Source organism: Lissotriton vulgaris, chromosome 12, assembly GCF_964263255.1.
Source record: "Lissotriton vulgaris chromosome 12, aLisVul1.2, whole genome shotgun sequence".
Taxonomy (NCBI): Eukaryota; Metazoa; Chordata; class Amphibia; order Caudata; family Salamandridae; genus Lissotriton; species Lissotriton vulgaris.
The window spans coordinates 39475605-39547693 of NC_141700.1; the positions used below are offsets into that span (position 1 = coordinate 39475605).

General features: G+C 45.8%; 1 protein-coding gene across 1 annotated transcript; it reads left to right on the forward strand.

Annotated features, from left to right (window-relative positions):
- Window positions 1–23071: 23071 nt before the first annotated feature.
- On the forward strand, window positions 23072–58358 carry USE1 (unconventional SNARE in the ER 1). Its single transcript, XM_086946961.1, has 8 exons — window positions 23072–23344; window positions 30977–31026; window positions 37240–37318; window positions 44925–45077; window positions 47475–47493; window positions 51606–51630; window positions 53506–53668; window positions 57765–58358. Exons 1-8 carry the CDS (start codon window positions 23216–23218, stop codon window positions 57945–57947), a joined length of 801 nt encoding a protein of 266 aa, XP_086803087.1. The 5' UTR covers window positions 23072–23215; the 3' UTR covers window positions 57948–58358.
- The last annotated feature ends 13731 nt before the right edge of the window (window positions 58359–72089 follow it).

The window sequence follows — 72089 nt, forward strand, 5'->3', positions numbered from 1 at the left end:
CACTTGGAAGTCGGTCCATACCTTTGCTAAGCATTACTGTCTGGACACTGATGCCAGGACAGACGCTCAGGTTGGGCAGGCTTCGCTGCGAAATATGTTCGCACAGTAGTGGTGTTATTTTTCTTCTCTCCACCGCCGCTTTGGGGTGGGGATGGGCTTGCCATTCTATTCACTAGATTATGACTATACACAGAGATCCCCTACTACAGAAGGAGTAGTTTCTGTCCTGTAACTCCAGTTCTGTAGTAGGGGTATCTCTGTTATAGTCATAAGCGCCCGCCCTCCTCCCCGGTGGAGAAAGATATTCATGTAAGTAATGCTACAGGTCAGGCGTGTTACGCCTTCAAAAAGAACTGAAAGTAAAAGGGACCTGCTGTGCATTCTGGGATACTGAGAGAGTTCTGGAAGATTCTCTTAAAGGCACAGCATCCTGTTCTGAGCCACATAATGGCAGCCTATGGGCTTGTCTGTTCACCACTTTCTCTATCATTCCAGAGGCTTCTGTTGGTAGGGGAAGGATTTTCTCTGTGGAAAACACTGGACAGGCTGTGCTGTTTGTGGGTTTTTGGTGGAATTTCTAGTTGAAGTACTGGACAGTGTAGCTTGTGGATATAGGCTGCATTATCTGTCTTTAAATTCTCTCTTAAGTGTCTGTGCAGGTCTGCAGTTTTTGACGACTTAAGAGATTCTTTTTGATTGCTCTGGGGTCCACGCACATGGGCGGGACTATTCACTAGATTATGACTATAACAGAGATACCCCTACTACAGAACTGGAGTTACAGGACTAAACTACTCCTTACTTTCAAACATGCTGCACCACAGCTGCACTGCTGTGCAAGATGTATATAACTAACTACGACAAAGCCAATACCTTGAATAGGCTAGACTTAGTGCCTTTGCCAATACTTGTTTAGAGAGAAGACAGGGCATGGAGAAGAAGCAAGCATAAATGACCTCAAATAACAAGAATCAAAGGGAGAAGTGAGCCCAGGAAACTGAACTAAACACAGGCTTAGTAATGAACTTGAGTGACACCCCATCACAGACTTGCTAGTGAGAATCCTGAAAGATCAGAATAAGGCTTTTTTTTATTTGCAAACTGTTGACAGGCAAGATGCAATCAGATCCTGTTTGAAGGGATAAAAAGATCTTCATTCACTTTCTCCACCCCCTCCTTTCCTCCAGAAGTAGCCACTTTTGAAAAGACCATGCTGAATGGCCTACAAGAAAGAGGTCTATTGGAAATATATTAAAGGCCTCATTAACGACTGTGCTTCACAAGGCTGCAGATCTGTGCTCAATTTGAGCAGGTGCTTTCCGGTGCTCAACACCGGCACTTAATTGGTTTCCTGTGTTCGGCACCGGCACCTAATTGTCAACACCATACTTAGAACAGTCTACGGGTGGCGCTGCTCATCTAATTTTTTTTTTTTTTTTAACAAAAGATCTTTATTGATAGCAAAGCCATTGACATCATCAAACGTAGCACACAAGCATAGTGTACATCCGCATACAGTACTAAAATCACGTAGGCAGCAAATTATTAGTTCGTACACAGCCTTTTTGCCGGCATCCCGGAGGCCCGGCGGCGAGGTAATGCATTAATAGTATAACTGTGTCTTTTAGGAGGTTATATCGCAAGCTACGTGCAGGTGCGGTGTGTCAACTGGCAATCAACTTCTGCAATCGCGGTTAATCGATCTAACATCGAGGCGAGATCAAGAAAAACAGTTCCCGCCAAACTCCCACCCCACCCTCTAGAGTGTGTCTGTGTGTCTGCCAACCCTGTCCCAACTAACATGTCCCCGTGTGTGCCTACTCTGTGTCCCGTGCCCATCCCCCTGTAGTGGACAGTCCTCCCTCTGCAGCCCCTCACTATCTCAACCCTGGGTTCTCACAGCCGCCCCCACTTAACTCGGAGCATTCCCACCCCTTCCCTCTCCCGTATCACAGTGAACATTGTCAGAACCTAACTCCTCCATTCTATCTTGCAGTTCCACCGCCTCAGAGGTGTCAGAACTGTCCTCCTCTCCTTTCTGTAAGTGCTCTTTGTAAAGATCCCAGAAATTCTTGGGCCTACTCCTGGGCGGGAGCAGGTCGCTGTACAGTTCTGTCTGGGTGCAGCAGTACTGTAGATCCCTCAGCCACCTATCTTTTGTGGGAAGGGGCCCTCGCATCCAGCAAGCCGCAACCACCCTTCTTGCCAACAGCAGAGCCATGTCCACCAGGCGACGCAGACCTGGGGCTAGAGGCTTAGAGTAACCGATAAGCGCGAGGGCAGGAGTGCGGGGCATGGGTTCCCCCAGAATCTGATCAAGTTCTGCAAATACGTCCCCCCAGAATGCTTGCACCCCAGGACATAACCATGCCAAGTGGAAAAAGTCTGCCACCATTGTCCGGCAGCGCTCGCATTCAGCTGTGGGACGGAGGCCATAGCGGTGAAGACGTTCAGGAGTATAGTACACCCGCTGTAAGTATTTGAAATGCACCAGGCGGTGCCTGCCGTTCAAGGAAATCTTACGCGTGCTGGAGCAGCAGTATCACCACATCCCGTGCTGCTCATCTAATTTAGAGATGAGCAGAACATTGGTTGTTTAGGAATACAATATACATTAAAATAGTGCTAATACCTGCCTCCCCAGCCATTCCTTTAACTTTGGGGACCTGGAATAATCTGAACGGTTGCATCTACATGCAAGAGGGATGATTCGTAGTTGTTTTGGCAGCGATGACAAGGGGGATGGGTGGTGTATGCTGCAGTGGCCTCCTGTTCAGAGGCCTGGCACGTAATAATATACAAATTAAGCACTGCCGCAGAGGTCTCTTACCTGTGTTGCCTGTGGAGAACAAGGCTACCATCCTGGCAGAAAGTGTACAATTGACATCCGCCTCTATTGAACCTTTGCTCCCCTTTAATGAGGCATTGATTTGGCCCTATTTTAGTTGCATTAGCTAGCCTCCATGGTAATCCGCCAGGTTTCCAGCAGCTATCGTCCGGCTCCAGAGAACACAAAATTCCTGGCTGTTCGCCCCTCCTTAGAGTGTCCTGTGGGTCAGGTGTCCTCTTTCTCCAACAGAACCCTAGATCACGCCCTTCTATCCCAAAGGATATGGAGTCGAAGAGGATAGAGGTAGTGGGGAGGACAGTCTTCTCTTCAGGGAGCCTGGCCCTTCTCGAATAGAGCTTGCTTCCTGACCTGTTAGTGCCTGGTTATTCGGTAAAATTGTGCAGATGGTTATCCTAAACCTTCTGGACCATCTTTGCAACCTTTTCCCGGACGTTGTGCACAGTGGACAAGATGTAGCTAAGCTCTGGCCTGAACACAGTGGATTCAGTGGTCTGCTCCATGGACAGCTTGGTTGTCGTCTGCCACCATGCATAGATGTGTTACACTGGCGTTCGGGTGGGGGGGGGAGATGTCCAGGTGAATCTTATGGACATGCCCTTCGGTAGAGTGCGCATTTTTTTGGGAGGAAAAGCTAATCCAGCGCTGGAGTGCCTCACTCAATGTAGAGATCTAGACTGAGCCTTGGGGAGGCTTCCCTTGCTCACCAGTTTCAGAAATACCAAATGTTCAGGATATAATCTTGAGGGTAAACTAACCCCTCAGCCCGTGCAGCAGACCAACTTGTTTTTTCAAAGCCACAGTGGGCCTGGTGACTCCAAAGGCCTTCGAGGACAGCAATCGCTGTCCTCTTCCTCCTCCATCCCTAAAAATAGCTTCAGGTTTTTCTTTCAACCTCCCCAAGTCCCACCTACAACTCTCCCATAATCAGGGTGGAGTAGGACACTGTCTCTGTCAAGGACTTCAAACCTCCTCGTGAGTTTGGGACATTCAGGCTATGATGCTTGGTTTTAAGGAGAGAGCCCTGCTTCCGACCCCTGACAGTCCTTCATCTCTAGGTCATGCTTGCATCTTGCATCCTGCTGCATCTCCCCCTTGATGACACGTGTGCACTCATGTGGTGTCTCTGTTTTCAGTGGGCCAGCAGTAGGGAGTCCTGGTTGTATTCATTTTAGGTTCTTATATAGCGCTACCATAGAAGCATGGTCGGAGCGCTTTACACAGCAACAGCTGCTCCCATGAAGCCTCCAGTGTAAAAATAACAAGTCACTAAATTAAATGGATTCTTTCCATCAACAAGGAATTTTAGAATGAGATGGATAGAATTTGAAAGGAGCAGACTTTGGTGACGAGAAAACGATTGCACCAGCTTTAACGAATGTCACGGGTCTGACTTGCAAGAGACACTAAAACCTAATGACTGGTGGTGCGCCACCCCCCTTTCACCTTGCGCCTTGTCTCCACAGCCGCAGACCGATACATGGCACAAGGAAGACGGAGACCCCGAGACTGAGTGGCCAACCGGGGTGAATGTATACGGCTCCTTTAAGGCCGAATGTGGTGATTGCGGAGCCACGCCCCTAGTGACGTCAAAAGCAGGAAGCACAGGATCGACGGGGGACGGCGTTTCCCTCGCGGAGGACATCGAGGAGGAGAGCAGCGTGGAGCGAGAACGAGGAAGAGAAGTAGACGTGAACGACAAGCCGGGAGGCCAACGGTTGGACGATTCGCCCTGCCACGCACCCACGGGAGGAGCGTGGCTAAGAGAGGTACGGGGCCGGGTCGCGGGTTGGGTTGGGAGGCGGAGACAGCCCCCTGTGTGAAACTCCCCGCAAGTGAAACCCTTCCCTGAGCACGAGCACCCTCTGGCACGCCCGTTTATAACTTGAGCACTTCACAGGGTTCGTCTTCCCTCACTCCCGGTCCTTTGTGTAATTATTCCCAGAGTGCAGGCAGTAATTCGCCTTCTCTTCATTTCCTTTCTTTTTGGTGCTACGTGGGATCCCGGTGCTGAGACGGACCAAGACAAGGACTTCCACGACCAGAAGGCACTGCGACATTCAGCGTTCTAAAGAGACTAGAGACTCATTTCGGTTACATGAAGAAAACGTACATTACAATAAAGCCCTCCTTGAAACCCTTAATTAAAGCCCCAGTGTTTCTCTTTGAGCCGGCATCCCCGGCACCAGTGGTCTAACCTCCTAGTACCTCAGAGCCCCCGGGACAATTGGTGTCAGAAGTGGGATCCCCTTCACCATCCATCTGTGAGAACAAGATGGAGGCCCTAATCGACCACCTCATAAAGGGGCAGGAGAAGTTAGAGTGGGCGGTGGAGAACCAGCTGTCCATTGCCCAGGCGGACCGAGAACTGTTTACTAAAACCATGACAGCACACGTGGAGGGCCTTAAGTCCATACCCCTACCCTCCGTCCAACAGGCAGCCACTGGCGAGGGGCGTATACACACTCCCCATCCATCAGGAATGGCCCTTCAAAAGTATGTACCCGGTGAGGATCCTGACGCTTTTCTGGTGAATTTCGAAAGGGCGGCTCGGGCCATGAGCTGGCCTGAAGACAAATGGCCATTCTTTCTCGCTCCTCTCCTTACAGCCGAGGCCCAGTCAGCATACCAAGCAGCGAATCCCCTGGGGACAACCCCGTATGCGACTATTAAGATGGTCATATTGGATCATCTAGGGCTGGATCAGGAGGCTTATAGAGTCCGATTCCGAAAAGAGAAAGGGGTTCCTGGAGAAAACCCGAAAACACTGTTCTTCAGGTTAAAAATGGCAGCTGATAAATGGCTACGCCCCGATGTGTGTACTAAAGAAGAGATACTGAATAAAATCTATGTAGAGCAGTTCATGGAGGCGTTACCCTGTGCGACCCAGCGTTGGCTTACACAGCATGTAGGCCTGACAGTAGAACAAGCCATAGAAATGGCATCACAATATGCAAGGGCTCAGCCTAAGACTATTCCGTGGGAGCCTGAAAAGACCTCCAAAGTTGCTCCTATCACCAAAACTGACAAGAGGCCGAAACCAGTACCCGAGGCACCCAGACCGTTTAAACCAACCGGAATGATGGTTCCTATGACAAAAGGTCCCCAGTGCTTCGACTGTGGCGAGTGGGGCCACATCGCCAGGATGTGTCCCAAAAGGAAGAGCCATGAGGAACCCATGGAAGTCGGGTATCTGCCCCGGACTGTGATGTATTCCGCCGAAATGGGCAGCACGTTTTACGTGAGTATAAGGATGAATGGGTACCAACTAAAAGCATTATTAGACTCCGGGTGTAGGCAATCCGTTGTACAGTCAAGGTTCGTTACCCCTGGCCAGATGAATCACAAGAGTCCCGTGTACATTAGATGCGTCCATGGGGACGTGAAGCCATACCCCGTGGCCTCAATCTCCATTACACCGCAGGATAGAGACCCCTGTACTGTTAGCGTGGGGGTGGTTGATTCTCTGCCTGAAGATATGATCCTGGGGACCGACAATCCAGAGTTCCTGTCCCTCTTTAGGGAACACCTTTCTAAATCAAGGCATAGGGCGAATATTCCATCCTACCTCTCCCCAGAACCCTGGGTTATTGATCGTAGCTTTAGATTTGCTCAGGCTGAGGATAGAACCCTCTTCCACGCCTGGGAATCCGCCCATAACTCTGATGATCAGACATCACCAAGATTCCCTCGGTTCCTGATCAAAAACGACTTGTTGTATAGACAAGCCAACCCGGAAGCAGAGTTGCAACTGTTGGTTCCCCAGTCTTTTAGGGAACAAGTGTTATTCTTTGCACATGCCCACTTGATGGCCGGACATGCCGGCAAGGAAAAAACCACCGACTGCATCCTACGAAACTTCTATTGGCCGGGGATTTACAAGGATGTTCAAGACTTCTGTGCACGGTGCGAGGTGTGCCAACGAAGAAACACACAGCGTCCTCCGGCTGCTCCCCTACAACGGATGCCCATAATTGGGATCCCATTCGAGCGAGTGGACATGGACCTAATAGGACCTCTACCTAAGACTGGGAGAGGCTTTCTATATGCCCTGGTGATCGTAGATTACGCTACCCGGTTTGTCGAAGCTTTTCCCCTGAAGAATACCACCACAGCTTCCATTGCTGAAAAATTCGTGGAACTTTTTACACGGGTGGGTTTCCCTAAAGAAGTATTGACAGACCAGGGAACTCCGTTCACCTCAAAATTAATGAAGGAAGTGTGCGCCTCGCTGGATATAAAACACTTGAAAACCTCAGTGTATCATCCACAAACGGATGGTTTGGTGGAGAGGTACAACCAGACTCTGAAGCAAACCCTAAAGAAAATGCTGACGGCTGAAGGGCCCACATGGGATCGACTCTTACCTATTGCCCTGTATGTGATAAGAGCCCAGAAGCAAAGCAGCCTAGGATGCTCATCGTTCGAGCTGCTTTATGGTAGGTTGCCCCGGAGTCTCCTAGACATCACTAAAGAGATGTGGGAAAACGAGATGTCCGAGGAGCAAAAATCCATGTTGGAGTACACCTCCCAGCTCCGCACCAGACTCAGTAAATTAAGAGAACTTGCATATACCTCCATGGAGCAACAACAGGAGAGGTACAAGAAATCCTATGACAAGGGCAAGAGACTGAGATCCCTGGAGGTGGGAAAATGGGCTCTTGTGCTATTACCTTCCATCAGTAATAAGAACAAGAACGAGCGGCAAGGCCCCTATCAGATTACTGAAAAGATTGGAAACACCACCTATAGACTCAGGTTAACCCCTACCAAGTCACAAATCTACCATATCAACCTCTTGAAGGAGTGGTTGGGACCCCTACCCCGGACGGGACAATTTGTAGGACAGATGGATGCCCGACATACCTCCACTCTGGAACAGTTGGTGGTGAACCCAGAGCTTTCTCCCAAGGAAAGGCAAGATTTACTCGAGACCCTAACCCCGTACGCAGAGGTGTTTTCCGACTTACCTGGAAGAACAGAATTAGCAGAACACTGCATCGAAACACTTCCTGGAGAAGTAGTAAAGCAAAGACCCTATCGAATACCGGCAGCAAGGAAAGAAACAGTACGAAAAGAAGTCCAGGACATGCTCGACTTGGGCGTCATACGCCCTTCACAGAGTCATTGGTCTTCCCCGATTGTTCTGATTCCTAAACCAGACGGTACCAAAAGATTTTGTATGGACTTTCGGGCCTTAAATGCAGTCTCGCAATTTGATACGTATCCAATCCCTAGAGTCGATGACTTGATTGAAAAGATTGGAGACGCTAAATATATCACCACCATTGACCTCACAAAGGGGTATTGGTAGGTCCCCCTTCGTGAGGAGGATAGAAAGAAAACAGCTTTTGTAACGGATGAGGGAGCATTTGAGTTCACAGTTCTGCCGTTCGGCTTACATGGCGCTCCAGCTACGTTTCAGCGCCTGATGAACAAGATCTTGCATCCCTTTTCTCACTTTAGTTCAGCCTACTTGGATGACATAGTCATATACAGTCAGAATTGGGAGGAACATCTACGGCACTTACAAACCATTCTGTCAGCACTTCGAACAGCAGGACTCCACATTAACGCGAGAAAATCGCGAGCAGCTTTTCAAAGTGTGAAATACCTAGGCTATGTGTTGGGCGAAGGAACCATCGCTCCACAGAGCGAGAAAGTAAGAGCGATAGCAGCTGTTCCGTTCCCCAGTACTAAAAGAGACCTTAGAGCCTTCCTTGGCCTGGTAGGTTATTATCGGCGCTTTATTCCAGGTTTTGCAGAGCTGGCAGCTCCCTTAACCGATTTGCTCCGCAAAGACGCCAAAGCTAAGGAATTCAGTAACCCATCGACAGAGGCCTTACAAGCATTCCACCTTCTGAAATCCACAATGACAACAGCTCCTGTTTTGATTTCGCCGGATCATAGCAAACCCTTTCTGTTGTCCACGGACGCTTCCAATCAGGGGATAGGTGCTGTACTATCTCAAATCAAAGAGGGCATAGAACATCCGATCCTATATGTCAGTAGGAAATTGTTCCCCAGGGAGTGTCGATACTCCACCATCGAAAAGGAGGCCTTAGCCATAAAATGGGCAATCGACAAGTTAAGATACTACCTGGAGGGCAAGCCCTTCGTTCTCCATACTGATCACGCTCCTCTGAAGTGGATACACCAAAACAGTAGTCACAACCCCAGGGTGTTACGATGGTTTCTGTCATTACAGCCATATTCATTCACGGTACACCATCGTAAAGGAAAAGACAATGCAAATGCAGACTTTTTGTCCCGTGTATTCCCTCTCCCCGATCGGGAGAAGCCAGGGGGGGAGGTGTGTCACGGGTCTGACTTGCAAGAGACACTTAAACCTAATGACTGGTGGTGCGCCACCCCCTTTCACCTTGCGCCTTGTCTCCACAGCCGCAGACCGATACATGGCACAAGGAAGACGGAGACCCCGAGACTGAGTGGCCAACCGGGGTGAATGTATACGGCTCCTTTAAGGCCGAATGTGGTGATTGCGGAGCCACGCCCCTAGTGACGTCAAAAGCAGGAAGCACAGGATCGACGGGGGACGGCGTTTCCCTCGCGGAGGACATCGAGGAGGAGAGCAGCGCGGAGCGAGAACGAGGAAGAGAAGTAGACGTGAACGACAAGCCGGGAGGCCAACGGTTAGACGATTCGCCCTGCCACGCACCCACGGGAGGAGCGTGGCTAAGAGAGGTACGGGGCCGGGTCGCGGGTTGGGTTGGGAGGCGGAGACAGCCCCCTGTGTGAAACTCCCCGCAAGTGAAACCCTTCCCTGAGCACGGGCACCCTCTGGCACGCCCGTTTATAACTTGAGCACTTCACAGGGTTCGTCTTCCCTCACTCCCGGTCCTTTGTGTAATTATTCCCAGAGTGCAGGCAGTAATTCGCCTTCTCTTCATTTCCTTTCTTTTTGGTGCTACGTGGGATCCCGGTGCTGAGACGGATCAAGACAAGGACTTCTACGACCAGAAGGCACCGCGACATTCAGCGTTCTAAAGAGACTAGAGACTCATTTCGGTCACATGAAGAAAACGTACATTACAATAAAGCCCTCCTTGAAACCCTTAATTAAAGCCCCAGTGTTTCTCTTTGAGCCGGCATCCCCGGCACCAGTGGTCGAACCTCCTAGTACCTCAGAGCCCCCGGGACAACGAACAACTTATTTTAACTTCAGCCATTGCAGTTGAAATTATATAAATGTTGTTTGAGGAGAAACTTTTTTTGAGGGAAATCTAGGTCTTCCGCCAGCCTGATTTCTTCAGGGAGAGAGTTCCAAAGTATGAGGGCTGTGTTACCCTTCATAAGATTTAATTTCTTGCTTTTATGGTGATAGGATGATCGACCTAAGTTCAAGACTTTGAAGGTCAGACAGGTGACTTTGAATGTCATTCTTGCCTCCAGGAGGAGCCGGTGCAGGTCTTTCAAAATGGGACTCAATTTTATAATCTTTGTTTGTTAGATGAGTAATAGACAGAATTATAGAGGAATTTTTGAGAAGTCAATTAGGTTTCTGTTAGTAGAGCCTATCTGTCGTATAATTTTGAGATGCCAATTATTTGCATTAAAGAATGAAAGTCTGATTAAGTTAGGACGGTTCAAAATAATTCCTGTTAGAAAAGAGCTCATAAGGCAAATTTGATGATGGTGATCGATATAAAAGTTCACTTATGGGTGGGGAAGGAGGAAGACTAGCAGGGGAGTTGAGAGCGGAGCTGTGCCTGATGCGCCGCTGAGTAGGGGTCTGCAGCGGCGAGATACCTGGGCCAGACTCACTTTTAGCTGAACAGAGCGGCTCCACTGGACATCGGCCATGCTGGTCCTGGAACTCCGCGCGAGAAAGCCTCAAGCGCATATTCTGATGAGAATCTCATGCTCACAAGCGCAGGAATGGAGCATCGAGGACAGCAGTTGAGGACCGAGACCCAGGTGAGTAGGTTTATCCTCGGAGGAGGTAGGAATCCAGGGATTTTAGCCAAAAAGGCTATGTTGGCCGGGAGCCCCTAGCTGGAGTTCCTCATCGGGCGGCCATCTTGGCTGTAGTAAAGATGTGTACTCCTACGATGCCTCCCTAACTAGATGTACCTAGCATGGGTGTAGGTGTTAGGCCAAGAATCCCTCAAGGATAAAGTCAACCCCATTACGTGAAGTAAGAGACTGTGGTACCCCGTACTGATCTCGAGTTGGACACCCCGCAAGGGATATTTTAGACCACTGCAAACTGGAGTATCTGCATGCAGGAACATTTATTTATTTATTTATTTATTTATCTTGTAGAGCGCGAGCAGCTACCCGTGAGGGTTTCCCGGCGCTAATTGGCAGTATAGCATAATAATCCAGAGGGAGATATAACACAAAAGCCAGAACAAAAGGAGCTATGTGGCTAACCAAAAGAGTTATTGGGCAAAAAGCCAGGTCTTAACGGCTTTACGGAAACGAAGATGACAATGCTCCACTCGCAAGTCCAGAGGAAGAGAATACCAAAGTCTGGGTCCCAGTACAGAAAAGGAACGGCCACCCACTCTGGCGAGCCTAAACTTAGGCACACAAAAAAGGTGTTGGGAGGAGGAACGGAGAGAACGTGCAGGAACATAGGGTTTGACCAAGGATTGCAAATAAGTAGGGGCAACTTCAATTTTTATTTTATGCATAAAGCAAAGGGCCTTAAATTTGACTCGTTTATCAAGGTTGAGCCAATGGAGTTGTTTGATGCGTTCAGTAATTGGATCATACTTCCGACAGCCACACAGAAGCCGAGCAGCGGCATTCTGAACTAGTTGGAGACGGCGCATGACCGCTTTGGTCGCCCCCAGAAAGAGCACGTTACTATAATCCAATCTAGAGGTCACCAGCGCCGTCACAACAGATCGCTGGGTGTCAGAAGGAAGGATCCAAAAAAATTTTCGCAGCCATCTAAGAATAATAAAACAGGTGGCTGCAACTTTGTTTGCCTGATCCTTCATCGATAGCTCCCTATCGATAATGACCCCGAGATTTCTCACTCTTTCCGATGGAATGGGTAAATCGCCCATAGTTGACGGCCAATGTCTCGAGCTCCAAAGGTCAGGCTTGTTACCGAAGATAAGCACCTCCGTCTTATCGCTGTTAAGCTTTAGGAAATTGCAGTTCATCCAGCGGGAGATGTCCTTTAGACCTGATTGTAAAGAGGAAGGTGATGAAGGGTCAGCTTGGGATAAGGAAAACACAATTTGTGAATCATCTGCATAAGTAAAAAGATTAAGACCAGAGTGATGAGCAACATGTGCTAAAGGAACAACATAAAGATTAAAAAGAAGAGGGCTTAATATAGAACCTTGAGGAACACCATATGGAGAAAGATAAGTATTAGAAGTGGAAGTATTGGAAAACATTTGAAAGGTCCGGTCAGTAAGAAAGGAAGAGAGCCAGTGTAAGGCTTTGTCACATATACCAAAAGAGGCAAGGCTACTGAGAAGGATACTGTGCGATACAGTATCGAAAGCTGCACTGAGATCAAGCAATATCAGTGCAGCTGTTTCGCCTCGATCGAGTAGTTGGCGAATATTCTCAGTTACTCCTAAAAGAGTGGATTCTGTGGAGAAACCTTGACGGAAGCCTGACTGAGAGGGGTGAAGAAGATTGTTGGTGACAACAAAACGAGATAAATGTGCATGAATATGCCGTTCCAGGATTTTAGAGAAAGCCGGCAACAGCGAAATGGGACGAAAATTGGCAGCTACATTTGGATCTGCCGTTGGTTTTTTAAGAAGTGGGGTCACCATTGCATGCTTCCAGCTCTGAGGCATCGTGGCTGAATCAAGAGAAGCATTTAACAAGGTACAGATGACATCTAATTGAGAAGACTCAAGTTGACGTAAAACCGAAATAGGTAGGGGGTCTAAAGGTGAGCCGGATTTAATGATGTTTAAGATTTCTAAAAGGGCAGCGGGTACAAGATTGGGCCAAGTCTGCAATAGGGCCAGAGGAGGACGAGAAGTGGTGAAAGATGGAAACACATCAGTGACGGATTCCTCTTGGGCTGCTATGTCTTTGTAGATGGTATCGATTTTAGATGTAAAGTATTGAGCAAGTTCATCACATTTCGTGTTGGAGAGAGGGGGGGGTATGGCAGCTGTATGTGATCCAGCGAGGTCTTTTACCACCTTAAATAAGACATTGGATTTATTTATGGCTACTGTTATCAAGTTGTTGGCATAAGTGGCTCTAGTATGAGCACAGGCCTTATGGTAAAGTTTCAGTTCGGCTTTATATATAAGCCCAGCCGCGGTAGAATAGTCTTTTCTCCAGATTCGCTCAAGTCTCTTGCATTGAGATTTGTGAGTACGGAGGGTTTCGTTATACCATGGGGCAGGGGAGTTGTGGACAGTATTTCTCTTATTTGTAAGAGGGAGGCAAGTATTTATAGCCTCGGAGAGCCAGGAATTTACCGAGTTAGCAGATGCATTTATATTGTCAGAATATAAACGCGTCTCTGGTCAGTGTGTCGGCCGGGAAGTCTCGGTCTTCTCTAGCTATCTTAGCAAGATGTATATATATCCATAGGTCCTACCTTGCTGTGTTACTGTGTCGGCCTAAGGATGACGTTGGGCATGAACTTTATACTTACATTTTATACAAGAGATGGTAGTCCTGCTGTGCTTCCAAGAATCTTCAAGCATAATGTATGAGATTTCGAACTAGGGAAAACCTGTGTTCTGAATGCAGTGTAACATCTGGGTAAAAGGTCAGTCCCTGTAAACCGTGACCAGTGTAATGTAGGAAGAGAATATAGGTGAAAGGTAACGAGTTTACTGAGGCCTATATTATAGTACTTATATGGAATATAACAATAGGAACTTGAGAAACCCATATAACTCTACGAAATACAGGCGGAAATATGCCACATGGCCTGCAATAAAGTCCCGAGAATGGATAGGTTTCCAGTAGAATATTACCCTACCCTCGCAAATTGCGTGTGATGTATCAAGAGACACATCAGCAGCATAGGCTGCCTGATTCTACGGGATGCCCTAATCGTGTGAGTGGTGTTGCCCACATCTGGGAGCGATCCCCTGGACGTGACCACCTATTGCCCTTTGTCAATGTTGAATATTAACTATAAAATCATGAGTAAAGTGCTGGTGAACCGTTTGTCCCAGATCCTCCAAATGCTGGTCTGCAACTATCAATGCAGATTCATCTCCCATAGAGCCACTTCTTATGACACGCGAAGATTGTGCCACATCATGGGTGTGGTTTTGGGGCCTGCAGTTCTGTAGTAGGGGATCTCTGTGTATAATCATAATCTTGTGAATAGTCCCGCCCATGTCCGTGGACCCCGGAGCAATCGAAATAGTCTCTTAAATTGTCTTCTTCTGCAGTCCTGCATAGACACTTAAGAGAAATTCGAAGACAAATAATGCAGCCTAAAACTACAAGGCTACAATGGCCAGCACTTCATCTTGAAGTGAAAAGGATAGCCAAATAATATTAAATTTAACACACTTTGTTAAATTTCACACTCGGAGAAACTCCCCTTCACAAAAATCCTTTGTAATGATAGAGAGGAAGGGTTGGACAGACAAGCCCCATAGGCTGCCATTATGTGTCTATAAAAGAGATACCATGCCTTTAAGGAACTCTCCAGAGACCCTCGGTATCTCAGGATGCACAGCCAAAGGCCTTTTACTTTCAGTTTTTTTTCCGGCTCCTGCTAGCAGGACCCTGGAGTATTGAGCTCTACCTTTTTGGGTATTACTTCAATTTTTGGCACTTTTCCAGTGTTTTGAGTGTTTCACTCGATGTCTAGTTTCTTCCTCTTCCAGTTGCTGTGCTTTTTAGCCTGTTTTGCCACCTCTTTTTGTCGAAAATGCCAGCTTTGTTCGTAAAGTGCCCTGAGTGTGGTAGGAAGAAGGCTCAATCTGACCCTCACAGAGTATGCATACTCTGACTCCCTTCCACCCATGTCCCTGACTCCTTTGAAATCTGTCACTCTTTCTCAAGGAGGACCCTGCGTGACAGGGAGAAGATTCGTCTCCAAGGCCTGGAGCAGAGGAGACACCAAGAACCAGGTGGGACTTCTGGGCATGGAGGGACTCTGTCATCATCCTCAGCCCGTGCATCGGCCTCTGGGGGGGGCTCCCCAGTCAAGAAAAGGCCCAGAAAAGGCACCAGTCCCAGTCGACGTTGATGGCTTCAGCGTCGAGAGGTATGACCACCAAATGCTTCCCGTCGACCCAGGGCTCTGGGGTGAAGCGGCGCTGCCGTTCGACGTCGAGGGGTAGGACGTCGAGACCTCGGACGAGGTCGACGTCGAGGACTTCACCGGCGTCGACACACCATCGATGCTGTGATGTGTTCGAAGGCACTCGCTGTCGAGGCGACACCGCCGTCACCGTCGGCGCGAAGGTCGACGTCAAGGAAAGACAAGTCGACGTCGAGGAGAAGACATTCGACGTCAAGGAGTTCGTCGACGACTGGAAGATCGACGTCGAGAACAGGGAAGTCGAAGAGGTCGACGTCAAGGAGAGAAAAATCGATGTCCAGGAGATGGTCAAGGCCCAGGGCGGTGTCCAGTGCCTCGGTGGTTAGTCTATCTTCTTCATCAGCGAGTTCCCGGTCTCGGCTGCGCGGGCGCTCATCTGCAAAGAGATCTGCCTCCAGAGCATCCTCCTCGAGGCCTGCTCGTAAGAAGAGGAGAGTGCTTAGGTCACCGGAATCTGATTATTCACGGACCTATTCGCCCTCTAGGCCCAGGACTCCTACGCCTCCTACTCTTCCGCCACTGCCTCCTAGGAAGCCTCACCCTATGCCTCCACCACCTCCGCCGCCTCCTCCGCCTTCTCCTCTGCCTCCCGGGCCTCCACAACCACAACATGGGGTTCTGGCTCCGACTCCTCAGCTTCCCCCTCCTCCTAGGCCGTCGGTTCCTGCGAGACTCAGGAGGTCTAGGTCAAGGTCCAAAGGGAGGTATCGGTCTCGCAGTGAGCGTCGCTATTCGACAAGGTCCCGTCATCGCCATCGGAGGGAAAGGTCTTGGTCCTGTTACACAGACTCTTCCAATGACCGGCGGTATTCTCCCACGTTATCTGACTCTCCTCCTACGAGAGTATCGCCTGTGGACGACTTTGTGACATTTCAGGATGTGCTGCTGAGGGGGGCAGTGAAGTTAGGTATCACATTGACGGTACCCACTCCGTCTACCTCTGTGATCTTTGAGACTTTGCGCAAAAGACATCTCTCTCGCCCTTTGTTGCCTTTGGTGCCAGGACTGGAGGAACCGGCCATGGAGCTGTTTCTGACGCCGGCCTTGGTGAAGTCTGCTCCATTTCGACTTCAAAAGAAGTACAGGCCCCCGGATTCTAATCCGGCGTTCTTGAGGTCAGATCTTGTCCTGGATTCTGTAATCGTGACAGCGGCTAAGAAGCAGCATTCGACTGCCCCTTCGTCTACGGTCCCTCCGGACAAGGAGAGCCGTTAGATGGACTCAGCTGGACGGAAAGTCTGCAGTACGGCTGCCACCTCGATGAAAGCGGCGAGTGCCTCAGCGCTCTTGGGTCGGTATGACCGCTCTTTGTGGGAGTCCCTGCAGCAGTTTGTTGAGCTCCTCCCGAGGGATAGGCGAGAAGACTTCGAGAAGATATTGATTATGGTCTCAAATCGAATCATCAGCTCGGCGGAAGACGCCTCTCTCCTGGCTGCTCATGCCATCGCATCAACATAAAACGTCATTCCTGGTTGCGCCTTACCTCTCTTAAGCCAGAGGCGCAACAGAGAGTCGCGAATTTGCCATTCTCGGGATCGACCCTCTTGGGATGCATGCTGTGAGGAAATGGCCCGCATGAAGGCGGAAGTAGAAAAACCAAAGGAACAACGGAAGTCCTTCCGTCCGTTCCCGAGGCGGTACGGTTCCCAGAGGTGAGGGCAAGGTCGTCAAGCTGGCCAGCAGCAACAATAGCAGCAGCAGTACCAGCGGCAGCCCTTCCAGAAGCATCAGAGGGGCAGAGGCGGCCAGCAGTCCTCTCCGGCAAACAAGGGCCCGGCCAGGTCTAAGCCCTGAGGAGTTACTTCCCCCTCTTCCGTTACCCGCTCCGGTGGGGGGGAAGCATACAAAATTACTTGGCAGAGTGGAGAAAAATTACTCAGGACAAGTGGGTGCTGAATATTGTTTGCAATGGATACAGTCTTAGTTTTGTCAGCCCTCCTCCAGCAATTCCACCGGTTTGCTTGCAGTACCAGCTGCGCGAGCTTCGAGCGGAGGCCGATACCCTGTTAAGAAAAAGGGAGATAGAAGATGTCCCTCTGTCTCAAAGGGTAAGGGGTCTATACTCAAGGTTTTTTCAATTACGCAAGAAGGACAAAAACGAGTTCAGGCCCATTCTGGATTTGTGACAAACAAACAAATGGATTCACAGGGAGAAGTTTTGCATGCTGTCTTTGCACCAGATTTATCCTCAGTTGCAAAGAGGAAACTGGCTTTGCGCAATAGATCTGCAGGATGCGTACTTCCATGTGCCCATTGCACGGAAACACCGGAAGTTTCTGCACTTTCTAGTCTGCCCCAATCACGATCAGTACACCGTACTACCGTTTGGACTGAAGTCTGCACCCAGGACTTTTTCAATATGCACCTGAGAAAGAACAAGGTGTTTGTCTACCCGTACCTGGATGACTGGTTGATCAAAGCCTCCACCTTCCAGGAAGCGCAATTGCACTTCAACAGGACGGCTGTTCTGTTGAACCAGCTCGGTTTGCACATAAACATGTCCAAGTCTGTTCCGACTCCTGTTCAGTGCCTACAATACTTGGGAGCCTCCATCGATACTCTCTCAGCAAGCGTGTCTCCTTCGGAGGAGCGGTGCTTATCGATCCTTCGGAAGGCTCTGGCTCTCATGTCCGTTCCATCTACGACAGTGAGGACAGTGTCTTCTCTTCTGGGGTCGATTGCCTCTTGCATCTTCCTCACGCCACATGCACATGCACGCCTCCACATGAGGCCACTGCAGGAATGACTGGAGGATCAGTGGGACCAGAAACGAGGGAGCTGGGACAACAGGATCCGACTGTCTCTACATGCTCAACAGTCCCTGAGATGGTGGTGCTCAGTAGAGAATCTCCTCAAGGGGGTTCCATTCCACAAGGACATTCCCATTCAGACTATCGTGACGGATGCTTCTCTCCACGGCTGGGGAGCGCATTCAGACCATTTACAGATCCAAGGAACATGGTCCCCGGCGAAATCCACATATCACATCAATTTTCTGGAACTCAGAGCTGTTCACTTGGCACTGAAGGCCTTTCATCCGTCCTTCCAGACCAACTCCTTTCTTGTACAAATGGACAATACGACCACAGTGTATTACCTCAACAAGCAGGGGGGCTCGAGATCGCGCACACTGTCACAGGAAGCGCATGCGATCTGGCACTGGCTGCTAGCCAGAGGACTGACGATAATGGCTACCCATCTGCCAGGTGTGCAGAATGCTCAGGCGGACGCACTCAGCAGGCTGGTCCAAGAAAACCACGAGTGGGTTCTAAACAACGAGGTGCTAGGAAACATCTTCGACAGATGGGGCACTCCAGAAATAGATCTGTTCGCCATCCCCGAAAACAGAAAATGCAGAGACTTCGCCTCCAGGTTCTACCAGCCGGGGAGTCTGGGGAATGCGCCATGGATCAGCTGGTCTAACAGCTTTCTGTACGCTTTTCCACCCATTCCCCTGATTCCGGCAGTACTCATCAAGCTGTCTCAGTCCAGAGCACGAATGATCCTCATTGCTCCGGAGTGGCCCCGACAGTGATGGTTCACAGACCTGCTCCACCGGTCTCTTCAACCCCACCTGAGGCTGCCGTGTCGGCCGGACCTTCTCACGAAGTTCGGGGAGCAGATGGTGTGCCCCAACCTCTCATCGTTGAGTTTGGCGGCATGGCTCCTGAGGTAGTGCAATATGGACATGGAGATACTCAAGGAGGCGAAGCGACCTTCCACAAGGACTTCCTATGCCTACAAGTGGAAAAGGTTCTGCATCTGGTGCAAGTCCAAGAACTATGATCCTACCACCTGCAAGGAAGATGTCATTCTTCCATACCACTTGCATTTGGCTCAATCTGGCCTTAATTTTCATTCTATTAAGGTTCACCTCGCAGCATTAACTGCGTATAGGAAATGCCCTTCACAAACATCCTTCTTCCAGATTCCTGTGATCAAAGATTTTTTGGAGGGATTGTTCAGCGTCCTTCGCCTTCATGGGAGCTGAATGTGGTGCTGTCTCGCTTGATGAAGAAACCTTTTGAACCTATTCATAAGGCTTCTCTACAGCATCTGTCCTGGAAGACGCCCTTTCTTGTGGCTATTACATCGGCCCACAGGGTGAGCGAAATCCAGGCATTGTGTAGCCAAGAACCTTACACTGTATTTCATGCTTCTATGGTAGTGATGCAAACTCACCCGAAGTTCCTTCCTAAAGTGATTTCTGATTTCCATGTCAATCAGACGATAACTTTACCTACGTTTTTTCAGCATCCTTCCACTCCAGCGGAAAGGTCTCTTTATTCCCTGGATGTCAGTAGAGTGTTGAAATTCTACTTGGATAAGCCCAAAGACGTACGTAGGTCAGACCAATTGTTTGTTAATTACGGATAGGTCAGGACTGGTCTTGCCACCTCAAAACAGTCCATCTCTAGGTGGATTGTGTCCTGTATCCAGTTATGTTACCAAAAGGCTAACAAAACCTTAGGGGGTAAGCCTAAGGCTCATTCCACCAGAGGCAAAGCAGCTACAAAGGCTTTGCTACGTAATGTTCCCATTGCAGATATCTGCAGGGCTGCCACTTGGAAGTCGGTCCACACCTTTGCTAAACACTACTGTCTGGACTCTGATGCCAGAGCGGATGCTCAGGTTGGGCAGGCTTCGTTGAGAAATCTGTTTGCACAGTAGTAGTGATGTCTGTTTCCTCCACTGCTGGTTTGGTTTGTTGGGATGGGCTTGACATTCTATTCACAAGATTATGACTATACACAGAGATCCCCTACTACAGAAGGAGTAGTTTCTTACCTGTATCTCCAGTTCTGTAGTAGGGGTATCTCCGTTATAGTCATAAGCGTCCGCCCTCCTCCCCGGTGGATGAAGAGATAATGTACTGTATGCTACAGGCCTGGCTTTATACACCTTCAAAAAGAACTGAAAGTAAAAGGCCTTTGGCTGTGCATCCTGGGATACTGAGGGTCTCTGAAGAGTTCCTTAAAGGCACGGTATCCCTTTTACAGACACATAATGGCAGCCTAAGGGGCTTGTCAGTCCAACCCTTCCTCTCTATCATTACAAAGGATTTTTGTGAAGGGGAGTTTCTCTGAGTGTGAAACTTAACAAAGTGTGTTAAATTTAATATTATTTGGCTATCCTTTTCACTTAAAGATGAAGTGCTGGCCAGTGTAGCCTTGTAGTTTTAGGCTGTATTATTTGTCTTCGAATTTCTCTTAATTGTCTATGCAGGACTGCAGAAGAAGACAACTTAAGAGACTATTTCGATTGCTCCGGGGTCCACGCACATGGGCGGGACTAGTCACAAGATTATGACTATAACAGAGATACCTCTACTACAGAACTGGAGTTACAGGTAAGAAACTACTCCATCTTCCAGTAGCGGTGTCCCTGGACTTCGAGAAGGCTTTTGACACCCTTGGGAGGTCACATTTGCTGCTAGTCCAGGAGTCCTTGAATTTCTGAGCTGGGTCAAACTACTTTATGCGGCACTACAGGGATGGGTGCGGACGGCACGTCGAATATCTTGTCAGTTTGACAGCGGCAGGGGTACATGGAATGCACTGCAGTATTGTTCCCTTTCCCCTGTAATCTTTGCATTTGTTATGGAACCCCTGGCCTCACTGTTGCAGGCAAGTGACGCTGACCGGGGGCATAGTGGTGGAACCCCAGAGGTACACAGTCTAGTTATACGTGGATGATGTCCTGGTCTATCTGCAGAGAGCATTTGTGTACACATAGCCACACACAGATGCCCCAGACACTCTTCTCTCCCCCCACCCCCCGCCAACCACATAACTTTTCTCTTCTTTATTGCTCTCTTATAGATTGCCCCACCAATGGGCTCCCATGGCTGCCCGCAGATTTTTTTAAACATATTTGAATTTGTATGAGCTTGAACTTTGCTGTAAAATTGATATACGTTGTTGCCATTCATTTGGAGTCTGTTGATACGACCCACCTCCCTCATGTGAGGCTAAAATGTAAACACCAGGAGTATGGTATGCTCCTCACATTTCTCCATATTGCTTTACCATTTAAAGCTATCTTGTTTATATGGCGACTTTTGCTGTCCTGCGTAGTAACATGAGTGCCATTATTTGCTGCTGTTTTGATCACTGCTGTATTGAATTAGTCAATGAATATATATATATATTTTTTTTAATGGTGCTCCGTGGTATGAAACTGAGGACTGTATCATGATGGGCTGCACTGACTCACTGCAGTCGAGCACTGTTTTTACATTTTTGGGTTGCAATGGGGCTAAAGTTTGTACATATGTAGCTTGAAATGTCTCTTGAGTCCATGTTGTTAAACAGAATAAGTTGGAAACAGTGAGCAAAGATTCACTGTCTGTTTTCACCTTTTGTCTTTATCTCATGCATTACGCCAGAGAAATTCCGAGGTGTAGGTATGACATGTGGACATCCTGCAACCCCCCCCATAAGTTGTTTTTTTTTAAACAGGTGCACAGCTCTGAGCCATCGCAACCTGTATTACGTAGAACCTTGTACCTCAGATAAACAAGGGGACCAAGAGGCCTTGACCAATGGATTTCTTTTCCACTCTTGCAAGATTGAGGCTCTGATGAATCTAGGAGGAGGAATTGTCCAAGAAGAGATTTATTTCATGTTTGTGTGGTGGTAACTCGAGGCTGCCCCTTGGTATGTTTTTTCCCCAGTGGAGGTCTACATCTCAAATGGAGAATAGGGCTAATATACTTTCATGCCAACACAAAAAAGATGTTGGACGGAATGCTGAACATTGTCAAACAGTCCCCCCCCCCACCCGTCACAGATATGTGCCTAAATCCATTGTTTTTCTGTTTGCCACGCCGTTCCAGTTTGGACCCAGCCATAAGCAAATCTGTCTTGATCCTGCTCCCCTTGGAAACAGTCCAGCCTGAACTGCCAGGCCAGATCTTCCCTGGACCGATGGCGTATGCAAACACGGGACCCTCGTCTGGGCCCCTTGCTCACTGTGCCACTGGATTCAAGTTAGCTTGGCTGATGAGGGGTGATAACACGAAGCTGGACCCAGGATGCCTGTTACCGGTCTAGGGAATACCTGACCTGGCAGAGCGGGCTAGACTATTCCCATGAGAAACAGGGTCAAGACTGATTAGCATTTGGCTGGGTCTAAACTGGGGTGGCATGGTGAGCAAAAGAATGATGGATTCAACCCAGATCTCTTGACGAGGGGTGAGTGGTTGAAATGTTTCAGCACTCCGTCCATCTTGTTGTGTTTGATAATGTACTTTCATAACATATTCTTTCTGCGTTTAGATCTTAGCTCCGCTGAGTGAAGGGAGAAGGAAGTAGGCTCCAGTAAAAGCAATTCATTTCAAGTTTGGAGGTATTAAATCAAGCGAACAGAGTAACAGCTGGGTGCCAGAGACTGGCTTCTATCCTACATCTGGGTGAATTTTGCATTAATGGATTGGCTGGAAAGGGGGAATATTTCCCACATTTGAATGATGTGGCAGATGTTGGAGACCAAAGAGTAGCTTGTTTCTTACAATATGTTAGTTTACCACGCTATCCCCAAAATAAAGCCACTTTTTTCAGATTTGTTGGTCCACCTCAGGTGTAGCCAGGGGGCAAGATCGGGGAGACTCGATTCATGGAGAAGGGACCTATAGCTCAGATAGGATAAGGAAGTCTGGGGTACTGTAGCTCAGACAAAGAATGTGCAAAACTGATCTCAGGAGGATTTCTCTTCCTGGTTGCCACAGCTCTATGGAGCAGGAGAATAACCCCAATCTTAGTTTTCTTCTGTATGTGTTTTTGTTTTGTTCCAATATTGCTCCTGTCTGGGATGCTTGTCCTCCTCCCTCTCACTTGACTTTCTATAGGTGTAGGTTGAGACGCTCTAGGGTCTCCACGGCTCCTGCCAGCGGCGCTCTAGCCGTCTCCTTCCTGCTCTTTGGTTTAACTGTCAGCGCTAAGTCCTTCTTCGTGGTCCAATGGTGACTCGCAGACGGTGAAATCTTTGGCCCAATCAGAGAAGCGCTGCCTTAAGAGAGGCGGGGTAGAAGGTTGGGAAATGCGCACGCGCACCCCTCCTGAGCTGGCCCGGTGCCATGACGCTATCGTGTCATTAGCGAGACGCTTCCGGTGATGGGGAGCGGGTGCTACGCTGGCGTCATGGCCGGCTCCCGGCTGGAGCTCAACTTCCTGCGGCTGCTGTCTCGCTGCGAGACCATGGCCTCGGAGAGCCCCGAGCGCGGGGACTGGAGGCTGGACAAGGTGGGTGACGTCACTTCCGCCTCTCTCGCATGATGTCACTGGCTGTGAACGTGACGTGTATTAGTGGTATGGCCTTAAGTCGTAAAGTATCGAGACCAACGGCCGGGCTCATTTGGCCAGACAGAAGACAGCGGGTGACACTAAACTGATACTTACTGGACCGGTTATTACTCCTGGGCCGGTTAGTTAATTAAAAGACAGTTCATTAGCTCTCATCACTGACATCAATCATGTGGCGGGACATGTGAATTAACAGACAACCCTGTGTTTCCCAAAGACCAACATTTTGGTGTCTCACTGTGGGCTTGCATTAGCCATGCTAGTGTTATTTGACCGGCATCCCCAAAACTCCTGTTTGAAGTGAACCTGCCTGCACGCCACTTTATTATTGTGTGTTATGTCCATCCTAATATAAGAAATGTCATGCTTTAAAAAAATTAAAGGAAAAGTGTGAAGTCCAATATCTTTAGGGATGGGCCAGTACTCGGGATTGCGTCGTGGCAAAATATCTAGTCCTTGAAACACATACATTTCCATGTGCTATGGTAAAGCATTTTAACAAACGACAGGTGTTCTTTTACCAATAAATTAGGTATTTGCACTCAAGATAGAATTTATAAACTCTGTTGCACATTGCACTGTACCCAACCATAGTACCCTGAGTTGTCTTGAGGGAGTGTCCCTGAAAATATACTAGAAGAATTTGCACAACTAAGAAATGTACTATTTTTTAATATAGAACGATTGCACATAGTTTTTATGATGACATATTTAAATGTTTTTTCCTTATACAAATTGTATTGTATTTTTATGTGCTTTTATGGCCGGTTGGTCGAAATAAAGCTTCTTTGACTGACTGACTGGCTATGGCAAAGCACTTTCCATAATTTAATGTTAAGTTTAAATTGCCCAACTTTCGAACATCTTCCTCCACTAATGGCACAAGAGCCGTTTTGATATGTATCAACACAGTGTCCATTTGGGATTGTGTCAGGCTTATTTGCTCCTCTGTTACACAATGGGCAAACATTGTTGTAATGAAATGTGCCAAGTGCAGTTGCCAAAGGTTTAGCACCAATAGTTCACAAACCACGACCTGGCCCATCTGACGTAATAAGATAGGTCACGCTGCTGGGTTAATGTCTTGGAGTGACATACCAGCGATGGTCAAGCCTACCAGGGGGCTGGTGGAGCCCTCATTTTATGAATTATACAGAAAAAACAATGGTTCTTGTGGGAAATACAAAAATATGTGTTAATACTTAAACACAATGGCTAATAACTCTAGTAAAGGATGTTAAGAGGTGAGAGGAGCCCTCGCCGTGCACGTACTGCACTGTTTTAACTTTTTGTAACTCATTGTCATTTTTAGCGTTTACCTGGAAATTTGAATTCTTTTTTTTTTAAAAAAGCCTATATCCATTCTGCTTTTTAAATTGGTATTTATTTTTCATCTTGCACATTACTGAGCATTCGCCTCTTAGGGATATTCATAGATTCTATCCTTTACTGCTTGTCTCCGCTTCCCCGGTCCAACGCTGGCGTTTGGCCGTCGATTGGAGGGAAGCGGACACACACCCTACTAGACCGACCTGACTTCCGGCCTGTTGTATTTCCGGCGTGGAGGTCAGAGTTTAGGACATTCCAGCACCCGGCCAGCAGGGGCGGGCTTAGGCATGTGCAAGCTGTGCACCTGCACAGGGCCACCACGCCAATAAATATCCTTAATATAATAATTCTCTGAGGATGGATACATATTTGCATGGCGGCCCCTGGCAGGGATTTGGCGGCCTCCGGCTCTGTTCCTCTTCCAAACACCCTGACACCCCCCCCCCCCCTTTTCACTGGCCTCCGCGCCTGCGTTCCTCCGGGGGCCCCCTACCTACGCTCCCTGCCCAGGGCCACCATGAGCCTAGAACCTGCCCTGCGGCCAGCTATTTAAACTCCTGCTGGGCCAGACGCGCACCACCGGCACCCCCTAGGTGCGCCAAAGGCAAGCATGTCTAAGGCAAGCCCGTCCGCGCCAAGGCCGTGACAAGGGCAGGAAATGATGCCCAAACTCAGCCAGTAATTGCTTATACATCTGAGGCATTGAAAGACCTCAAATGTAGGGGACATTGCAAGTGCCTGATTTCACCTGATAAAATATTGGGGGCCTGTTCCTGCTATTTTTGCAGAATTGATCTTCCCACGGACCTTCCCATCTTAGTTAATAGCCTTAGTCCAACCACAACAATGCACAATGCCCAACTTAAAGGGGGATTAATCCATGCCAGATCGCTAAGTAAGCACTGTCTAGATGTCAGGGATCTAATTTTAGATCAACAGCTTGACTTCCTGTTTATTACCGAGACATGGCTGAAAGATTGGTGCAACCGCAACGTTGCTGTCGCTCTCCCACCCAACTAAACGATTCACAGGAAAGATAGAAGGGATGGCAGAGGAGGGGTTCTGGCCATTATCTTACACGACATGCTACACTGTACTAACTTTGACCTTGATACAATCAAGGGGGCGGAAAGCCTTTGCCTCTCTTTAAATGCCTCCATGTCATTCTCAGGAGCTCTGATCTATCGTCCTCCGGGTCAGAGCACCACCTTTACAGACTCACTTGGGGATTCCTTAAGTCATCTCCTGCTCAGATAAGCCAACTTCACTTTATTAGGAGATTTTAACGTCCACTTAGAATGCAGAACTGAACCAGGAGTAGATAACTTCCTCCATATTACAGAACTATTCACATTGCACCAACTGGTGGAGGCCCCAACACACCGGGCGGGCCATACTTTGGATGGGGTCTGTTCCAACTTTGCTGCACTATCGGTCGATACCCCTATCCCTCAAATATGGTCAGACCACCTCTTTGTCCCACTTATACTTAGGGCCCCACAGAAGAGCTGCCCTGATGAGTCACACCTCGACTACCAACACAGGCGCAAATGGGCACAACTATCTGACAACCCTAAGCTAGTAACTTATGCCCAAGATCAGAAAGAATCGAATCGGCTCTCCTAGAAATAACCGACACACTAAAAACTATAGCCGACAAAGGCAGGAAAGCTGTCCTGATCTTACTCGACTTGTCTGCTGTGTTCGATACCATCTCGCACAGTATCCTCCTGGAGCGACTCGAACGTTGCGGCATCTCATTTACCGTGCTGGAATGGATAAAATAATTTCTTACCAATCGCAGACAAGCTGTGACCCTTGGTACTTCCATCTCGGTGGAACAAAACATAACAACAGGAGTCCCACATGGCTCATCATTGAGTCCACTGTTCAACATTTACATGACCCCGCTCATCTCTCTGATAGGATCCTTCGGGATTGAAGTTACATCCTACGCAGACGATACCCAAATGATCCTTTCTCTGGATAACAATTCTTCAGATGCCGAACTTAATTTTAAACGCTGTCTGTCTGAAGTCTTCCAGTGGATGAGGGATAACCTCCTTAGATGTAACACCGACAAAACTGAAATCCTTCCCATAGGGAAAGATGTCTCATTCCAGCCTGGCAAATGATGGCCAGAGGAAACAACACCTCCGCCCGACATGGTCAAGGTAGCCAAAAATGTAGGAGTACAGTTTGATACTGCGCTTTCCTTTCTCCCACACGCTACGGCGGTAGCAGGAACCTGCTTCAGTCTTATCAAATCGCAAAACCTTTGTTTTAATCTAATTCCACTTTCCGCAAGGAAATCAGTGGCCTTGATTCTCTCGCGCCTGGACTACTGCAACAGCCTTTTGGCAGGAGCCAACAAATCAGCACTAAAAAAGCTACAAGTGGTCCAAAACTCTGCAGCGCGTCTAGATGTAAAACTCCCACGAAGATCTTCAGCATCTGCGGCATTAAAAGTCCTTAATTGGCTCCCACTGCACAAGAGAATTCTCTTTAAAATCCTCCTAATCACATATAGATCCATGCTTAAATTGGGACCCAAGTACCTCTCGGCACGGTTCTCCCCCTACATCACAACCAGAACTCTTAGGTCCTCATCCTTAAACCACCAATTTTTAGATGTAAAACAAAAATGAGGAAAAACAGTGGCCGCCTTGGGGCCCAAAGCCTGGAACTTGCTACCAACTCATCTAAGACTGCTAAACACAGAAACTCAATTCAGGAAGGCTCTGAAGACTTGGATATTTGGTACCCCAGTCGAATTTTGCCTTTCACTCATTTAGCACTTCTAGGGCCCCCTCTCGCCTCCAACCAACCAGCGCCACGATGCTCCTTTCGGAGTGGCAGTTAGCGCTTTACAAATACCATCTTACATTACATTAAAAGAGAGAAGCTTATACAAAAATGTAATCAGGAAAACAAATATATTTGTGTATTTCTTACAAGAACCATTGTTTTTTTCTGTGTTTCTCATATGCCCTGGTTGCGTATGAATAGGGTTGCCTTTGTTTACTAAACACTACTCACTTTTATCAGTGCCAGGCTTGAGCCTCAGGTAGAGGATTTTCGAGCTTGCCTTCATGAAAAGGGATGCCCTTAAGATCTCAGCGTGTCAAGTGCTTTCTGCAGAGATGTTTCTGCAGTCTGCATCTCTAAATCCCATTGAGTGAGCCAGCCTGTCCTTCTATCAGTTCTTTTCAATTTAGTTGTAAAACTTGTTTGTTTAGTGAGTTGCTAGGCCGATATACAATGTCATTGTGCTTTAAAAACATATACTGATATATTTGTTGTCATTGTTAGAAGACCGCACGACTTAATGACTTAAAATGCCCACGGGATGAAGGAAAATGTACTTTTGCCAGATAAGCGCACAGTGACAAGGATAAAGATGGAATTCTGTTTTTTTCCTGACCGCATACCGGCCTGTTTTGCAAAGCAAACATTTTCTCTTGGTGCTAAAATAACAGATGTTTATTGTTATCCAACTCGGTATATTTTATTGATCTTGGAAGGATGAAAGGTTGTACGTACCCACCAGTATTTGAAGTTGTGACCATGAGGTCAAACACTTATTCCTAGATTGGATGCATTAGACCACTGAATCATCTACCAGACTATGTATGTGGAAACCCCGATAAAACCACACCAGAGTCACACCTAAGACCGAGTATGACAACAACTGACTGCAGTGGTTTTAATCCTTTGATAATAAATATGTCCAGTTCAGGCAAGCCAAGCTGCTAAAATAATTTGTTGGGTGTCGAGAAGTAAATTGACACGGCAGGCTGTTACTGATCAAGCTTATCTGTTAATCGGTCTATAATTCTCTAACCAGAGACGTTTTAAAGCATGGGAAAAATGGTCACCTACCCAGGGTTTACACCTCACAAGGCCCCCCTGTGAAAGTGAACTTTCTCTCTGCCTCACTTCTGTGTATTTTTGCAGCTTAACCTTCAACGTATAATTCAATTTTGTTAGACAACATAGGCCTTGAATTAGAAGTAAATGTGTAATAACATTAAATATTGTTCCAAACGGGGGCTACCAAAATACTTCTTGCCCAGGGTCCCCTAGATCCTTAAGATCACCCTGAATGTAACTCCGGTCAATAATTCTGTGTAATCCAATTGTAAAGTAATTCCTTTTAAAAATATGTGTATATTTCACATTTATGACCTGATTTGACTTACGTGATACTCTTGGACTTGGACTATTTTCAAAGCCTCCGCCACACGTGCTTACTGTTTTTGCAGCGTGCTTAGTTTCTTAAATTGGCCACTAGATGGCACTATTTACCACACTTGTGTTTTGAGCTATGCAAAACTCTCAGTATCCCAAAACTCCTTAGTGATTGCGCATCTGTGTGGGTGAGCACTAAGTAATTTATTTTCCTATACAATAGTTGAATAAAGGCACCTAATCGCCCGAAACTCTTTTTACTGTTTAGCTGTGTTGTTTTATGGTGTGGCTTGACAGTGCACCATTTTTCACAATTCTTTAAAATAAAGCTCCCCTCCTGCTATTGGTTGTGTGGTGCATCATGGCAGCTACTTCGAAGTGCTTGTAATGTATGAGGGCTCTTTTGTTCATCTCAAAAACACAAAGAATCCTCAGTCTTTAATGTGTTGCTCTCTTAGATTAATTGAAAAGAGAAAGCAGTTTATTTTCCATAGCAGTTCACTTTTCACTAACAGCCAGATTCATCAAACCAAAATCCGCTCGCAAAGGGCCATATTCTGAGAATCTGGCCCTTTGCAAGCGGTATTTTTGCATTTGGGATGCATCATCCCAAATGTAAAAATCGCAATTTTAGAAATCGCTACATTGCGATTATTTGCATTTAAGGAATCTCAATTTGAGATTCCTTAAATGCAATGCATGAACCATTCCTAGATTGCGAATTCGCAATCTGGGGTCGCTATTTACCCCGAAGTCTAACTACGTGGTAAATAGCAAAAACTTAGAAAAATGCACTTTAGTGCATTTTACGAAGTTGTATGTTACACACACACATGTCCTTGGGACATGTGTGTGCGCAACACCAGTGTACATTACCATTTCAGGGGTGCAACAGGGTGTCCTTTGGACACCCTGGCACCCTTGAAATTGCTTCCTTATTTGCGATTCACTAATTGCTAATCGCAAACAAGGAATTACTCCCCATTCATTCCTATGGGCCTTTAGGCCCATAGGAATGAATGGGAAAGCCATTCCTTATTTGCGATTCACAATGAGCGAATCGCAAATAAGGAAGCAGTAGAAATCGCTCAAAATATTGCGATTTCTACATGCATCCCGTTTTGCGAGTCTTTAATAGCGATTCCTTAAAATTTGCTATTAAGGACTCGCAAAACATGACTTTGATGAATCTGGGGTTAAATGCTTTATTCGGGTTTCCAAATGCTAGCATGACCTATTGGTTTTGCCTGTGCTTGTTTATAACCACTTTACATTTTTTTGAATGCTAGTGTAATAGTTGGAAATGAGTGTAAGTACCCTAACCCTTGAAACTTCTTCTGGGTAGTATTCTGTTCCGTGTTTTTTGCATGTGTGCAGGAGTTCAGGCTGTAAATCCACGTTGGCACTGATCCAAAAGAATCAATCGAGCCTCGGCTTCTTGGTCTTGTCCCCTCTATAAACGGGGAATCATAAGCAACCCCGGTGAAGTTCTGTGACATGTGATGCTTCTCTATCCTATAAACTAGCTCTCATTGGGACCCGGAGCCCTGCTCGCAGTGGCTTATGTAATGTTGCATAGATTAAAAAAGGCGTTGTCCGTCTTCTGATTTCTTGGCGTTAGATACCATAATTGTACAAATTCAAACTCCCTGGCTCAACAAAATGAGAAATCGGATCTGCTGCCGTGTCATTTTCAGGCTTTTTTGGAGAAAAAACTTTACAACGTGTTTTTGGGGGAGGGAGGCATATGACAGGCCCTGGGACTCTAGATTAGCGAGTGATGCCAGGGTCAATCAAAGTTTTGAATCCAGCTTCACATGAAGTCATGCACTGAGTGCAGGGGGGACATGTTTGTTTAACTTGCTGAGGGCACTCCAAGTCCAACATTCCTTCTGAAAATACTGATCATAGGCAAATTTGTTTTGGATTCATAAGTTATTTTAGGATGTGAGGCAGACTCGGAAGTTCCTTCGTCAGACTAGGCCCCTGCTTTCGCTTTCTCTGTGCCCTGATGAGATTTGTTGCTTATTGTCTCTGTTTTCTCTGTTACAGTATGTGGGCGCTCTGGAACACATGCTGACAACACTTAAGAAGCACCCCAGGTGAGGTACTTTGATTAATGCCGCCAAAATTTGGGCACTGGTATTAGGGAACTTTAGAGCACATATCCAGATATTAATTATATGCCAAACAACACATAGGAATTCCCATAAAAGGAAGGTGCCTTATCCCCCTCTAAATAACCTATGAGTTTTATATCTCTATCTGTGAGCCAAGTAGATGCATACTAACGCTTTCTCATCCCGCTTGAGAAGATTCTATGCAGGACAAGGCATCCTTTGGGTTTGGGCGCTGAAGTATGCCGAAATAAATGTGTGGTGTATAGGACGTGCTTGTGTGAAGTCAAACATTTTTTGTTATTCTGTGACTCTAGTTTTCCTAGATGCTTTGATGAAGTACATTTTATCTACTCTGAAGTGTCATTCCTTACTGTGCCATACAAAGTTTACCAGAATCACATTTCTTCACTCTTGGGCAGTGTTCCATTGTAGTACACTGATGACTCTATTGTGGGTAGGGATTTTAATATCACACTCATGGTAAATTGAACTTTTTATGATAACATCTTAGTAAGGTGGGGAAGTGGCACCTTTGTGTGGTTTGCAAATTAAGGTAGGAAAACTAATGAACCTCACTTCATTTACTTGACATTTATCTAAACCGTTTGTTGTTCTTTGGTCTGCAAAAATCTAACCATTTGCAAATCAGAGTTGAACTTGCTCCATTAGGAACATTCCAGCCTGAACTTCCAAGCTGCATGCCCTCGTAGTGGAATGAAGACAATAGCAATTGTTGGACCTCAGCTGCAAGGAGCAGCTCCTGTCCCAGGCATACTGAGCCGTTGATCCACGTCTGGGAATATTTGGTGCTCCGGGGGACGTCCCATAATCAGGAGACGCTACTTTTGTATCTATTTGACACACTCACAGACCAGAGAGTGACACCTCTGAGGCACGCCACAATTTTCTAAATTTGTTCTACACAGTAGTGAGTGTTCCACCACTTTTTGCTTGGCTTATTCTGATCATAGAACGCTGCACACTTGATTATTACATTCAAAAGGGCATATGATACCATTTCCAACCTCACTGAATTAAAAGCCGACACCTACGCCTTTGCAGAAGAAGATGCTATCAAAATGTACACACTTATACAAGGGGAAACCACACCAGCATCCAACATTAGAAATAAAGAAAGCATCATCAGACAACTCTTATAGTTAACAAAGAGAGAAATCAACCAACGATTGCACGCAAGCACCCTAATAAAACATCATCGTGCACAACGAATTCCAAGAGGATTACAGATACAGCTCAAACCTCTATTATGCAATAACAGATCTATGGGAAATATGATTGAATCTGGCGACAGTTCACATTTAAGCTGACTATATCAGCATTCGATATGATGAAATGAATATCGTTCCACAAATAAATCTATAGAAGCTCAGCATCAGTGTTTGAGTCTACTATTGTCATACAAACAATCTACAGATGTTTACATTCCGCTAACACGGACGTCGCACAGTGCTCAGGGGGAGACGTTACTTTTGTATCTTTTGAATCTCCACACACGCACACAACAGCAAAGAAGTATTCAACGTCATCAAGGAGTTTGCCCAACCCACCAACGAGTCTACTGATATTCCTCCCTCACAAGACCTCTGCAACAAACTCAGCACCTTCTTCCACCACAAAATCAAGAACATCTACAACAACTTCGACGAAGACAACCAACACACTGAACACTCACCAGCCACCCCGACTCAATGAAGCCAACGATTGACAGCTGGACAGCCTTCACCACCAAAGACACACTGAAGATGATGAAGTCAATCCACTCCGGGGCCCCCACAGATCCCTGCCCCCACCACATCGTCAACAGAGCCGCCGTCACTATCGCACCCACGCTGAGATCAACCCCCTACTGAAGAAGCCTTCTGCAGACTCCACCGACCTCAAAAACTACAGACCCATCTGCCTGCTTCCCGTTCTCAGCGAAAGTCATTGAGAAAGCCATCAACGGCCAACTCGCCTCCTTCATCGAAAAGCACATCAGAAAAAAACACAGCACAGAGACCACCCTCCTCGACCCAACAGATGACATCCGCTCCCTACTGGACAAAGGGGAAACAGTAGACCTCATCCTCCTTGACCTCTCAGCGGCCTTCAACACAGTCTTCCACCGCACCCTAACACGCAGACTCCACAAGGCAGGGATCTGGAACAAGACCCTCGACTTGATCCACTCTTTCCTCTCAGGCAGAACGCAACGGGTCAGACTCCCTCCTTTCCACTTTGACCCTACACCAACCACCTGCATAGTCCCCCATGGGTCCTCCCTCAGCCCAACGCTCTTCAATGCATATATGGCTCTGCTCGCCCCCATCGCGAGAACCTACGGACTCAACATTGTTTCTTACGCAGACGACACCCAACTCATTCTCTCCCTATCCAACGAACCCAATGCAGCCAAACACAACTTTCAAGAAGGCACGGAAGCTGTCGCCTAATAGATGAAAAGCAGCTGCCTACAACTCAACACTGACAAAACAGAAGTACTCATCATGGGCCCACACCCCGATGCCTGGAACGACACCTGGTGCCGCCGGCCCTTAGAAGTCCACCCACCCCCACGGACCATGCAACGCCACCTTGGAATCATCCTGAACTCCGAGCTCAAAATGGAACGCCAGATCAACTCCGTCGCATCCTCCTGCTTCCACACCCACTGCCTCCTATGTAAGACCTTCAAATGGATCCCTCTCGAGCACATAAAAAACATCACTCATGCCCTCGTCACCAGCAGACTCCACTACAGCAACGCACTCTACGCCGGAATAAACAAAAAAACTCACTCTCAAGCTACAAAACATCCAGAACGCAGCCGCAAGACTGGTCCTCAACCTGCCAAGACATTGCCACATCTCCAAGCACCTGCGCACACTCCACTGGCTCCCCATCAAGACTAGAATCACCTTAAAGATCCTCACCCACTCGCACAAATACCGCCACAACACCGGACCAGCATACCTGAACAGCCGACTCAATTTCCAAGAACCCCCAAATAACCCTACGATCAGCCCAGCTCTCCTACGCCGTGGTTCCCCGCACCAGAAAGATCAGATTGGGAGGCCGCTCCTTCTCCTTCTTCGCGGCCAGAGCCTGGAACGCCCTGCCACTCCACCTCAGACAGACAACATCACTCTTCATCCATCTTCATGAGAAACCTCAAAACTTGGCTCTTCGACAGACCCCCCTCCTTGATGGACTGGAACCTGCACCTCCCCTCCTACCCAGCGCCTTGAGACCCTTACAGGTGAGTAGTCACGCTTAACAAACACATGATTGATTGATTTCAACACACTCACAGACCAGAGAGTGACACTTCTGAGGCACGCCACAATTTTCTAAATTTGTTCTACACAGTAGTGCGTGTTATACCACTTTTTGCTTCACTTCTCAGGACACCACATCATATTTATAAGCCTCTTTTCATAGGTTATACAGGGGAGAGGATGTGGCGTAACGGCCTAAGCTGCCCACTTCGGAGCCGGTGGGAACCAGTTTTGGATCTCCGTGTCAGCATCCTGTGATTCTGGGCAAATCACCTAATCTCCCTGTGCGTACAATTCAGCAGCTTGAGACCCTCACATTGCTGCACTTTACAAATCCTGGATTTAGAGCGCATCATCGTGTTTAAACAGCTAAACCTCCTGTCTAACCTTTCAGCATTTTCTTACATCCCTGTCTCTAAGGAGTTTCGGTCATAGGCCTTGAAATACCTACCTTCCACAGTAGCGAGGGATTTCACGAAATCTCAGTGCTTTAATCCTCTATTTGACCCACGTGGGGTAATTTGCCAGACAGTTTGCCCATGAACATACAAACATTTTTCACGCTTTGAACCTTTGAGAGATTGTTGTCAGTAATATGGCTCTCACCATCTCTGTATATTTGTTTTCATGTGCTGAAAAGGAATAAAATCACTCCATGGATTGAAGTACAGAAATGGCATGCTGAAAATTGCCAATGGGTTAAATTGTAGTAATTCATGTACATACTTCTGCGATCATTGTGAAGTGTGTCTTACTAGTAGCATAGCTTGTATGTTCATGCATTTATGGTTGCTTGTGTCTAACCAGTTACTGAAAGGTTGGTAGGGCTGAGGAGTAATCAGGCTCATATCTGCTCAGTGGTCTTCTGTTGAATGCTGAACTTTTATCCCCTTGCAGCCTATTGGAGAGCTTCCCAAAATCTAGTGTGCTGCTGGCTTAAAACCCTGCTAGGGCTAAATGTGTTACTTGTTATGAGCCAACTTGGTTGGCAGGATTGCTTCTGAAATGGTATGCCTTGAACCAGAGTCTATCCCTTGTCAACCTTACTGTTGGAAGGACAGAGAAGTTGCTGGTTGCATGTCAGAATCACATGTAGAAGGCTAGTGGCTGTAGGTAGAGGTCAGTGGCATCTCAGATTTGCTTGTGAAAGGCTTGTCCTGCTGGTTCAGATTTAGTCTTGTTATTGTAAGATGAGTAGAGCTGAACATACTCAGTACCATCTTGGGAGAGCTGGGCTGGGGTAGAATCGGCCATATATTAAACTTCCATTCAGCGCGACTGACTCTGTCCCAATGTTAACCACACAGTATAAAGGCCAGTAAGTGTATTAAGTGGAGAAAGGGAGGACGGAAAAAGGCTGAAAAAATCTTCAAGATTAAGGATGGACAAGGTGTACTTGAAGGGGAAGGATTCAATGTTGGCAGCACGAAAGAGATAACTGTGAAACAAGCGCTGTTTAGTGAGCCAGCTGTGGCTGTGAAAAGCTGTATTGAGACGGAGCTGGCTGTCTTGAGTCCTCCTCCGTTATTTTCTAATTGTCTGAGTATACTTTAGGGAATTTTACACAGGATCATATTAACAAAACAAAAAGATACATTCTAGCAATCCACAGAGCCTGTTAGCCATAGAATTGATTGTAGAAACTGTTGGGCAAGGAATTGGAGAAGGATTGTGTTAGTCAAAGCGTCCAAGTGGGCAGCACTGTGGGTGGTTGCACTGAATGTAGAAGCAATATTCATATGTGTATAGATTTAAGAGATATTCGTTTTTGAGTGATGCAGCCATATCTAGTTTGATAGAAATATCAAGTACGTTTACATCCTCAGTGGATGGAGTGTTGAAGTTCTGTAGTATACCTTTTGAACTGACATCCTGTCAGCATTATTTCCAAAGATAAAACAGAAGAGTGTTCGGTGCAGGCTAGAACTATTGTTTTTCTGAATCATATTCTGGTGCTTGAAAGGGAACTAGTGGATCTTGATGAGGTTGGGGACGATGGAAACAATGGGATGAATTAGAAGACCAGAGCACAGCAGAAACTACGTATAGAATAGCTTTTCTTCTAAGGCTCAGAAATAATGCATTACTTATATGTATTAACAACAAATGCCAACATTCATCGTAGTCGATCACAAGTACTTCCACAAGGAGGCAGACGCGGGAGACATATCTCCTCTCTTCCTACCAAATTCCTTATGATTTATGTTCAAACATCAAAGTGAAATAAAGGCGTGTGGACTTCAAATGGCTAAAAACACTATGCCGTAAAATTAAAAGAAAAAAGATTGGGTTAAGCATGGGCAATGATTCCACCTTTCTAGATCAAAACCCAGAAGAAGAGAACAGAACAGTAAACTAACATTGGCAAAGCCAACAGGTCTAGGTGTACTGAGCTAATGCATGCAACTTAAGTACATCAGAGTTGTTTAAGAAACAAAAGGTGTATTGCGTTGAAGACTCTTATGGTTTTGATACAGTCCTGTTTTTGTTTCTGTTTAAATAAAAGGTTATTGTTGTAATGTAGTCCCATATTCAGTTCCACTCCAGCGGCCAAAAACATTAGCTGAAAGATGAATACTCCACTGGGCTATTTGAGCATTGTCAAAAAAAAGATGGTCAACACCTCGATTTTGGAGTTTTATTTTTACAGCAAACGGACCACGAATTATCGCTGTAGTTGACTTTGTGAGAATAACAGTTAGTACTACTTGTGGGTGCCCAGAGATCAGTGACACTGCTTGCATCACAGTCACTTCACTCAATATTGCTTTGTCCTCCTTCCTCTTACACCTCGATTGTTCTTCTGATTTCTTTGACACATGTGATTTCTTGGTTGTGCTGAGTAAAATGCCAAGACATTATTGCATTATTAAAAGCAATATTGACATAAAAACATTAACCTTTTATTTGTTTTCAGTTCACCTACTCTAGAAGTGCTCAGTGAGTACTCGAGGAAAGTGGATTTCTTAAAAGGCTTACTGGAGAATGAGAAACTGGTAAGATGCATTCTTCTTTTGTTAATCTGAGAGTTGGTATTAAAGGAGGATTCTATGTTACTACATAAGCAAAATATGGTGCTTAGCCGTTTTTGGATGAGCGTTTTCGTGCATTATCTAGGACTGCTTGTAGTTCACAGATGAGTGTTTTCATGTATTATCTAGGACTGCTTGTAGTTCACAGATGAGCGTTCGCGTGTATTATCTATGACTGCTTGTAGTTTAGATATGAGCGTTTTAGTGTATTTATAACTGCTTGTAGTTTACATGTAAACAACAAGGAGATTTTCAAATTCAACCAGGGATATTGGGCGCACACCCGTGTGTCCGCACGGTAGAGAGCACCGTAAAGTGGTAGGTACAGGCAAAAGGGCGAGCGGTAATCTCACAAAACCGCCCAAAGTTGGACCAAGAGGATCCACACAAGTAACAATAGAACAACAATGCCCCTGCACTATACAAGTATGTGAAACATTACAGTAATGACATTTGTAGCAAATGATGATCCACTAACAGTTCTTTTTTCCGGCTCTTGCTAGCAGGACCCTGGAGCATTGAGCTCTCCCTTTTTTGGGTTTGTTTTCTACTAATTGTGCACTTTTAAAAGTGTTAGAGTGTGTTCACTCGACATGTTTTTGCCTTGTCTCATCTGGCTGGAGTTTCTCTGCTGTTTTGGCTGCTCTTTTATCAAATATGCCTGCATTATTTGATAAATGTCCTGAGTGCTCCAGGAAAAAGGCAAAATCGGATCCTCACAGGGTGTGCATCCTGTGCCTGCCTTCTTCTCATGTTCCTGAGGAGTGTGATATCTGTCTGCAGTTCCCTAAAAGGACCCTCAAGGACAGGGAGAAGACCAAGCTCCAAGGCTTGGAGCTGAGAAGGCAGCAAGGGCAAGGTTGGTCTGAGCATGAAGGGGCTCCTTCCTCTGCCCGTCCGTCGGCCTCTGGGGGGCTCCCCAGTAAAGAAAAGGCCAGAAAAAGCCACCTGTCTCTGTCGACGTCGATACCCTCGGCGTCGAAAGGAATGACCACAATCTGTTCCCCGTCCCCCCGGGGCTCCAGGTCGAAGCGCCTTAGATGTCGAGGGGACTAACGTCTAGACCTTAGAGGTCGACGTCGAGGACTGGTTCGTCGTTGAGGTATCATCGACGTCGAGAGAAGTCAAGACGCCAGGCGCTCGCCGTTGAGGCGACACTGCCGGTCACAATCGATGTCGCGACTGAGGTCGTCGATGCCGAGGAGATCGCCGTCGTCGAGGCACCGACCGTCTACGAGACGGCCATCGACGCCGAGCAGACGCTCGTCGACGTCGAGACGACAGTCGTCGACGTCAAGGAGATTCTCGTCGATGTCAAAAGGACGCTCCGCGTCGAGGAGGAAGACTAGACGTTCTAGGACTAATACGGAGTCCTCAGCTTCAGCGAGCATGCGGCGGCGCCGTCGCTCGTCCACGAGGGTGAGAGCCCCTAGATCGCCCCCCTCTGGTCAGAAGAAGAAGAAAAGGAGAGTGGGACAGTTCTCCGGGCTCAGAGTACTCTCAAGTCTATTCACCCTCCAAACCGAGGTCGCCTACACCTCCTCCTTTACCCGTGGATCCTCATCCGCGTATCCCTACTCCTCCTCCACAAGCTCCTACGCCTCCACCACCTCCGGTTCCTCCTCACCGCCCTCCTCCACCGGCTCCGCCGAGGTCTGTCTCGTTACCTCATTTGCCGACGCCGCCTACGGGGCTTCCACAACCTAGGCTCCCGGCTCGGCCTCCACAGCGCCCTCCATTCCGGCCCGCAGACCGTCCAAGGCAGCGGAGATCGAGGTCTCGCTCAAGGCGAAGAGATAGGTCCAGGAGTCGCCATCGCTCGTCTACAAGGTCCAGACGGCGCCATAGGAGAGACAGATCTAGATCCTGCCACACGGATTCGTCCAGTGCCAGGGACTACTTGCCGACCCTGTCGGACTTCCCTCGGACGAGGGTGTCCCCGATAGATGACATTGTCTCCTTCCAGGAGGTGTTGCTGCGAGGAGCGGCTAAGCTGGGCATCACGCTCACTACGCCCACGACTTCCGTCATTTTCGAGACCCTTCACAAGAAGCAATTGTCTCGCCCCTTGTTGACGTTGGTGCCAGGGCTGGTGGAACCCGCCATGGAGCTTTTCCTCACCCCTGCGGTTAGTAAAGGAGCGCCTTCCAGGCTGCAAAAGAAGTATCGGGTCTCTGACACGGACCCTGTGTTTCTTCGCTTGGACCCTGTGCCGGATTCAGTGATTGTGACGGCGGCGAGGAAACAACACACATCCACCCCGTCATCGACAGCGCCTCTTGACAAGGAGATCCCCTGGACTAATTCGGCAGGCAGGAAGGCCTGCAGGACGGCATCCACATCTATGAAGGCCGCGAGTGCCTCGGCCTTGTTGGGATGTTAAGATCGGTCCTTCTGGGAGTCCCTAACACGGTTCGTGGAACGTCTTACCCGGGAGGATAGGGAAGATTTCCAAGAAATCCTTAATGAAGGACTGATGGTCTCCAACCAGGTGATCAGTTTGGCTGCGGATTCCTCCCTCCTGGCAGCGCACGGATACTGCCGTGGGGTCAACCTGAGGCGCCACGCCTAGCTGCGTCTGAGGTCCTTGAAGCCTGAGGCGTATGGGAGGGTGGCCAATCTACCCTTCTCTGGTGAGACCCTGTTTGGAAAACACGCAGACGAGGAGTTGGCCCGTATGAAGGCGGAGGCAGAGAACTTGACGGCTGTCGGATTGGAGAAGCCAAAGGAACAGAAGACGACCTTCCGCTCGTTTCAGAGACGGTACGGGGCGCAAGGAAGAGGGCAAGGTCGACAGGCTGGACAACAAAAACAGCAGCAACAACAGCAGCAGTTCCAGCGGCGCCCGTTCCAAAAGCGTCAGAGGGGCTGTGTTGGTCAGCAGGCTTCATCCGCGACCAAAGGCCCGGCTGGGTCTAAGCCCTGAGCTGTTACTTCCCCTTCATCCGTTACCCGCTTGGTGGGGGGAAGCATTCAATATTACCTGGCAGAGTGGAGAAACATTACTCAGGACAAGTGGGTGCTGAATATTGTTTGCAATGGATACAGTCTTCGTTTCACCAGCCCGCCTCCAGCAATTTTACCGGTCGGCTCGCAGTTCCAACTGCGCGAGCTCCAGGACAAGAACGAGTTCAGGCCCATTCTGGATTTGCGACAAGCAAACCAGTGGATTTGCAGGGAAAAGTTTTGCATGCTGTCTTTGCACTAGATCTATCCTCAGCTGCAGAGGGGAGACTGGCGGTGCGCAATAGATCTGCGAGATGCGTACTTCCATGTGCCCATTGCACGGAAACATCAGAAGTTCCTGCGCTTCCTAGTCGGCACCAATCACTATCAGTACACTGTACTACCGTTTGGACTGAAGTCTGCGCCCAGGACTTTTTCAAAATGCATGGCTGTGGTAGCAGCGCACCTGAGAAAGAATATGGTGTTAGTCTACCCGTACCTGGAGGATTGGTTGATCAAAGCCTCCACCTTCCAGGAAGCGCAGTTGCACTTCAACAGGACGGCCGTCCTGCTGAACAGTCTGGGGTTGCACATAAATCTGTCCAAGTCTGTCCCGATTCCTGTACAGTGCCTGCAGTACTTGGGAGCCTCCATCAATACGTTGTCGGCAAGCGGTCTCCTTTGGAGGAGAGACGCTTATCTATCCTTCGGAAGGCTCAGGCTCTCATAGCTGCTCCATCCACAACAGTGAGGACGGTGTCTTCTCTACTGGGATCAATGGCCTCTTGCATCTTCCTCACTCCACACGCGTGCCTACACATGAGGCCGCTACAGGAATGTTTGGAGGACCAGTGGGACCAGTGGAAAGGGTGTTGGGATGACCGGATTCAGTTGTCTCTTCACACCCAACAGTCCCTGAGATGGTGGTGCTCGGCAGAGAATTTACTCAGAGGGGTTCCTTTCCACACGGATATCCCGACTCGGACTATCGTGACGGATGCGTCTCTCCTGGGCTGGGGAGCACATTCAGACCATCTGTAGATCCAAAGACAGTGGTCTCCGGCGGAGTGCACGTATCATATCAATTTCTTGGAACTCAGAACTGTTCACTTGGCACTGAAGGCCTTTCTTCCGTCCTTCCAGACCAGTTCCTTGGTTGTACAGACGGACAATACTACCACGACGTATTACTTCAACAAGCAGGGAAGCTCGAGATCGCGCACACTGTCACAGGAGGCGCAGGCGATCTGGCACTGGCTGCTAGCCAGAGGACTGACGATAACGGCGACTCATCTGCCCGGTGTACAGAATGTTCAGGCAGACGCCCTCAGCAGGTTGCTGCAAGAAAACCACGAGTGGGTCATAAACGACGAGGTGCTCGAAAACATCTTCGCCGTGTGGGATACTCCAGACGTGGATCTGTTCGCCACCGCCAAAAACAGCAAATGCCGCAACTTCGCCTCGAGGTATTACCAACCGGGGACTCTGGGGAACGCGTTATGGATCAACTGGTCGAACAGCTTTATGTACGCTTTTCCACCCATTCCCCTGATTCCGGTGGTGCTCATCAAGCTGGCCCAGTCCCTGGCGCGGATGATCCTCATTGCTCCGGAATGGCCCAGGCAGTGGTGGTTCACGGACCTGCTTCATCGCTCGATCCTGCCTCATCGGCGGCTGCCGTGTCGGCCGGACCTTCTCACGAAGTTCGGGAGGCAGATGGTGCACCCCAACCTCTCGTCGTTGAGTTTGGCGGCATGGCTCCTGAGATATTGCAATATGGCCACTTGAATCTTCCTGAGGATTGCATGGACATATTGAAGGAGGCTAAGAGGCCGTCTACTAGGACCATCTTTTGCTTACAAATGGAAGAGATTCTGCATCTGGTGCATGTCTAAGAAATATGATCCTACGACCTGCAAGGAGGATGTCATCCTTCAATACCTTCTGCATCTGGCTCAGTCTGGCCTTAATTTCCATTCCATTAAGGTTCATCTGGTTGCATTGACTGCTTTCAGAAAATGCCCTTCGCAGACGTCCTTCTTCCAGATCCCTGTGATTAAGGATTTTTTGGAAGGATTGAAGAAGGTGTTCCCTCCTGTTTGACTTCCTTCGCCGGCATGGGAACTGAATGTGGTGCTGTCCAGGCTGATGAAGGAACCTTTCGAGCCTATTCACAAGGCTTCGCTGCAGCACCTGTCTAGGAAGGTGGAGTTCCTCGTGGCCATTACATCGGCCCGCAGGGTTTGTGAGATTCAGGCGTTATGTTGCCAAGAACCTTATACTGTGTTTCATGCTGCTAAGGTTGTTATGCGTACTCACCCTAAGTTCCTTCCCAAGATGATTTCTGATTTTCATGTTAATCCGACGATAACTTTACCAACTTTTTTCCAGAATCCTTCCACTCCAGCAGAAAGGTCTCTTCATTCCCTGTATGTTAGAAGGGTTTTGAAATTCTATCTGGATAAGACCAAAGACATTCGCAGGTCCGACCAATTGTTTGTCAACTATGAGTCAGTTAGGACTGGTCTGGCTACTTCGAAGCAATCTATCTCTAGGTGGATTGTGTCGTGTATCCAGCTTTGTTATCAGAAAGCGAATAAGACCTTAGGGGGTAAGCCTAAGGCTCATTCCAACAGGGGGAAAGCGGCCACTACTGCTTTGCTTCGTAATGTTCCCATTGCAGAGATCTGCAAGGCTGCCACTTGGAAGTCGGTCCATACCTTTGCTAAGCATTACTGACTGGACTCTGATGCCAGGGCAGATGCTCAGGTCGGACAGGCTTTGCTGCGAAATCTGTTCGCATAATAGTGGTGTTGTCTTTTTCTCCACCGCCGGGTTGTTTTTTGGATGGGCTTGCCATTCTATTCACTAGATTATGACTATACACAGAGATCCCCCACTACAGAAGGAGTAGTTTCTTACCTGTAACTCAAGTTCTGTAGTAGGGGTATCTCTATTATAGTCATAAGCGCCCGCCCTCCTCCCTGTGGAGAAAGTGATGAAATGATGAATGCTACAGGTCTAGCTGATACACCTCCAAAAAGAACTGAAAGTGGAGGGAGTTGCTGTGCATTCTGGGATACCGGGAGAGTTCTGGAAAGCTTCCTTAAAGGCACAGTATCCCTTTTTAAGCCACATAATGGCAGCCTATGGGGGCTTGTCTGTCCTGTCCTTCCTCCCTATCATTCCAAGGATTTGGTGAAGGGGGGAAGTGTTCTCCATGGTGAAACCTGGCAGGCAGGTCTAAGTGGGATATTTGTGGAATATCCTTGCATTTCTAGTTGAAGTACTGGACAGTGTAGCCTTGCATGTATAGGCTGCATTATTTGTCTTTCATTTTCTCTTAAGTGTCTATGCAGTACTGCAAAGAAGACAGCTTAAGAGATTATTTTTGATTGCTCCGGGGTCCCCGCACATGATACCCCTACTACAGAACTGGAGTTACAGATAGGAAACTACTCCTAACTGCTTATAGTTTACAGATCAGCATTTTCGTCTATTATCTATGACTGCTTCTAGTTTACAGTTGAGCGTTTTGCTGTATTATCTATGACTTTTTGTAGTTTACAGATGAGTGTTTTATGTATTATCTATAACTGCTTGTAGTTTACAGATTAGCGTTTTTGTCTATTATCTATGACTGCTTCTAGTTTACAGATGAGCGTTTTGCTGTATTATCTATGACTTTTTGTAGTTTACAGATGAGCATTTTACTGTATTATCTATGACTAGTTTACAGATGAGCATTTTTGTGTATTATCTATGACTGCTTGTAGTTTACAGATGAGTGTTTTCGTCTCTTATCTATGACTGCTTGTAGTTTACAGATGTGCGTTTTGCTGTATTATCTATGACTTTTTATAGTTTACAGATGAGCGTTTTGCTGTATTATATGACTGCTTGTGGTTTTCAGTTGATTGTTTTTGTGTATTATCGAACACTGCTTCCAGCTCAGAAACCCTGTTACATCCAATTTTGTATTTATATTTATTGGTTCAATATATGCGAAAAAACGCTAGATACAATTTCTTTCTTTCATGTCATATAAAAAGAAAATTCTGTAAATGCAAGGAAGATGAGCCAAAAAATATTTGTGACTAAATAGGCTGAAATGTCAAAACATAAATGCCATGAACACGTAAGAGCTAACTAATTCACATATTGAAACTGGTGCGTGAAATTCAGGGTTTTAATTAATGTGGTCTTGTAAACCAATCAATGTGAGGGTTGTTTATTTCCGTGGACAGCCTAATGTGTTCGTTCCCTGTATGGAGTTGAATACTGCGCCATTTACTTCATGGTCACCTGTTTGCCGTATTGTGGGATATCCAATATAGGTGCATGGTTTGCAGCTAACGTCAAATTTATTGTGTAAGGTTATATATTAGTAAAAGGTAGTCAGCCGTTCTACACTGTAACAACCATTGTGTGTTTTTGTAATGAAAGTGAAACTGTACCCTGCTTTTAATTCTTTTGAGTCTAGAGCATTTTCATATTACAGGTGTTTCATTAGCTCACTTACTGTTGCAGTTTTTGAATATTAAGCAGGAAGTCTTTCTAAAATCAGTGCTTTTTAAAAAGACACTTGTATGTTCTTCTCATTGGCTGTGTGTGTTTTTCCCAGGCCACTCCAACAGAAAAGGCATTGGCGAATCAGTTCTTGGCTCCAGGGCGCATCCCAACCACCAGTAAAGAGCGGACTTCAGCCACGAAAACAGTTCATCTGCAGGCGAAAGCTCGCTATACGGGGGAGATGCGGAACGAGCTGCTGGGCACAGTAGGTCAAGCCAAAAAACCTTTGCTTTTTGTAAGCAATTCTGCTTTAATTGGGTTATTCTTGTTTAAATTATGCAAGTGTTTTTTTTTTTTGCCTCCTTGAAATCACTTGCAATTACTCTGCTTGTCCACCCTACATACAGGAGGGGACTCTGTGTTTTAAAAAAGATATAACCGTAGTATTAGTAGATCTTGCCTTTCAGGAAGTCTTACATGTCATCAGTAAGGGAGTCTTCGAGTGATTGGTATAAAGCAGAAAGCCGCTCATTATTTTTACCGCACATTTTGTGATTCTGGCGCAAACAGGACTTTAACCCAAATCAGGATACATTTTTTGGGCTATTCCTGCACTGGTTTTTTTTGCCTGTGTGATTTTCTCCAGGTCATACCTGGCAGAATCTGTGCCAATAACAAAAACTCAGATTCGGTATGGGCCCCTCAGACAAGGGGACCCTCCTTCTTATTCTTTTGCGGGGTGGAAAAGGAAGAATATTGTGATACCGCACCCCACTGTATCACTCTTTACCAGGTGCATTTTCCCACACCAAATAGCTGTGGAACTCCTAATTAACCCCCCAAATTTAATCATAGAAAGTCTGTTAATTCATAATTTTTTTTGTTGCCTCCCAGGAATGATGATCAAATAATACAAAAAATGATTAAACTGGAAATGTTTTTTCTTTTCTCTTTACTGGCTTTTTTGCCAGCCTTTCTCCTTAATAGCATTGTTTAGCTCTGCTGAAGTTGCCCAGTGAAATGCATTGTAAGAACGCATTTCAATAGCGCCGTGCAGCCTGCTTGGAAGGCTCTAGCACCTTTTGAGTTCTACACAGGAGATTTGTTGAATAGCACGGTGTCTTGTCCTGTAGGTCGCCATGCTCCAAGCTGGCAGCAGACCCGCTCTGCCCGTAATGCCTGTGATAACTGTTCTTTCTGTGAAAGTGCTGCACAGGAGCTCTGATATTCCTGTCTTTAAGCAACAAGAGGTGAGCGAAGAGCCTGCTTTTTAGAACAAGACTTCCTTGATGCAAAACGCAAATTGCGCACCTATGCAGAGTCTTGTGGGTTTTCAACGTCTGATGTTACACAGGAAAACCCCACAACTCGCTTTTAAGCGTAGGTTCAGAGCAGAATGAGGTTTGGTCTATTATGTTCTTGTTTTGGAACGAATGTGTGAATATCACATGGTGAATTCATTGGACTTGACCAGTTTTACAAGTCTAGAATTATGTGGATTAATAGAGCTGTAGCAGAATGAGGTGTATAATTGGAGCTGTGTGGGAATGTATGTGGTGCCTCTGAAAAGAAGTGCCTTGGTCGAGTAAGATAATGTAAAGAAGATGCAGAAGGAAGGGAATGCATGCAATAACTTTCAGGATACTGATCTGGAATACGGTGCATCGGTTGATCAGTCTAAGGATGCATCTAATAGATGGAGTGAGATCTGTTTGGCATGAGCTGCAGAGTTCGAGATGTGTGTCCGTGCACTGGGTAAACTGGGTGATACAGGATTGGAGAAATGTGAGGTGAGACTATAGCAGTAGCATGATTCTGGAATCAACCAGTTTAGCATTGCCATATTGTAACAGGTAGAAAAGCCAGTGTATTGCAGTTCTGTGTTTCAGAACATTTGAAGAACCAGGCGAGATTGCAGCCTTTGCTGAAGGTATTGGAGAGGGAGTTGTTGGCTGAGCCGGTGATAGTCTGAATGCTGCCGGTCTGGTTTGAGTTGTGTTGGCCTGGTTGTGCCAGAGTGAGTTGTTGGCTCAGCCGGATGCAAGAACCGGTGATAGTCTGAATGCTGCCGGTCTGGTTTGAGTTGTGTTGGCCTAGCCGTGTGAGAATGTCCATCAAATCGGGGGGATATTATCTTGTGCTACTGAGGTTCATTGTTTTGGCCACGTAACAATACCATGGCGAGCTGGGATAAGGCTGAGGCGGAATGAGTTGCATCGATAAAGTGTTGAAAGAGTGCTGGCATAGTTGGGCGGTACCAAGCCTACTCTGGTGTAGTGTGACAAACTCTGCCTTGCCGCTAAAGCTGTTTCTTAACAAAAGCCTTACAACTTGTTTTTTAGCTGGATAAAACAAAACAATAGAACACAACACAAAAATTGCCAATACTGATTAACATTTACTCATCTTTCATTCGCGAGGAAAACAAAACAATTGCGCCAATTAAAGATCCCTTCCAGGCTGAAAACACTTTGCTGATTTTTCCTTGATAAGCTCTTTACCAATAATATTTTTTCAGTATTGAAATGGTGTTCAAGTCCTATACTAGTCTGAATTCATTGTTCACCGCTATTTGTATGACACAAAAAGGCATGCAACACCTCAAACTCTGAGTCGGTGATTGGATGAAAAGGTATGCTCAACCTTTCTTTTTCTATTGCAGGGTTCCAGGTCCGTTAACGGTAAGAGTTCTTTCTATTTCTTCATACTTTCAGATCCGTGGTCTTATGTTTGTTAAACTTTTGATAAAACGTCCATCTGTCTTATAAAAAAAAGATGCCCTACGTCATCTGTTAGTAGTACTGCTGCCATGAAGTGAAGGGTACATTCTCTTGAGTTAGCATACATGTGTAATACTTGTCGGTGGCACCATGCATCTTGTGTTGAGGTCAGGTGCTGGTTGGTGAAAGATGTTCTGACCTATACATTGTGAAGTATGGTGGACGTATCTTCTTTGCAGTTTGCTTCCAACACCTGAAGAGCTGAGCCGTCCTTATTGAAGGCTGATCATCTGCTCCTTCTAGAGTGGTGATTTTAGGTCTTCTGAACTATAGGAGTAATGTCTGGCCTGATCTTTTGCCTCGAGTCATGGATTATTTAGTAAACTTGATTTATGGCATTGCATGATTGATAGCCTGGTAGAGGAGAATATGCAATGTTACAACGCATGCTATACATCGCATGCCATTACAACGCGGTCGCTAGAACAACTGCTTTGTTACATTGCATACCATTACAATGCAAGTCGTTACAACGACTTGCTGTAAGGGGCGCTGAATGTTGGGATAGTTTAATTTACTATTCCAACTCCAGTCTGTACAACAGTAGGGTTGTCTAGTGATTTGATTTGCACTATGTTATCCGATGGTTGTGGGGAGAGGATGTAGCCTTACGGCTAGAGCAGTCGACCTCAGACCTGGGGAACCGGGTTCGAGTCTCTGCAACGACGCTACACATCCTGTGATTATTGCAAATCACTTAATCTCTCCGTGCCGAACAAAAAAATGAATGTGTTCATCTGTAACGAAACTGGTGCTCATGTAAAGCGCTCTGATACCCGATGCCTGGGGTCTGGTTCGCGCTATATAAAACTCAAAAAAATAATTTAAAAAAAAGATGGTCGATTGCAGTCAGCAGCTTCTTGAGTGTGCTAAGGTGCAGTTGGCTTCGGTTTTTTGAAGTGTTGCTTTAATGAGGCATATACGTCAATGTTGATTTTTAGAGTAGTGTGTAGTCCAGGAGTGTGGTGACGTCCGTTTTGGTTGCTATGGTGCTTAGATCTGATTTCAAAAGATCAAAGGAGAAAGTCTTTGACCATGTGGAACTAATATGTCAGAGTTTCTGGTGGTCAATTGTGAGTGGATGAAGCGTGAGTGAAATGACGTCTGGCCAGTCCAGTGCCGTGTGAACTAGTCGGTTCAGTGAAGGTATGGAGAAGAGGTCTACGTTCAAGGAGCTGCCTTCGGTTTTGGGTTGCGTTCTTTGATGTTCATGGTGTTGTGGAAGTCAGGTGATGTTTAATTTTGCTGTCAAAAGTTTAATGGGAGAAATGTTTTTGCTATAATATGTAAATGTGGTGGTGGTTTGATGGGCCTTGGTGGTATGAAAATGAGATGGAAGGTGATTGGGGAAAAGAAGAGAGATTGCAGAGGCAGCATCTCTTGTCTTGTGTGTGCAGTTGATGTGTTGTCCACTGTAGTCCATGGGAGGGAATATGTGGTGGATGTTCGGTTTGTTATTTTTGAGTAGGGATGAGTTATTTTTGTTTAAGACCATTCAGATCAGAGGTGTGTGTGGAGTGATGGTGTGTGTGCGCATGATGGTGGGGGATCTGCTGGGGAATTATGGTAGCCGGTACGTAAAGGTATCTTATTAGAGGTGTATGAGCCAGGTGTTCTGACCCTTGCCTGTTGCACGTTCTGATCAGACTCACCGCAGATCAAATCAGCTTTCTTCCATCTTTTCCTTTGGAAGCTAAAGCGAGTGATGGTAGAGATATGTTGGTTATTGAGATTAGACTTGTTCTCTTGAGGAAACCACTCCTTGCATTTACTACAGTTTCTGTGTGTTAGATTACATTAATAGGAGTAGCCTTTAGAGGGAGGTGGTATGTGAATTCATGCAAATTGTTGGCAGCATTATTAGATGAGCAGGAGAAGATCATTGTTAATCTGCAGGGGTATGTCTTAGAAAGGGTAGGTTGTGATCTTTAAAATGAGATGTGGGTAGTTTGTAGAAATACACGAATTTAGCTTAAGGCAAACATGCAGGTGACTTAGTGTAAGCTGTGCTCAGTGAGAGAAGGCATTCAGAGGATAGAAAGAAGGAGAGGTCCATTTGAAAGAAAAGTAGGGGCAGCAATTGGACGTTTTAAGGCAAGGTCAGTTTTCATGGCAAGAAAAAAAGTGTTTTTTGAGCTTGCATGCAAACGGAGGATGCAAAACTGTAGAGGAACAATATTATTTTGCATGTGAGATAGTACTATATTAGGTCCTTTTGATAAGCACTAGAATTGGGCAGACGTTCTGTCCACTGAAAGCTTACCACTAGACCACAGCTTCAGCAAGGACAGCGGATCAGCTCAGGTACTCGAAGCATAAATTACTGGCTGGACCCACATACGGGGAAATTAGGAGAGCTCAGCTGCGCTCAGAAGCAGCAGCAACCTCGTGATCACAGCAATGGGAGAGAATATACGGGGTACAAAATGCAAACATTGAAGAGGAGATGCTGCAGATGCTGGGGGGATAGATTTTGATCACTCTTAAAGTTTGGCTCAGAATATTAATTACAGAAGCAAACTGGGCTCAATTTTGGATTTCCCTGGTTGTGGCATCGCACAAGGTGGCAATAGTTATAGCTTCCTCGGGCAGTGGAAGTGCAATGCCCGCATTCCTAGTCCTGCAGAACAGAGATGCAGGCACTGAAGTGAGGAGGCTGTAGAGTTACATTATAAATTTCCATTAACTTTGTAAGTAAGGGGATGCTGAGTAGTTTCTTCCTGAGCTCTTCCCTTTGCTAGATGGTAGGGGGGGGGCAGCAATTCCACATTCTCAAGGTGGGAAAGTTTCTAAGCAAGGACTGACTGTCCTTGGTCCCTTGCCTAAATGCTGCTTCAGATGTGTTAATGACATGTATGCAAGGAGTCCTGTTCCAGACCCCCAAGGTCTCGTGCATCCGCTGTGAGTTTCACACTTTGGGGGCAGTGCACTGTAGGCATTTCCCACTTGCCCAATTCAATATAATGTTGTCTCTCCCTTGTAGAGTGTCTTAAAACATGATTTCTTTTTGTTTAGTGTCTTCGATCCCTGTCCTGTATACCTTGAAGTCACTACTGTTGGTGTCATGGGGATTTAGCCTCAGCTGAAAGAGGGCTCTTGTGAGTTAATCAGAGAGAGGAGAGTGCAGACTCTGCTCCAATCCAGAGAGCTCGCAGGAACTATCGAGGGTGTGGATGCCTACATTTTAGGTCTGGTTTCACAACGCTGCTACCCAATACCTTATGTGATCATACGATAAGGCGCTTTAAGAAACAATCCTGAGAGAGAGTACCCGTGTGTTGATTGATTTCCACTCTGCAGCTTTTGTTTGGCAGAAGTTGGATTCCACTGAGAGAGAGTACTTGTGTAGCCTTTCATGAGGTAGATGAGACTTCTGATGATTGCAGGGGAGCCTGGGCCCTTGTTTCTGCCAAGAGGGGGGAATTGCATGAAATGAACGGAAGGTTGTTTAGTGAAAGTCGATAATAGCTTGAGATTGTCCTCTTGTGCACACATCAGTAGGGTCCCCACATAGCAGAATCCAGAAAAGGATGTAGCTCAACTGTGGACCTAGACGAGCTGAGCTCTAATACTGGCTCCAACGACTTGTGATATTGAGGAAAAGACGTACCTCCATTTGCCTCCGCCCTCGTGTCATCGAAAAAACGTCTCGCCTTAATTTGCACCATCTGTTTCCGTGCCTGTGTCTGTATGTCTCTTTTAGTGCTTGCGTGTTTCAGGAGACCGAGTAATCACCTGCATAGTCCAGACATCTTCCCCTGTGGTGGCTCGGGCAGCGATGCTGACGGAGGACTACTCCTCTCCTGGGTTGTACCTGAGTAGTGTTCCCAAAACATCACCGCCTCGTTTGTACATTGCTCTTACAATACATATGGTAGTATCTGGGTCTTTTCCATGAAACTGTATTTTTGTGGCCACTTTCCCGAATAAATGTTCATTAAACACTGTTTTCTCTCACCTGTACAATCTCATTTGTTAGTGCTTTTTGTAATTCGGAATACTTTTTTTTCCAGATGCAGAAGGCTTAAGAAACAGAAAGTAAGTGAAAGGTCTTCTCGCAAACTGTTTCTTGAAATGAAGGCTTCATTGACTCTGCATTTACTTGCTGAGGCAGGCAGTTGTGATTGGATTACTGGGGATGATGAAAAGGCTGCGTGGATGGGACTGACGTGGCGTAAAACCATTGACGTACTTCACGAAGAAGCGCTTAGCCTGTAGAGTTAATCCACTGCTTGTTTATCTGCACCTCTTTACCAACGCAGCAGCTTGGTTGTATAGAACTCTCAAGTGTGATTTTGTATTGTATTTCAGTGTTATATTTCGGGTATGTGTACCACCTTCCAGATGCTGGGGTGCTAAGAAAAAAAGATGTGTAATGTCTGAATATATTTGCGATGCTTGATTGGTGGCGTTTGGTGTAATGGCTATAGTTCCTCTTGTGACTTAGGCACTGTAGTGCCAGTTATCTGGACAGAGGTTGTTAGCAGGGCTGTAGTGGGTGGGAGCCGGCAGTAGGTGGGTCCAGTTTGTGTTGGTCACCCCTGTTTGAGAACTTATCGTTTGGCCATTTACCGGAGTGTCGATGCTTCGTCCATGGTGGCTTTTCCCACCACTCCCTGTCTATCCCATCAGCTGCATCACACCCCAGGATTTCAGGCACCTGATTCAATTCTTGGATGACTGTTGTGTAAACCCTTCCTCCTGGAGTGTGATCTCAGCTCTCAGGGGAGCAGAGCAGGAAGAGTGTGTGTTAAAGAGAGGACAAGCGTGTAATCCTCGGATGCTTTCCCTAATCTCCTCTGAAATCCGTCCCTAGTTACAAGGCCACCAGCTCTCCCCTGGCAAGGCTTGCGAGTCCAGCGGCAGGTGTGCAGTGAGCACAGTGCGGCTCCTCAGTTATGCAGAAGCGACTGGTGATCTGATTGGGTGCAGTGCAGTCGCCGATGCTCTTACTGCACATTATTTCAGCATTTTTCTGTCAAAATGCTAAACTTGAATCTGCTTCTGCATTATCATCAGTCAAAATCTGTCTAGTAATGTTATGAAAATGCATTCTTCCCACACAGGAGTGCCCATTGCCATGATGTCTAGTTCTGAACCGGTCACTTTGCTGCTTCCCTGCTTTACCTCGGCCCTCTGCCCCTTTTCCTATCGTCATAATCCTGCGCGTCATTCTGTCTGTCCTCCTGCCTCATTGCACTGCAGACACCCCTTACCACCCGTCTTCTGTCGCCTGCTGCCTGCCTGCCCCATTGCCCCCTTTGGTTGTACTCTATTTGCCTTCCATGCCCACACTATACCCAGTCCCCCTCTGTCCTGCAGTGCACCCTTCATCACCACTGTCACTCCTGTAAGAGTGCAGCATGCTGGTTACAAGGCTGCACTATACAAAAATGGATGGATTTTTCTTTTTCTTTTTTTGTATACTTTGGTGTGTCACACTAAGTGGGACTGCTATACGCACACTGTGTCACTGCATCCAATCTAGCCTGGCTGATGAGCCCATAACCAGGGCGAAACCGGTCCAGAGATGTATGTGTTCCGGGACCAGGCCTGGCAGTTTGGGCTGGACTGTTCTGATTGGAGCAGGGTCAAGACTGATTTGCATATAGCTGGGTCCAATATGAGGTGGCGTAGTGTGCCGAATGTCAATGGATTGGGATGCGACCTGAGTAATTACCAGTGGCTGAGATTAATTCAAGCATTCCACCCATCACGTTTTGTCATTCCAGAATGGAATATTTGTGCATTTAAATGTCACTAGAGAGAAATAGACTGCCAAAAATTGCCCAAGCACAATCATTTGCAGCAATAAAAGGTTTTGGGATGCGGAATAAACAAAACTGGTAAATAGAAGTCTTGCGATTCCTGTTTTTGTTTGCTGGATGAAAAGTGACAATGTCTGATCTCCAGGGCCCTGGAAGCGGAGGAGAAGCAGTCGGCCAGCGAGATCGACGCCGTTCTTCAGCACCACCACAACATGCAGGAGAAGCTGGCGGAGGAGATGCTGAGCTTGGCGCGCAGCCTGAAGAACAACAGCCTGGCAGCACAGAACGTCATTAAACAAGATAATCAGGTAATGCATGCAACGGCATCTTTGATGACAGCAGCTGTAGATCATACGCAGGCAGTGGGAGCTGTGGACATTCAAAGGCTTTCGAAATCCACCATATGTGAATTGAGGTGGAAACTTGTGGGCGAAGCATTGAATATCTCGTACGTCTGGCCTGAAAGGCTTTTTCTTGAGACCAGGCTTGGAGGAAAAGCAGTGCTTAATTTGTAAACAAATAAGTGCCAGGGCTCTTGTCAGGAGGCTGCTGCAGCTTGTACCACCCATTGCCCCTGCCAGTGCTGCCAATAACAGAACCAACACTACTACTAATCCGCACACTCTACAAATTTGACAATTCGGACTAGTCCAGGCCACCCTAAGCTAAACGAATGTCTTAGATGGCATGCAGCAGTCATTTTTTAAAATGTATATGAGCTAGTAAACAACTGTTGTGGTGCTCATCTGAACATTAGACAAACATCAGCACCATGCGGTGCAGGTGTTTTATTTTTATTTTTTGTGCTGGTGCAGAGAACCAGAAACCACTTTCTCAAATTAAGCACTGAGAAAAAGGCAGGATCATTGTAGCTGTATGGCAGCGCTGAGTTTTAAACCTAGCCTTGCTATTGGTTGTCTGTGCTCACGCCACATGTAGTGCGGTACAGAGGCTCCTGACCATAGCTCTGCGTCCTTCCCCGGAACAAAGCAAGAACTTCATCGCAGAAAAACAACGAAGGCCCAGTGACAGGGTCCGCAGGCCACAGGCGGTCTGTCTCTCAGGAAGGCTTTGTTTCTTGGGGGTGAGATGCAAGCACAGTGCCTATTAAAGTTGGAAATTGCCCATGAAATGGCTGTTGGGGGGGGGGGGGGGTCTCTGCCTGGTATACGATCTTCAGATGGTGAACCCCCCCCCCCCCCCCCCCCAATATACTATTCGTATTCCAAGGTTGAACACCCCCACAAATGGCCTCAGCTGATGCCATCACTGGCCCTTTTACTGGTGTAAACCAGGACAAACCCACAAAAACCAGCTCAGTCTGAGGCGACCGTGTGGTGACGTCGACTGTAGTACTAGTAACGAAGCGCCAGTGAAAGGGCGTTTGGGTGGGACAGGCCTGCTGGGCCCCGCTGCCTTCCGCCCATCTGCTGCTTTAGGATGGATTCAGGTCGGCGGCACTTGCATCGCTGCCACAAGAGGACGCTCGTCTGAAGTGAGAAGATTACAAGTTTGACTTGCATCGAAAATACAATGAAACTTTATTTGTACTTGTTTGGGAGATACTTTAGGACTCCAAGGAAAATAACTTTTCTTCTGACTATCAAAACTAAGTGAATTACTCCCCCTTTAAAAATCTCACCCGGAAGTCTGGCCCGTGTGTGAGTCTGGTACTGTCCATCTGAATTTATAATACTGCTCAGACCGGACCTTTTGGACATGATTTACTGGGTGACGTCATAGGATGATGTCTAGCATCCATTTAATTAAACCTTAGTGTCAACTTCTGAGCCTTTTTTTTTTTTTTTTTTTTTTAAGTTTGAAGTTTATTGAAATATAAAGAAACAAAGACAGAAAATGAAGAAACAATCAAGAGTTATGAAAAAAAAAAAATGAGACCAATCTTACATAATAGTGAATTACGTTGGGGAAACTGAAGCATAAAATATGAAAAAAAAAATAGGTAATGAATATGAGGAACATGGGGGAATGAGGAGATATCTTAAAATATGAAAGCGTATAAAAAATATGATAAAATACTAGCTGTAAAAGATAATATAGTAAACGAAGAAATTAAGGTAATGCATTCATGGAGGTTTACAAACTTCAACAGTACGAATCGGAAGTGGTGGAGGAGGTTTAGCAACTGTGGATAGATAGTCAGTGAGGGGAAGCCATAAGAGATCACGTTTGATTGCTAAGGAGATAGGAGAGACAAAATTAGTGTCAAGTCGGTGATTAAAGCAAACTGCGTTCCACCATGCAGTAAAAGAAACATCATTAGCTTGTTTCCAGTGTGATGTAATATGATGGAAAGCAATGGCTATGCATAGGTCAAGTAATTTTTGGTTGGAGTGGGAATCAGCAAGGGAGGGAGAGAGGGAACCTAAGAAAATATGTGAAATGGAGAATGAAACCGTAAAATTGAAAATTTTTTGTAGCTGAGACCAAACTAAGTGCCAGAAACGTAATATGGGAGGACATTCAAATTCAACTTCTGAGCCTTAACGTGTGTTTTTATCTCCTGTCCTAGCTGGAATTTTTTAAACATTGGCAAGGGTAATACACCTGGGTATATAGTGCTAAAGCACATTGAAGCGAGACACACTGGAAGGCCGCCAGCAGGATGGGCAGAGTGGGCTGAAATTTAAAGTAGTCCCTCATACAATCCAGTGCAGGCACATGGGTGTAGGCGGAAGGATACACTCAAAGATTCAGGAGCTTTGGTGAGAAATGAATGGGCGGAGCTGAGCTTTGATGGACAAAGCCTTGAGCCTATGGCTGAAAGAGCCTGGCCAAAGAAAGCCTGTGGTTCAGCCTCCACTCTGCATCTTGTACGCAGTAGGTCTGTAGGTTACACTACAATGTCTTAATCCAGACCAAAGCCAGACCTGGGGGGTTGGAAAGAATGGGGACTCCAGCGGTGAAACAAACATTGGCATAGCCAATCGTTCTGACGATGGCTGACAGACCGGCTTTTGGAGTTTCAATCTTGCTTTGCTTTGCTACGGTTTTGATAAAACGGTGTTGGAACCTCCCGGCCGAGCCAATATTAAACAAGGGATTTAGTGTGCAGATGTGCTCCTGTGAAGGAGCAGAGAGCCCTCACTCACTGTTGAGGGAGCCAATGACTGAGTGGGTGAACCTTTGCCCCCTGCACAACTACACACCAGTGGATGAACAGGGCGGTAGAAAGCCCTTGTAAGTGAAATTTATATTTTTACTAAAATTAAATAGACTCCACTGATGATAAATCAACCTCCCATTGAAATTTGGAGACCGGGTTTCCTTTGGCCACACGGTGGCGCTGCTGCCAATGCTTTAAGTCTTTCGGATTTTGCAGACAGTGGCGAAAATTGCAAATATGCCCCGTAGAGTACTATGATACAAAATATTTGTTCACCGAGGGCTAGGCCAGAAGCTTTTTATTCCAATAAAGATTTGGAAGCCTCTCCTAATTTATTTACCTTTATGACACTATGCCTTTCCGTTGTTTATGTATCGTTTTATTGTCTGCTTATTTCAGTTAACCCGGCGTTTACGCGCATAATTCAGCGGCTCAGGCTCCTAGTTATCCCTTAATCGTCTAAAACCAAAAATAAATGAATAGCGCCTAGAGCCTGTGGTCAGTAGGGGCGTTTGAAAGCTCGCAGGCTGCCAGCGTCTGCCTCTTGGCGCTGTCTTCATGTATTCAAAGAGGGCTTCCAGGCCGTTCTACTCCCTTCTCTGCAGCAGTTCCTTCGTTTCTGATCACGGAGTGCCTGGGATCAGGCGCTGATCTTTCATCACTCTGATGTTTTGAGTTTGTTTTGTCATCTTCTTTCTATGGCCCGGTAAACTCTACACGTGGTTTTCATTTGTTTTACTACCGGCAGCGTGGCACGGAAGATCTAACCCATGTTCCTCGCATGCCCATGTGTGATCCTGGTCAAGACACTTTGTCGCCACTTCTCCTTTTTGGCAGAGTGGAGAGCACGTGGAGGTATCATAACTCCCAGTGCTTCTCCTCACACCCCGGCTGTTTGTCTGTCCTACAGTGAATGATGCTTGCTTCTTGTGAGCTGTTGCACCAATCGAATATTTAGGCATCTGCTGCAGATTGCAAGAGAGGTGTTCCTCCACCATTGCAGCCCTTTTCACTCAAAATGGCGGCACAGGCACAAAGTGTGGGTCCCCTCAGTGCTAGAAATAGTCGCCAATCTTGGGTTCCATTGTTGTAGGTGACCATCTCAACGCTGCTTTTCTAAGGCTCTAGCTCTGTAAATGTACTTTTGTTCACAAGAGAAGGATCTTTCCCAAAGGTGCTGATCAGTCCTTGCTTGATACTGAAGTGCATGCCATGAACACAGCCTTTTGAATGTACATGACACTAACAGATGTCCCGTTGTCTCTCCCGCTCTCTAGACCTTGTCGCAGTCTCTGCGGATGGCCGACCAGAACTTTGAGAAGTTAAAGACTGAGTCCGACCGTTTAGAACAAAACGCCAAGAAATCGGTCAACTGGCTGTTGTGGATAATGCTGATCATCGTGTGCTTCATCTTCATCAGCATGATCCTCTTCATCCGAATTTTCCCTAAGTTTAAGTGAATGCGGATGGCCCGTTGGAAGCCTCTAGCAGGAGAGCTGTTGCACTCGATGAGAGTGAAGAGCCCTGGAACTGTACATTGGAGCAGCTTCTCAGATGGCAGTCAACCCTACCTTGGTAGCAGAGGATTGTTTCCAGGAACAGTCGCGAAGAGACCGGACTGCGGAATTTGTTTCCATGTTATCGGTTCAGACACTTCACTGTGGTCTCTGACAAGACTGCGCTGTACCGTATCTCCTGGCAATGCCGTCTGTGAGAAAGGAAAGAAAAGCTTTCTAGAAGGGAATTAGTCCGAAGTGGCAGGAATCTACATAGGTGGTATATGACAATGTATATTGGTGAATAGTCCACATAGGTGTCTAATATATGAGGTTAATGAAAAGTCACAGCACAATAAAGTGAGACCCTTCGAATACGCTATTTCTTTCTTGAGTTGCCTGCAGGTGGTTTCTGCATTTTCTTCAGTTGAAGGCAAAATGAGGTGTATAGAGGCGCAGAATGTGCTTCAAAATTTGTAATACCAAGATGAGTAGGACGTGCTTTAAATATGGACCCCCATTTTTCTTAGCAAACTAGATACTTGCAACCAAAAAATGCCAGAGATTGTTCAAACTGCACACACCGACTTCTTGGTACCATTTTATGTGTTTGTTCCTGCTTAGGGAGGTACTGTTTTTCCTCCTCTTCTAGTGTCAAGGGTGGTGAGTGAACTGTGCTAAAATGGCGATCCAAAATTTCAGATTGCGATCCAGTTACAAAGAATCCATTACAGTGCAGCATCACAGATCGAAAACAGCCAAGTCCCCTGCTAGCTGGAGAACATAGAGCTATCCATCTGGCTGCAAGTCAGACTGGAAAAGGAAAAAAGAGATACGCAACACTTTTTAAAAGGAGTTTAGTGGCCAGACTAGACTCCTGAGACAACACTAAAACATGGCCAGCTTTTATATGTCTCTAATGCATTTCTGAATATGTAAAGCCATTTTAGTTGTATTTAATCTTGCTTCACAATGCCCCGTCGCTATGGCATATCGAACTGGCTGCGCAAGGCCATAGCTATTTGCAGTGCTGTACCCTTTGCAATTTGTGTGCTTATTTTTTGTACCAAACTAAAGAAGGCACACTTATGTAAAAGTAAACAAAACAAGAGCTCTTTCTTGAAAGATTTGTCGTTTAGAAATCACATTTTCTGTACAGAGTGAATGTTGTCACCCTTACTGCACATCCTTACAATATTCCACTTGGTGTGGTTGCCAAGCTGAGATGTGCCAATAAGCAAACTGCAAATTATGAGTCCTTAATGAAAGTGCTGCTTAAATTGGTGCTTTTTCTGAGTTATTGTTGCCAGACATATAAAAACATAATGTTGTAAAACCGGTCCTATGGCATTTTAATGATTGCTCCTATTTTGTGCCGTCATCTTACAAATCAAATTAAGAAATAGTGGCTCGTTAGCTAATGAGCCAAAGTACATTTCAGAACGAACCCCATGTTTACACATAGACGAGAGGCTACTTGAGGGTATAAGTGCATCTAAAATGACTGCTATGTTTACATGTAGGCAAGAGTCTACTTGAAAGTATAGGAATAACTGGGATGGCGCCTTTGTTCGCATGTAGACAAAAGGCTATTTAGAGGTGTTGATAAGTAAATGGGTACTGTATTCACATGCAGGGCAGGTGCTACCTAGCCTTGCAGAGGTACCTAAAATGGCCACCATGGTTCTATGTAGGCAGAGGCTGCTTCAAGGACTAGGGATAAATAAAATGGCTGTTTCTTGGCTACTGTATTTACATAAAGGCAAGAGACTTCTTGGACGTATAGGGATAACGAAAATGGCGGCGATCTGAGGCAGGGAGTTGTAGGTTCTAAAAGCAGGCACTCTACCTTGATGAATGTTGACCACAGGAGCGTGCCTCCCACCTGAGGTGCATCACTTCTGAGCCGCCCAATTCTAAGGTTTTCTGAAGTAAATAATCCTTACTTAAGGTGAGAGCCGTAGGCCTCATGCAGACGCCTGACATGACTGCTTAGACAGGCAGGTACGCTAACAGTCCTGAGGAAGGCCTTAGACTGAGACAGCTTTTAAATGTGGGCCAGAGCATGTTGGCTTGTAAAGGGGTAATTGAAACATTGACACTCAAACCCCACATTCTGCTTTTATTCATGTATAGGGTACCCACCTATTAAAGGATATTTCCTGGAGTATACCCCAAGACCTTTTTATCTCTTGTTTTCTGGATCCCCGCTAAAAATCCTGTCACAATTTATATAAGAACTCCGATATTTTTGGTTGAGTCCGCCCTGTTGGTACCACCCAACCGGGGTGTGGACTGGCGCCGATGATGAAGCATGCCACTATTAAGTGGGAGAGGCATCTACTCCAAAATCTTTGGATATCCTCCAGGACCTCTTTTTTTGAAAAATCAAGCCTAGTTGCCTTTATTTAGTGGTGATAACTAAAATGGCGACTGTGTTTGCAAGAGTTTGTTTGACACTATATGGATAGCTGACGGAATGAAAGAACAATATTTTAAAGCGTTCACAGTCACCTCACTGAGATGTTCGGAAGTTAGGATCATATGCACATGAAATACAGACACCAGTTGTAGAACTAGAAATCAAAGACTGTAGTAAAGAAACAAGTTTAACCCCATGGCTGCTAGGCGTTTTCCCGTCCTGCGCTGGGTTTTATTCTTTTTCATTGTTTTATGACGAGCTGGCCTTGTCATCCGCGCACGGCAGGTAAGCGCCATGACGAGGCCAGCTCGTCATTAGCCTCGAAGGGGTTAATAGTGCCTTGTGGAAGTCTACGTCCAGGGGATACGCCTAATTGAATCAGTTATGTAATACCAGGATTTAGCTACCAAAAAAGAGAAGGTACTGCCAGCAAATCTCATACTTTTGATACACAGTAGACAAACTAGTTTAAAAGATGAGACAAGAACACACAAGCAGTAGATATGCAGAAACTTGGCAAGAAAGGCCTCGAGGTGTAGGACAGCCTTGTGAACAATGCACATAGACTCAAACTGAATATTGGCAGGCACCGGCAGCCAGTTCAAAGCCCTCAGATACTTTGGCATTGCTAATACCGCATGGGCTGCAAGATTTTGGAGTAATTGTATGTGCTGGACGAAGTCCTACAGGAGACTGATATACAAGGTGTAGCCTTAACGAAGCTTGGAAGATACAGACTTGAACAATGTTTTTCTGATATGAAAGGGTAAGAAAAGGAAGTACTTTCCTTAGGACTCAAGCAATGTGGTGTGATACTAAGAGATGGTGATTTGTGCATGTCATTTCTGACTGACTTTCTAAAATAATGGCCAAGCTGCAGGCCGTCGGCGAGATGTGGGAGGCTAGCGAGAAAAGAAGGCCACCATGAGCTGATCTCTGTGTTTACATGTAGGCAAGAGGGCGGCTGCGGATATGAAAATCACTGATTAGTTAACATGTAAGAAACAAATATTTATTTGGCAGTACATAATCTTTGGCTTACCTTTAAAAGTGTTGAGACCCACCACATGTGACCTTGCAGGAAGTGGAGCACGCACTGTAAATGCTTAAGCATACATTCAGTGGGAACCCGCCAAGATGTCTCCTCGAAGGTGCAAGCAGTGTGTTTTTTTGTACTCCGTCTTGTTGAGACTTCTCGAGGGAGGATGTTTATGTAAAGCGCGCACGTCTTCCTTGCATCCTAGGAAGTGTTTCATCCTATTCTGTTAACGCTTTCCCATCGCTGAGCCTTACCTCTGCGGAAGCAGCCGCCTTTACTTTTGATAGATGGAGTCATTTGCTGGCAGTCTGCATGGAGTACTTAACTTGGGTGATCATTTTGCAATTACATTCTCTTTGATTTTCTTCTTATCTCATAGCTTAAAAGATCAACATCTTTAATTCCTTGAGCAGTTGTTTTTTCTAAACTACTTGCACAGTTCTACAATAAAGAACAAGATTAAAATGTTGTATTATTGACAAGGTAGTTTCAAGATTGTACGCGTGTTTTCATATGTCATCAAACTCCAGCACCTTGTTAAGGCATCATTTCCTGTGGACAAAGTACATTCTACATATTATAGTATTGCCCCAAGAGAGAGGGATTCACCCATGCCCCTTTCAGTACCATCTGCACAAGAACTCTGTAGCAGTCCTCCTCTCCCTCACATTTTATGCCTACATAGTGCATTTCCCACTTTAGACCGCGTGGCACGGGCCCTCGAAAGACCACCACCACAAAATTAAGATTTATATGTTGGTGCCAATAAGTATCAATTTCATACGTTCATTTGCTAGTTGTGCTGGAAGTCCAATGTGGGTAGTTATTCATGAAAATGGTTGTGTCATTTAAAATGTTATTAACCTCCTTTGACGTCACCAATTTGTTATCTTTTGCATATAAATGGTGTGCTCTACGGGTTTGTTTCTTCGTAAAGTGCATTCACCATACGCGTCTGTTGATGCTGGTAGATAAGTAGTGGGCATGTCTGTGAGGTGGGAGCAGCATCACTAGTCAGCCTTGATCACTTTCCTGAATAAAAATTGCACTCCCTGGCAATAACGAAAATGGAAAATTCTGTGATTTCTAGTGCCCGGTCTGGGCTGTGATGCATATATTTATTTTTACTAGAATTTGCCAGTATATAGAGCATGTATGTACTTGGAGGCTTCTCCTTCTAAGAAGTAATCTTATTCACTTTGGAGATGGGAACAGTTTTTTATTTTTCTTCAGCAGATTTTTGGGAAATCGCAAACATTTTTAAATGTGTGTTTCTCACTCAGTTGGCTGATTTACTGAGTCTCTGGAAAAATCTCCAGGCTTCATGAAAAGATAAAAAAATCCTTTGTGGGATCTGTCTTAATGCCTCAAGACAATCGTACCTAATTAAGCAATTACTGCGATAGTCACTGTAATTCACCACTTACTACTTTTGCTGTGGCCCACCGCCTGCACCCGTAATTGAATTAAGTTGTCTTGGTTGGTAGGGTGAGGTAGCCTGGCAGGACCTTTGAGGTCATTTCCTGTCTGAGATCTGCTTCCTTTTGGGGATGGACTCCCACGTGACAACTCACCTGAGGCAACCTAAACTGTGTTCAAGAGGGGCAGCGGTACTGTATCTCAAGACTATCTTCATGGATTGGAAGGACGCCTGGAAATTTTACACATGCAGACCACCTTATTACCATGCCTGGTCGTGAAAGGATTCAAACCCTGGTCTGCCTGACCAGCACAACGTTCACCATTTGACTCGACTAACATGGAAATGCTCTGCATCAGCACAAGAAGAGGAGACACCAAACCACGAGGGGGACTGCGGTGGAGTCATCACTCTCCCACCGTGGTTTAAGTGTGGTAGACCTAAGGAGATGCCTTACTGGAAGCTGTGGAGAGAAGAACTCCTCTGCCGATAGGAAGCACTAAAGTGACCCTGCCAATAGGAAATATTTACTGCTTAGGCAAGCACTAAAGCTCAGCTGCCTAGAGGGACCTACAAGGGAGAGCCACAGCGGACGGTGACGATTACAGAGACACGAGGTCGCTCCAGTCAACTATCCTGGAGACAAGCGCCACACAATCTGAGACCATGAGGCTCCACTACCTTTAGTCCTAGAAGGGTGCCCCTACTCAGTCCCTGACACTTCCTGTACCCATGGGGTCCACCTTCCGCAGCTCCTGGGATTTTTGAGAAATTCTGACTCCAACCTCAGACCCGTAAATTAACAAGACTGGAGGAGATCATCACGATTATGGAAACAATGGAATCCATCTTCAAGGTCAAGCTATTTCCGAGACATCCCTGTTTGACTCTTCAGTGAAGACATTGTGATCCCTGCCAGCAGACAACTGGACATGCGTCTTTCCTATGGCAGTCATGGTGCCACCACCACAAGAAATTCTCAAACACAACCAGAGGGTTACAATATACAAGCCTCTTTTAACAACAACTTTGGGGCATCCCAGGTAAAAAGGCACCCCGACAACCACTCTCCCCCACCCATTGCCCTATTGCTACTGGATTTTGCACTCCTGTAACGATTGGTGAGCAGACACCGATTGACCACTGGGAACTTCCCACAAAACAAATTTGGTTTACCTTTAACTTACAAGGGTGGGCACTTTATTTCTTTTGGGGGTGGGTTCTTAGGCAAAGTCTTTATGTAGATAATGTCATGTGTGTCAGGGCTTTTCTAAGCACATTCCCTAACAAAATGACTGCATACCAACACAGAACATTTAATTTTGCCTTTGACCTGCCCTCTGAAAAGACCTAAGTGCTTCCTAAGAGACACAAGAGTACCATTAGAATAACCATGGCAACAAGGCTCTAAGTTAAACTAAAATCTATTGCCAAGCAGAAAGGAATTCAAACATTTAGAACTGGTTCTATAGCCCAGAAGGTGCATGCTCTTCTAGTTTTCAATATTTGTTTATGTTCTTACACAAATGAGTAGATATAGTATTTTCCTTTTTGAAATGAAAGCACTACCTGCACATTGAAATTATTAACCCCTTCCACGCTGATGACGAGCTGGGCTCGTCATGGCGTAGCCTCCTCGTACGCGGATGACGAGCCCAGCTCGTCACGTAACATGCGATTTAAAAATCTCAGCGTGCGAGCGGAATTCCGCTAGCGCGCATGAGGTTAAGATTTGGGGCCTGATTTCGATTATGGCGGACAGGTTACTCAATCACAACATTGATGGATATCCCGTCCGCCGAAATATCAATCCCATTGGATATTATGGAATTTATATTTTTGCAGACGAAATATCCGACACCTTTGTGACAGTATAACGTGTCCATCAAAATCGGGCCCTTATTCTTGGTGTCAATCTGTTTCCTAGTTTCTAACTACACACCTCACCCTGAAGGAAGCTTAGACTGCTCGACCAATCACCCTGAGAAAGTCAATACAACATTATTGTGACCCGCAACACCAGTGGAAGATGACCAATCCTCTCATACATTATATCTACAATAAACATTGGCATCCGGCAAGAAGGAGGCTACCATCGTGTGCAAGCGCAGGACCGTATAGTACAATGGATGCCATTATTCGCTCCGCTAAGCTCACGTAAAAGGCCTTCCATGCTAGGCCCAGTTCTACAAAATCAAAGGACCCCAGTAATAGAGGATTGAACAGAAGTTTACCTGATAGTCGCATGATTTTTTAAAGTTGCATAGTTAAAAAAAAAAAATTGTGAAAGTATATTTTGGAAATAATTTTTACAATTATTTAAAGTTCTGTAACAATAATCAAACAATTCCAACGTTAAATTTAAAAAAAAATATTTTAAGCGTTAGTAATTCCAGTTTTTTGTTATTACAAAGATGTGCCTAGTATCATAGTATCACTTTTCACAAAATAAATCCATCAGTTTTCCAATGTTAATTGGATTACTTGGGAGTTTAAAAACAAAAAAGTGTGTTTTTTCATGTTTAAAATGTCTGTATTCACTATAAGAGGCAAAAATCCTCATCGGCAAGTGAAAGCAGATTCAAGAGTCTTACCCTTCACCCAACAGGTGACGTAATCACTGGATTTCGATTGGGGGAAAAACATCTCACTGGGCGTCCTTGTGGACTAAGCAGCCAACCTTTTGCCAAATGTTCCATATTTCTGACATTCATGACACCACCAGTCAAGCCAACATTCATAGAGACCCAGAGCTGTGCCAGGTAGGAAGGGAGACATAAAGTTTCCCACTTTGTCTCTCTTTTTAAAAGCAGCTAGCTTGCATGATTGAATCGGTCACACATGTCCCTTTTCAAGTGGATTTTAGCATTCCACATCCTCAATTACTTGCCGTAAGATTTTCCTGGCATTCTTGAGCCATTCGCAGTTGGTATTTCCATTTGTATAATCTTTCTGTTTTCTTTCCAAAATCCGACATAACGAGGCAGAATATTGCTTTTGCATTGTCTTGTAGTCATTAGTTTCAAACGTACCCAAAAATGTAGATACATTCAATTATATTGGCTTTTTTCAAGGGAAGTTACCTATATCGATATTCTCCATCTCTCTGACCTGCAGACCAGCTTTACATTATTAATCACAAAGAACCTCGACTTTGTGAATTTTCTTATGGAACTTTGAAATAACTCATTTAGAATTTTCTGAAGAACATAGCGCTGACATGAATGGATTAGGAGGATTTCATGTTGTGTCCAGTACTTTGACTTTCTTCATTTCTAACGTAATTTGATAATATAAATATTTTTAGCTCTATAGAAGGCGCAAGATCCTGCAGTGATTGTAACTTTCTTTGCTCATCCACTAAATCAGCTCAAATGATCATGCGCTCAAAGGCTATACATTTAGAGCATATTTGCAAAGTGGAAACTCAAAAATAGACCAAACTCTTCTATGTAAGTGAAATCGAAGGTACTTTAAACAGACCCCGCAGGATATAGTGGCATGTATTAGCAAATTTAGCGGCACAAATATGGAAATTTAGCGGCATTTTTGCGGCACTTTATTTTACTCATAAGCATTCATTTTCAGCCTTATATCAATGGAAACTGTTTTAGCAGAGTATTCCGCTTTGAAATAGGCAACCTGGGGTATGTAATACAGGAAGCTGCCGACAGGTGAAGGCTGTTATTCCTTGGAAATGCAATCCTCCATTTGCTTTAGTATTGGTTCTGAGAAGCCCATCAAAGATGGCGTGGTAGCATCCCATAGGAAATGGCATGCCAGACCCTACCTTAGTGAAATTAAATATTTGCCTAAGATGACACAATTTCAGCATGGAAGCCATGATTTTATCCACATTTTCTGGTTTCACACTGTACAAATCAGCAAGTAAGTGGGTATTAATTTGTTTTTCCTTATGTTAAGACTTTGATTTTAGTTTTAACCTCCTAGTACATTCTTCTGTAGTTTTTTAAAATCATAGCTCCAACTTGAACCGAATGTATTGAAGCTCTTCACATATGCACCAGTCACACTACCCAATTACAACATAAACACATGCATTGTTTATAGGCATAGGGAGATTAAGTGACTTGCCCAGAATCAAAGGATGACGAGCCACAATTTCCAAGTGTATTAAAGCAAATCTAACTCAGCAACTGTTTAAACTGGTTAACATCCTGGAAGATATGCTCTCTGCCCTGTCTGCCACACTGGGAGGTCTAATACCTCCTCTGACACAAGTGCTTCCAGCACACCTGCCCCTATTCCTCCTTGTACCTCCATTCCAACCTATGACCTCATTCCGCCACCTGACCCCACTCAAAGCACTCACACTGTCCCAAGTCCACCCAATGTCTTCTGGTGACCCAATTCCTCCACCTCCTTCAACTATTCCACATCTGCCTAAATTATCCCATACCCCTAAACCTCACCATTTCCATAAACATTCCAACCCAGTAGACCCAGGCTAAGCCCCCATAAGGGTCTTCAAATCCCCAGCCAGGCCCAAAAAGTAGGACTTTCATATGCTAGAACTGTATAAAATGCCCTAAGAGGGGGAGAGTGTGGGGGGGGGGGGGGGGGGAGGGGGGGGGCATTAATACACAAAGGTGTGGAGGCAAGCTGAAGTCCAGGGGGCGAAAATAAAAGACTGTGATAGGACACTGTTTTCCTTCCCCACCCCTGGACTTTCAGGTGGATTTTTTTTCTGCCCCCTACATATGCACATCCACACAAAACCACCAACATCTCTGAATATCATTTTAAATTACACAGTGACCCAAATCACTTTAATTAAACTCTAACAAAATAAAGATTCCAAAATGCCTATTTGCATAAGCCCTAATGACCCTCATAAACCTTTTCCCTGCATTCCTGGGCACTTTTGTAAAAATCGCAGCATTTTTACAAAAGTGCTGATTTCACGGTTTGCCGCAAAATCGCGAAATGCTGGAGGGTCTGTTTAAATACTTCTGGATTTCTGGCTATTTATGTACTGTCTTGAATTATTTCTTTTTTTAAATTTATTTATTTATTTAATTTTTTGTCCTCATATTTGCCACCAGATGGAATGACTCTAGATGGAAACTCTCCATTCTGCCAACATCATACCTAACTGTGCGCCCTGGAATACTTTATTATTATGTTAAGCTTTCAAGAGATCTCCCAGAGGTAGGTTCTCTACCAGTCCAACTCCTCTGATCGATGTCTCTATACCTTGTCTTGGGGAGGACCGGGCCGCAAACCCCTGGCATAATCATTGGACATTTGTTATCTAACTGTCCAACCATCTTATCAGCGGAGCCCAAATCTTTGCCGCCTCCTCTCCTCCACACAAAAGGTCTATTTTACTAATGGTCATAATATTTTTTAGGCAATCTGCAAACCTAGGGGGGATTGGGGATTTCCACTCTCTGCAGATCTCCCTCCTGGCAATAACAACCACATAGAATATAAAGTGGGTGATGCTCTCTCTAATATCATATTCCTCTAGCAAGCCCATAAAGATCAGTCTGAGGTTACACGTGACTGATCTAGACAATGTCTCCTCTAAAAAGATGCAGACCGATGACCAATAGTTCTTAATCTTTATGCAGTCTGCAAAAATATGTACATTGTCTGCCTCTGTATTTTTGCATCTGGGGCAGAAGTGTGGTATTCCTGATATTTTTGAAAGCTTGGAGGGAGTCCAATAGACCCTATGTGCCGTGTAGGGATGATTTCTTCTGAGGTTGGCAGGTTTTACTGTTTTTTGAGATATTACAAATGAGTCTAACCAAACCTCAGATTGTTTCTCCGGGTCATCTCCTATTGTATCCCCCCAAAGTTTCGAGATCTCTTCCTCCTGCCCGTCCTTTGCCCCAATTAGTATATTATACCATGCTGAAACCTCACCCTTCCACCCTTGTCTGTTAGCTAGATCTAAGAATTCGCAGCCCACTGTTTCTGACACCCAATTTTGGCTTCCCCACCATGATGATATTTGATAGTATTTAAACCTCGCAAGGGACCCTCCCGTCAAGTTAGATATAGATGTCCAATCCAATAGTTCTTGATTTACCTGGACATCTCCCCATCGTTTTAAACCAGCCTCTCTCAAGGGCAGGCAGAGTCAATCTAGTAGACATTCAGGTGTTCCGGGGGAGTCCCAAATTGGTGACAGAAAGTTATAGTAGAGGATTTTCCAAATTTTGCAGGCTGTTTGCCATAGTTTTAAGGCTGTTAGTAAAATTTTAAGGCGGACTTTTTTATAGAATTTTTGGGCACTAAATTTAAACAAAAAAAATTCAAGACCCTTAGGAAGGTCGGATAACAAAGCTTGAAACAAACGACCATGTGATGATGAGTCTAACTTATTAGCCAGGAGTCTAAAATTTTTCAACTGAAATGCATAACAGTAAAATAACAAGTCTGGGAGAGCTAATCCTCCTATTTTTAGCCCCCTCCTCAGCTTCTTCCATGCTATTCTTGATGACTTAGATGCCCAGATAAATGAGCCAATTTTTCCCTGAAGATTTGAAATGTCTTTATTACAAAATGTTAGTGGAATGCTATTGAATAGGAAGGTCACTTTGGGTAATACTACCATTTAAATTAAATTAACTCTTCCCTAGATACTGAGAGGAAGGTTAGACCATCTTTGAAGAAGTTTAGTTATCTCTTTTACCACGATCTGCCAGGATACTTTGGGTGTCTCTTGTAGTTTCTGAGTGATGTGTATACCTAGATATCTGATCTTTATTTTTGTATCTGGTATAGGAACAGGACTATTCCAACTCATTACATCTGTTTTATTTTTGTTAATACCATAACCTGAGACTGCTCCAAATTCCTCTGCTAGATTAAATAGCTTCGGGATGGCATCTAAAGGGTTAGTAGTGTATAGCAACAGATCATCAGCATACAATGCCGTCTTTAACTCCAGCCCACCCATATTAAAAGGACAAATTGTTGGGTCAAATCGTATCGCTATCACAAAAGGCTCAATATATAAGTCAAAAAGGGAAGGAGCTAGGGGGCAACCCTGCCTCGTCCCTCTTGATATCTCAAACCAATCTGACAGGGCCCCGTTAATTAAAACCTTAGCTCGTGGACGCCCGTATACATTTTTGACAGCCTGAATAAAGAGTGGTGGAAAGCCGACCCTTGTTAGGGTGTCCCACAGAAACAACCAGTTAACTTGATCAAAAGCCTTTGCGGCGTCTATTGCCACGATGGTGAGTGGCAATCCCTTTACTTTGGCATAATCAATTGCACCGATGACCTGAAAAGTCAACTCGTTCAGTTGTCGTCCAGGGATAAAACCCGTTTGATCAGGGTGAATGACAGTTTTGATAACTTTGGATAGTCTCTCAGCTAAAATCCCCGAAAATATTTTAAGGTCCGAATTTAAAAGAGATATAGGTCTGTATGACTCTATGTTCTTTGGGTCATTGTTTGGTTTTACTATTAAAGTGATGGTTGCCTCTACCAGGAGGATGGAATATCTCCTTTTTGATGGTAAATATTGTTAAAAAGGGACAGTAGGTGTGAAATAATCAGCTCTTCATTATCTTTGTAGATCTCCGTTGGCAGGCCATCAGGGCCCTCTAGCTTTATTCCTAGTCATCTTTTTTAACTGAGCCTTAATTTCCCCCTCAGTAATGTCTGTCGACAGGGTCTTTTTATCTTCTTCATTCAATTGGGGTAGAGTTCTTTGGTACCACCACTTCTCCAAGTCTTCTATTCCAACCTTGATGTTTTCTCGATTATAGTTCTTCCATGAATCCTCTGGCTTCCTCCCTGATCTCTCCTTCCTTGGTTAGTTGATCTCCGGAGGACCTTTGGTTTAAAGTCTCGATGTTGTTTCTGGTCCTGTCTGCTCTGGCCTTCCACGCCAAAAGTGCCCCGCACCTCTCTCCATATTCAAAGTTTTTTAATTTACTAACCTCCCATCTGTCATGAATCTGTTTGTCAGCTCTGGCTTTAAGATTCAACTGCAATCTTTGAAGCTCCTTTTCTAATTCAGGAATCTTCTCCCTTTCCTCCAAGGCTGCGTACTGGAGCTCCTGCTCTTTCTTTTTAATAGAATCTAAATCTTTAGTTTCTATATCTTTTATCTCTTTTCTTTTTAGCCTCATGTGATATCCCAGTAAACCTCTAAGGAAGGCCTTAAATGATTCCCAAACAATCTGCTCTAGTGCTGAGCCCTCATTAAATTAAAAAAATTCCCTTATACTATTTCTGATTTTAGCTCCAATGTTGTCATCTAAGAGAATAGTTCTATCTAAGGTCCATCTTTGTTCAGTAGCAATATTTGCAAAGTTAATGTTAAGTTGTACTACTGAGTGATCAGAAAGGCTCACTGGAATATGAGTGACAGATGCCAAGACTGATTCCAAAGAATGATCTATCAAAAATAAGTCAATTCTCGAAAATTGTTTGTATCTTTTACTGTAAAAGGAATATTCTCTAAGGTTGCCGTTCTTAGTTCTCCAGGCATCCAACAAATTATGTTCTTTCATTATGTTTTTAAGAGCAGAGAGGCATTTTGTAGGCAAGATGTATTTTGCTCTAGAGGTGCGATCCAGTTGAATATCTAAAATATGATTAAAGACCCCCCCAAGAATCAGAGGTGCCCTACTCGAGATTAAGACCCTCTCAAGTTTGCCCAAGAAAATTTAATTGTCCTTGTTCGGGCCATAAAATACTGCGAAAGTATATGGTGAGCCAGCAATTAAGAGCTCGACTACCAACCATCACCCGGTCCGGTCTGTATCCCATCTCTGTACTTTAATGCCCTTGTTTGCTCTAATGATTATTGCAACTCCTCTGGATATTCCCTTTTGCCTTGAGCATAAAATGTCCTGTACCCAGTGCCTTTTCTCAAAAACCTTTTTGCACTCTTTTTCTTCCAGATGGGTCTCCTGAAGTAAGTATATACTAGCTTCGAGATTCTTTAGAAAGTCACATATTCTCTGTTGTTTCTTGAAGCTTCCTATTCCGTTAAGATTCTAGGAGATAATCTTACTACTTGTATGGAGATTTACTGCCATGGCCAAATCTTGATTTTATTTCTAATTAATCTTCTTGTAATATTTGGAATGTTTCAGTTTCTTAAGGAAGCTGGTAAGAGATAAAGGAGACAACATTGCCGACCAGTAGCGAAATGTAATGATAGACCATCTGTCTGTAGCCAGAAGAAAATAAATCCAGTGCATTCTGCAAACTCAGTAACGTATGAAG

What these genes read in the sequence shown, in the direction of transcription:
- USE1 (XM_086946961.1), top strand. Translation starts at nt 23,216, where the DNA reads ATGGGGAGCGGGTGCTACGCTGGCGTCATGGCCGGCTCCCGGCTGGAG. An exon ending in GGGACTGGAGGCTGGACAAG is followed by an intron (nt 23,345 to 30,976) that starts GTGGGTGACGTC and finishes TCTCTGTTACAG; the next exon opens with TATGTGGGCGCTCTGGAACA. An exon ending in GAAGGCTTAAGAAACAGAAA is followed by an intron (nt 51,631 to 53,505) that starts GTAAGTGAAAGG and finishes TCTGATCTCCAG; the next exon opens with GGCCCTGGAAGCGGAGGAGA.